Source organism: Miscanthus floridulus, chromosome 2 (assembly GCF_019320115.1).
Source record: "Miscanthus floridulus cultivar M001 chromosome 2, ASM1932011v1, whole genome shotgun sequence".
Classification (NCBI taxonomy): Eukaryota; Viridiplantae; Streptophyta; class Magnoliopsida; order Poales; family Poaceae; genus Miscanthus; species Miscanthus floridulus.
The window spans coordinates 34,722,259-34,794,347 of NC_089581.1; the positions used below are offsets into that span (position 1 = coordinate 34,722,259).

Below are 72,089 nucleotides of genomic sequence, written 5' to 3' on the forward strand. Positions count from 1 at the left end.
TTAGAATCCTAAGTGATACAACGTGACATGAAACATAACATTCGTTTCATGTTTTTGATGAACGTTTCGATCCATAGAAATTGATTTACACTCTATAATTCATACCCTATCATATAAACATGATGCATATGCAATGTTTAAGCAAAAATTGTACAGTGTAACACCGAGGGTGTTACAATCCACAATTAGTCAATACAGTGTCCTATGTTATGCAATCATGGCTGGCCTGCTGGTATCTGAATGGTAACTTCTCTTGTCACCTACTTAACATTGCCCTTGAAAACTCTAAGCATGTCTCACGAGACTTAAGGGTAGATGGACACAATAAACATAGTGAAATAAATAAAATGCACATTCCAACGATCTTATGATGGCACAACATACATGCACTCACTCTCCCATGCTCGACACATCGTTCACCTTTCCTACGATCGGACTACCTCAACAACTACCGATGAAATACAATGACAAGAGTACAATACTGGAGACAGTGATGAAAAGCACTACCAACCACGGTACACCTTCCCAAGGCAACTAATCTACTCTGTCAGGTCACCCATCTTCATTCCTGGGCTCGGCAGATTCTTCTACCATCCTAGCTATGGATCTGCCTCCTCTCTTGGCAATGACTGAGTGAGAGAAATCAAGGGTTCTACTTCTGACACTTTTGAGTGTGGAGGTGCTGGTGGTACTGCAACACCGATTCTCCTTTCTGGCGGATGGACAGGGATTCCCTCCACGATCAAGGGATCCTGCCTTTAAGCAGCCAGCATCCTTCGCTTGGCCCTGGTGACCAGGTAGGCCTCCCCCAACTGATGGGTATGTCGACCTTGCCTCCTTTAGGGCTTTTGACATGGTAGTCTCCTAGCTCTCAGCGGCTATCGCACTAGCATGCACTTTGACAAGCTGCACCTGGAGCATTCTGGAGAAGATCTCAGCTTCCTCAGCTCATCGGAGACACTTCTTTAGCTCTGAGGCTTTTCGGTCATACTGCTCATCTAGAGCAATCAGGTACATGGTCAAGTGCACCATGGTTGGACTGTCTTCTTGCGCATCCCGCCCTTACAAAGCCTCCATGTGAGCCCTCCATGTTCGTCGATTCCTTTCCAAAGGTGGAAAGAACCTCATGGGGGTACGCGCAATGGGCTCTTCACAGATCTGGCAAAGATATCATAAGGCTTTGCGGGCCACAACCTGGTTAGTGTCGACGAAGCGAAACCCAGTTGTGGTCACATTCCAGGCTTTAGTAATGTTGAGGAACTCTTCACTCTTCCCAATGTAGACGGTAACCTCACACCACTCAGTGCCATACTTTTCATACTCACGGCCCTCATACTCAGGACGATCATTGACTCTGAGTTTTTGCAGGGTGGCATGCAGGATTCTAGGAAAACCCTCAACGTTTAGGTAGTAACTACTAACCCAGGCTCCTACCATCCCTGGCGGTGGTTGCAAAGAAGGACTGAGCGAAAAGCTTGCTCAAAAGAAAAGCTAGACGAGCTAAAGTGCGCCAAGTGGTGGTACTAATGGCTAAGCCAGGCCCTGCTTATAATTGCAGAGCGGTCAGTGGTCCTAGCACGGTCCACCAAGGTTCCTGTGCGGGATCACTACGAATGAATCGATCAAATTTTTACACGTTCGAGGCGACAGATGTCCGAGGACATTACTAACTAGTATGACTGCAAATTCCAAGTCATCCAGTCAATAAGACCATTGCAAAGTGCTTTACTCACTCTTACTGGGACTTGTTGAGTGATGTAATACATGCAGAGATAGTCTTGCTCACTAGAAAAGAGGTGTTTTGGGCTATGATGCCAACACCTCATGGTACCTTTACTGTGGGTATAAAAGTGTTTTCGTCCTAGAATGGATTGAGAACAATGTTGTGGTGAGATCAAAGCAAGACTAGTAGCATAAGGGGTTTATGAAAGCCCATGCATTGATTTTCAATGTAAATTATTCTCCATAATAAGTTATAAATTCTTGATACTATCTTTTGATTGGCAGTACAAAAGTATCTATATTTGCAGTTGATAATTGATAGATGTAGTGATCACATATATTTATATGATCACTTGATTTAGTGTATTGGTGAAGCTTCCGGGAAGGAGTTCACATACCCAACACTCATATACAAAATCGCAACATATATTGTGTATAGCTTAAGTCAATATATGGCTTAAATCAGTTAAGTCCAATTTGGTACAATTGACTTTGTGTGTATTCCCTAAACTGAAGGGATACAAGATTGATTACACGTGGTGTTTATTTTGAAGTCCTTTATTGGATTTCATAGTGTTATATGATAGTCAATAATCTTGACATCATTAGTGATGAACACATGTTAATAGCATGTTGTAATTTAAAGACGGAGTTTGAGATGAAAGATACGTACTAAACCAAAACTTCATTTTGTGTTTATGATCCAAGCATCTTCTCTCAGGATTTTGTACAAAAGCTATCTATATCTAGATCATATTAAGTGATTCAATATGAAGGTATCCTGTGGTTGTTCTACCTCATGATAGAGGAAGATTATTTTATGCCAGTGACTAAGATGAGATATTGTGACATGCGGTCCATTATCTCTGTGCTATTTATGCACTAATAAATCTTACAAAAGTTCTCGGCCAAATATTATTTTATAATGATTTGCTATCTAGTAGCAACGCTTCTCCTACCAAATGTTGGTAGATTGAAGTTAAGAAAATCTTTTGATATCTCAAATAGCACATGTGGTCTTGGCGTACCCGATTATGTAGATATAATGATTCTGGTTATCTATAAGATCTCCAAATTTTAGATCATTGAAATAGCCTTTACATGAATATGGAAATACCATTTTGTGATAGTCTTTAAATAGACATTTAATAGTCAATTCCATTAATCATTCTGACATTGTATTGTACAAGGCTTCACATGAATGTGTATAGCTTGATAGAATGATATATCACATATTGAAGTTATGTGGTGTTGATTCTATGAATCAATAGTCATTCTCTATAAAGGTAATACAACTTGTATTGTGTGGATGAAGACAAGTTATACTTAATGCAATATTTTTGCACTGAGATAGTTCAGTTCCATAAGTAATATGGGCTTATGAACATTTGCAAACTAAGTCTTGTGATAATCTCGCAGAGATATTCACAAAGTCTATCGTACTCCACATTTCTTATATGTTGAGTGCATTGATATGAAGTTACTTTGAGATTTGCTAGTATCAGGGGGAGAGTCTCTCTGATTAATAACTTGTTACAAACATCATATTGCACTTTTTCTTTGTATGATTTTTTCCTTTGGGTTTCTCATATAAAGTTTTTAATGAGGCAATATCAACATAAGATTATGTCATATCATCCAGTTTTTCCCATAGGGATTTTTGGTGGATGATATTAGGACAAAAGATGTATTGTACTCTTTTCTTTATGTGAGTTTTCTATTTATGGTTTCTCATATAAAGTTTTTAATGAGGCAATGTTAACACAAAGATATATGCTATATCATCTAGTTTTTTCCACCAGGGTTTTTGGAAGATAATATTTGAAGCATATTGACCCTATGGTCAATGTGTTTTTAGAATAAGACTTTGGGTTTATCTCAAAAGGTCTAATAACATTGGAGATTGTATATCATGGTGTTTCTCCTTATTTTTCTCACTGGGTTTTAAGGAGTTTTGCCTGATATACCGATATTACTTTAGTTTTTCCTACAAAGTTTTCTAAAGATTCATAAAGATGCATAATAGATAAACAATAAAGACTACAAGGAGCTAATTGATCAAGGGGGAGTGTTGAGAATTATTATTTAGTGTTTAATTAGGGATTATTTTAAGAGGTGGCTTTTCACCTCCTCTCTTTCACACTTGTAACCGCCCACATGGACCATGTATATATATATATGTACACACTATTCATTAAAAATAGAATAGAGAATCATTTACATCACTTAATTGTCTCTCATTCTTCTCCTATAACTAAAAAGAACAAAATATGAATATTTTTTTGTGCGACATTCGTCTATCGTCCTGCCTGCCTACCGCCCGTGCGATCTTTCTCCGCGCCCCCTACGCCCGTCTCCTTTAAAAAAAAAAAAAAACTTCGCTCACCGCCGCGCCCCCATCGCGCCCACCCTACGCCCGTGCCCGCCCACAACAGGCTGCCCCGCCGCCACCCGCGCCCATCGCGCTTCACCGTCATCTCGCTGCGTCCTCTCCCTGCCTCCTGCCTCCTATCGCCTCCCCTCCCATCTCCCCATCGCGCCCCCTTGCACCATCCGCATCCCGCCCCCACCGGCCGCCCCCACCTCCATGCGTCGCTGAACCCATGCCTGCCTGTAGCAGGCCGCGCCACCGTCGCCCGCTCCCATCGTGTTTCACCGTTGTCTCGCTCCGTCCTCTCCCTGCCTCCTGCCGCCTCCCCTCCCATCTCCCCGTCGCGCCGGAACGACGTCGGCCTAGGGTTTCGCGTCTCCATCGCCCGGCTGTCCCTGGATCGATCAGGACCCGGTGTGGGTGATGCCGCGCCTGCTGCCCATCCCCCGCTCCCCCGCGTGGCCTCCTGCATGCTGCTCGTGCGGCTCTACTTTGCCTCAATCTGTTCGCTCCCTGGTTTGCTCTCTCTCTCCCTCGTTCCGTGCAGTGGATCTGCAATGTGCAGTGCCATTGCTTTGCGATTTGGAGGCAATCCATCTATTGTTCTCCCACTTTTCCCTTACCAATCTAGATGGTTACTGCCTTACAGCAGATTTTTTTGCATTGCGTATCATGTCACCTGCTCGGTTCGGCTGGATCTTGACAATACTAGGTATTGTGCCATATATTTGACGATATCACCATGCCAATGATATTTGTTCGTGCTCATGATTATGTGCCATATATCTGAGGACATGACCATGATATTTGTTTTGTTTCTTAGTTCACTGCAGTGCTTATGATTTTGTGGCATATATCTAAGGACATCACCATGGCAATCATATTCGTTTCATTTCTTAGTGCACTGCAGTGTCGTGATTTTGGTAATGTCCAATGATGAGTACACTTTTCTCTTGCTGTTAGATTAATTTGAGGGAATGGGTTCGTGCTGTGATAAATACACAATAAATGTTTAATGTTTGATGCAGTGATCATGGGCTATCGTTCCACAATTTATACCTCTTTCTTTTTCTAGATAACTGAGGCAATGCTCATGAGCTATGATGATTCTTCCTTTCATGTCTCTCTACTGTGTTCATAACTGAGGTGGTGATCATGGGCACAGTTGATTTTGTTTTTCCTGTTGCTGCTCAATGATAACTAGAGGCGATGGTCACTTGGTTGGTTCTGCTTTTTCGATGCTTCCTTTTACATCTCCATGCTATGTTGATAGCTGAGACGGTGAACATGACCAACGCTGATTCTATTTTTTTTCACCTCTTTCTGCCTCTTTTATGTGCACTACTAAGGCAATGGTCAGTTGGTTGCTTCGATTTTTTGCGTCTCTTTCTGCCTATTCTATTTTGTGTATTTTGGAGCCTTTCTGCTTCTTCCATGACAGCTGAAGCAGTGGTCAATTGGTTATATTGATGACTGAAGCGGTGATCGTGACCAATGTTGGTTTTATTTTTCCTGTCTCTATGTACCTGCTCAATGATAACTAAGGCGATGGTCAATTATGACCAATAATGCTGATTCTATTTTTTGCACCTCTTTCTGCCTCTTCCATGACCACTGAGGCAATGGTCAGTTGGTAGCTTCAATTTTTTGCGTCTCTTTGTATCTATTCAATTTTGTGTATTTTGGAGCCTTTCTGCTTCTTCCGTGATAGCTGAGGCAGTGGTCAATTGGTTAGTTCGACTTTTTGTCTCCCTTTGCACCTATTCTGATCATTTCGTTTGGTTTTGCGCTTATACTTACTTATGATCATTTCCTGTGATGTCAATACCACATAATTATGCAATCTGAGCTTCTGCTTATTGCCTGTGAAGTGCTAGATATATTCTTCTTCATTCTAGGCTTGTTATCGTTGTGTGTCACCATTGCTTGTGACGTCAGGTTATATACTTTTAGTTCTGAGCACACACCCTATTCCCATAGATAGCATTGTCAGACACTTTGCTTGTCTGTGATGACTTTTGCTTCTCCTATTTCTTTGAGTTCTCATTGCAACTATGTGCAATACTGATATAGGTCCATTTTAACAGAGCCAATCTTTTTCTAATTTTCTGATAGTGTCATTAACTTCCTACTTCTCCCTGGTCTTTTTTGGTTGCCTATATCTAGCTGTAGTTGCCTGCACGCTTCAGTTTTGCACCTAGCTGTAGTTGTCAAATTTATAAGTATAAGAGAATCAACTTCACACCTGGTTTATCTGACCACTTGTCTTTGTGACATATGAACACCTATTCATCTGGCCTTGCTGTTCTCAGATGTTAGTCTGTGTTGTTATGTTACATAATTGCTTGAAGAAGCTTGGAAAAAGGTCCAGCTTGGAAACATAACTGTGGATGTGGTATGATATACTGTTATCAATTGCCTATGGATAGTTCTTTTGCTTTTCTAGAGCATATATTAAAGTGCAATGTGAAATTCCTTAATAATGTTCCTGTAGGTCCTTGGTGGAATGCGAGGGATGATTAGAATGCTTTGGGAAACATCCCTACTTGACCCAGAGGAGGTAATCTTGCATGCATCCTCTTCATGATGCTATGTTAGCATAGTGTACTATTAGCTCGTGCCCATTCTATGTCAGAAATATGTATACAGTTCCAAATTTAATTAAGCATTGCACAAGGTCTATAGAAGATACCTAGAAACTTTTCTAAGAATTTACTATAGCACACTAATTTGCCATAGTTGAATGCTGTAATTGTTTTTAAGGCATTTTCTTTTAGCATGATAGCTGCATTTTTTGTTTCTTTATTGGGATTGATTTTGAGCTTATCAAGCCTGAATATAATTGGCTGGCAGGCAATTCCTCAGTTTCAATTAGAACTTACCTGTCTTTGTGTAATTGTTTCCTTGTCCATATAGTCTATTGAGTGAGGTATAACAACCATTGCGGCTGCTAGCATTGTAAACACTGTTTTATTTATTTCCAACATAATACAAGCCTACACAGATGGATGATTGTCAGACCTAATCCTTAATCCTGTCCTTTTTGGCTTTTCTTCAGTTGGTATGCTATGCAGGCCGGTTACGAAGAGACACCCTAGGGCGATGCTAAGGCCATAAAGGTGCAAAGCAATTACCTATACAAACCACTCGATTTGTTCTGGCTGTCTTTTAGTTGTTTTCAACATCTGAATATTCTGCTTGTACAGGATGAAATTGAAAGAGGCTTGCAGAAATGACATAAAGTCAGTGTTAATATTACAAAATATATAGGATTAAGCGTAAGGACCCTAGATGGTGCGAAAGTGCAAGATCCTATCAATACTAATGGAAACTTGGTAGATGATCATTATACCTGTGAGTACTGTCCATGTAAAATTTTTAGTTGTTTGAATTTTATTTTTTATGTTGCATGAACTTAGAAGATAATCATTATATTATACTGATATAAATTGTATTTCAATTGCTCAAATATGAGATGCATCCATATCCCCTAGGTGTCTTTTGTTTCAATAGATGGGATTCTCTCAACTTAAAAAAAATATGACAATAGTAAATTCAGCGAGAGTTTAGTCCTCAGATTCCCATAGCTTCCGTCCACGTTCCTTCGCACAAAGAATATGAGAGTTTGAATGCTTGATGGATGTGGCAATTAGGTTTTAGTTTAGAGTTACTTGACTTTTTTTGGAACAAAGTTATTCTTGATTTATGGTGATTTGGGTTGGTAGATTGGTAGAACTGCCATTACAAACACTCTGTTTTCTGCATGATTTGAGGTGCAGAAATGTGGGCCACGCCATAGAATGGAAAATACAATATATGTTTGTGCTGAAATGTATAACTCTGTGCAAATATGTTTCTTTGATTTTTTTCCCAATAGATCCATCTGAATATATGTTTGTGCTAAAATGTATAACTCTGTGCAAATATGTTGCTTTGATCTTTTTTCCAAATAGATCCATCTGAAATGTCACTTTGCCAGTCTGCCATATTCTGAAGCTCTCGTAGTATCCAAACTCATTTTGTTATGTTTTTTCTCTGTCTAATTCAAATGTGTTAGCCTATAGGTTGGCCTGAATAAAGGGTCCACACACATTTTTTACTAATGACTCACTATTACTCACATGTGTTGGTTTTTTTGGCATTTAGAATTCTCTTTACTGAAGTTATAGAAGTACGATCAAGGGGGGTGTGCAGTTCGAATGCCTTTGTCAAATGACATCAATTCAGATTGCAGGAAATTTGAGGGATTACACAACATTGGTCAAACTGGTATATATCATTGACATTCTGCATTGTCTCTCTTTTAAGTTTAGCATTAGTTTTGGTTCATATTTGAGGCAGATTATAGTATTAGGAGCTCTGCAATTTTAGTCTTTATATTGCCTCCATTGGTCCATTTCTTACTTATAGCATTTCATAGATGCATACAACATATGTGATATGCTTGAGCAAAAAAAAGGGATATCTGAGGGATGTAGATTTCCAATCAGCTTGATAGTAACATATAAGCTGACATTGGGTTGATTTTTGTTAATTTATTACAGGTTGGATTTAATAAATGTTATAATCATCTTATTGTTTTTTAATTTAAATTTTCTGCAGTGATGTCTAACCAACAAAGATCGGATTGGAGGCCTATGGCAGCAACTCTGTTCGATGTCTGTGGTGCAAGAGCTATGATCAAGCAATTACGGTCTGGCATGGAACAAGGACATATCAAGATCACAAGGCTCTTGCATTTCATGAGCAAAGCTACAAGTGCTATTTATTGGAGTTTTGAGAAGTTGCATATTTCTCATTTAAAAAAAAGCACCAGCCAACGACTATCCAATAACACAGACATGGTGAGCAACCAGTCAAACTAGGTATTCTTCGACGATGTAGCTTTGCTAACATGTATTGGCCAACTGCATTGGAACATATTACGTAAACTTGATGTTAATCTGCATGATACGTTACCTTCAATTTTTTTAGGCATATGATATATATTCATTTATTTGTTGTTCTGCATTATATTATTTTTTGTCCAAATTTTATGAGCCCGTAGCAAAGCATGGGCCAATTTCTACTGTTGCATGTCAGGTTGGATGGCATCAAGAGCTTCATAAGCTAACTCAAAATTCTCATCTACTTTAACAAGGAAGAACATGTTGTCATTTTGTGTTTTTAATTAAATGTCACTTTAACGTCGGTATTTAATTTCACAGTATTATTATCTTACCGTGCGACTCGTTTATTTTTAGCACAAAAATTTAGTTGTCCTGTAACAACGCACGGACATGAACTTAGTTTACTTCTAAGAGAAACCACGTAACAACAATGCAAATTAAAATAGAAACTTCTTCTGCCGTCCAAAAAGAAAAGTATCTTCTGCGACGCAACAAATCGTGGAAAAAAAAGACGTGAAATACGACATAGTACTAGTACAGTACACAGTACATGCGAGAAGAAAATCAAATAGGCAGTCGATTTGCCAGGTGAGCAACCAGAAACGTCCTGCACTAAAATTCAAAGGGCCTGAAAGCAACCTCTGCCGCTGTTGTTGTCTCATCAAGCAGGCGTCACTGTTACGTGACAGCGGCAGAAGAATCTCGTTACTGCACCTTGTATAGGGAGTATTTTCCATACATGTATTTGTCCACCAAACAAGAACTACACCATTTGCCCATTTGGCTTTTTTTTTTGCTCATGTTTCATGCATAAACGGTACTTAAGTGCCTCAAAACCTGAATAATCATTCTAATTGTTTTTGTTTGACTAACTATTTAATTTAGTAACGTAACTCAATTGATAAGCTTGGCTTAAAAAAAGGGAACTCTTTTTTTAATAAAAATAGGGAGGAGCTAATATTTGTTCATTCAACTGTTATTCAAGTTTGTTTTGCCATAAACTTCCAAAACAAGAAATCTTTGACCACTAAACTTTTGACATCCAAAAAATGGCAATTTGGTTTAAAAGGTGGTTTGTATTTTCTGAAATAGTAAAATGGTTTATTTTATAAAAATATAACTAATTAATGCTAAATAAAAAATGAAACTAAAGATTTTCTAAAAATTAATGTATCTATTGGTTCTAGACTTGCAATTATCTGGATCTTATTTGTAATTGTTCCTAGTGTTTTATTGCTCGTATTATGCACGTTATTTAAATCATCATTTTGTGCTATAGTAGATGTAGAGATTGACGATAAGATGCCATACTAGTTAAATTATCAAATATGCTGGTTAAATTAACTAAATTACTTGGAGGATAAGTTATGCCATACTAGTTGCAATGGCTAAGTATGATCTATATGTGGTAGAGCATCGCATTTGTGAGGTTGGTGTCATCTTTCAGTTCTTTTGTTTACCGTAGTCATATTGATTCTCTAGGTCAATATCAGGTATAATGGGCCTGATTGGTTACGATCAAAATTTGCCATGCCAATTTGGCAAGCCAAAGCTAGATAAAAAAATTGTCATGGATTTGGCAAGCCAGATATGAGAGATATGCAAGTTTTGGTAGCCAACCAAATAATAGCCAAAATCATGGTTTGCCAAATCTTTGGTTTGGTAAATTTTGGAAGCCAACCAATCAGGCTTAATATAGTACAAAATGATGATTTAAATAAGTAAACAACACAACTATGAGCAACAAAACATTAGTAATGAGAACAAATAAAACAACAATAACTCCAAGTAGAGCACCAAGAACTGGACTACATTTTAGGAATATTTTTCTTATTTAGCATGAACTAGTTATGATTTTAAAAACAACTAGTTTCTATTATTACCTGATAATACAAACAACTTTTCAAACCAGCTAGTAACCAAATTTGTTTGGTACTCCCTACGCTCTAAACTATAAGTCGCTTTGACTTTTTTGGTATATTTATTTTACTATGCATCTAGATATAACGCTAGATACATAGCAAAATTTATGTACCAAAAAAATTAAAATGACTTATAATTTAGAACGGATGGAGTATTTTATAGTTCATTGGTTAAAGATTTATAGTTTTAGAGTTGCATGTCAAAAAACAAACCCGAACAATACTTGGATATGCAAAAATGGACTTCTCCACAAAAATATTCCTCCTCTCTCTCTTGGAAAATATTCCTTGCTCTCTTTTTTAAATACTCCTTTCTTTGTTTTATGCTCATATGCACATACACACACCCAATTATACATTTATATGCACATACACACACCCACTTATATGCACACATACATTATACATCTATGTATACCTATGAGAGACTAGGCCAGTGATAGGTGTATGCATCTTGAGATTGAAAATTTGACAAAGTCACAATCTATCAGTGAACATATATCTACTAAAGTATTACCTAGACGGGCAAGTTCCACGGTAAAAGAACTTAGATCAACAAAATAGTCACTCTCATAAGCCGCCGTCATGTTATGTGTCCTTCAACAATATTCTTTTTTTCTTTTTTCTTGAAAAATATTCTTTCTGTCCTTTTTCTTGAAAAATATCCCTTCTCTCTTTGTTTTATTTTTTACAAATTACACAACACAACGCAGACACACTCACCCCTATAAACGCACGAACGTAAACCCTACTCCTACAAGAGCATCTTCGAAGACTGGACCAACAAATCATCAAGATTATCAAAGTCACCACATACGTCTCGCTATCGACGGGAGCATCGTCTACCACTGAAAGCATAATGCCATTAAATTCGAAGACTGGGCCAATAAATCATCGAGATTAACGAAGTCAACACATGCATCTCGTAATCGTCTATCACTGAAAGCACAACGCCGTTAAATACTGAAAAATTCGCTCCCACGGAGAGTCGAACCCAGGACCTAAAGTGCTATTGAGACTCTCGTAACCACTAGGCTACATGCCCTTTCGCTTCTCTCTTTGTTTTTAACAAATTCACAATCTGTCGTCATCTACTACTGAAAATACAACCTAGATGAACAAGTTTCACCATAAAAGAACTTATATCAACAAAATATTCATTCTCTTATAAGCCGTCATGTTCTGTGTTCTTCAACAATATATATATTTTCCGATATGGCTACCATAAATTATCTAGAACTTCTTTCTGGAAGTACACTTGCTGACATATGAAATTGGTAATGTTAAAAAAGAAAACAATGTGATCGCTCCTCTTTACTTCTTCTCTGATGATTACAGGGAAGCACAAGCACCGTCCATACTCCATAGTTCACATGACCACAGAAGCAATCTACAGTGCACTACATAAAAAATGGATAAGCACAAAACCTTCACCAGCTGCACACATATTACCAGCGCCGTTTTAACAGTAGTCACTGTCAATCACAGCCCTTTTCTGCCCCTAGTGTCACTTGCAACATATGTCTTGTTCGTTTGGCTGATAAGCCATGACTGAAAATACTGTTAAATGATTTATCGTGAGAGAAAAACATTGTTCGTTGGCTGAAAAAGTACGACTTATAAGCCAAACGAACAGGACGATAGACAGCCCGAAAAGTGCACACACACAAATCAGTGGGGCACATACACGCATGATGATTACAAAACCTCTCTAGCTAATAAGAAAAAGAAGGTTATGAGAGGGAAAGAAACTAAAAGGCAACAAAGAAAAAGATGGGATAAGATATAAAGAAGATAGGCGAGGTGTGGCCTAAGGCAAGAGAAGCCGTTTTAGGTCCACCAACTGGTTGTTGTTATAAGGAGATGGAGACCATCCATCCATCCATCACCTATCGTCTTCGTATCCAGTTCCGTCCATCCGTCCTATCCTAACCATAACGCCCACTCCCAACCTCAACGTGTGCGCCGCAAGCCCCGTGCGTGACTTGGGTTTCAAGAGTTGTTTTCTCTGTCTGCTCCATTAATTGATTTGATTAAACTAAAAATGGTTCGTGATTAGATCATGAGCATTGTCATTATTCTAAAGCGTCAAACTTGTTCATGTTATTGTCAGTTTAATCACCAGACACAGTGGGTGCTCGGGGCTAAACTTTTAATTTTGATGGATGGATTATTAGGATCTTAATTAACCGATTTTTTTTTATAGAAACATAGGGCCAGTTTGGTTCCCTGGCTATCCATTAGCCAGGTTTACCGAAGCCAACTTGAGTCTGTTTAGTTGTCTGAACAAGCCTCCTAGTTAGGCCTCAACAAGCCATGCAGGGGGTCTTAGCCTGGCTCCAGAAAAACGCAGGGAGTCAGGCTCGAGCCAGCCCGCACGAGTTCTCCTCACCGCTCGCCTCTGCTCCCCCGGCACGCCTCACCGCCCCGCCCAACGAGCCTAGCTGCCGGAGGTCTGCTTCTCATCCTCCCCGCCTCACCGCCCCCGCCGAGCAGACCCCGCCCCGACCCTCTTCCTCCCTGCTCGCCATGCTCGCGGGTCCCCTGCTCCTCCTTCCTGCTCGCCATGCTAGCGCCTGTCGTGGGTCCTCCCGGCGGTCCGCTCATTGTAGCACGAGCTTGGGGAGGGGTACGCGACCACGCACCGGGAACCGTGACGCGCTGAAGGCCACGGGTCGCATGGGAGGAGGCGGCCGTCGCGGATCCTGGAGGCCAAGGTCGCTGGGGAGCCTGTGGATGACTATCACTAGGGACCCGTGGTCGTCCCCGTCCACCACGCCGCTCCGCCGTGTGCGCAGACCAGGTGTTCGTTGAAATGCCTGAAAGGTGGTGAAGTTACCAGCACAAAGAAGAGGTGGCCCTATCTAAGCTAAACTGGCCAACAAAACAAACTAGTTGCTTGCCTGGTTTAGATAGTATATGCAACCAAACAAGTTCATCTTGGCTTGCTAGAGGCAGGCTTGGGCTGTCCAGGGTAAGATTCTAGCAAGATTAAAAGTAAACCAGGAGCGAAACACCCCAATATGCTAGCTAGCTAGCTCCCCAGCTTGTTAGTTGTTACTACTGCATCTTCGTCCACAAAGAGTAAACGGGTGATGGTGTGACTTTACTTGAACCTCGATGACTTTACTTCGGACCGTAAAAAGCTAAAGCTGTGGAAATTCTTCTCTGGATATTTTGATGGAAAATAACTTTTTTTTCTAATGTTTGTCAAGGAATCTTATGATATTCCCTGGAGAAAAAACAGGACCAACATTACTTTTTAGGTTGGCGGTTGGACACATGATGTGTCTATTTGCCTCCATAACTCGCAAAAAAGCCATTCAAATTACATAAAGTCAACTTGTCATAATGAACTTATTAATTAAAGTCAATTTAACTTTGTTGAGACCTGTTTATCTACAGCAGTGGTACGCCTCTTCGCTGAAATGTTTAACCGAACATCAGGCAATAAATTCATAAACACAACTAAAAACAAAATTTTGGCTTTGTTGACTTTTTAGGTTTCATTTGGATCCACAGTGCTAGCTAAAGCTCTGTGTTAGTAGAATTCCGTGGTTCGATAGTTGGTTGAGGTGCATATGAACTCTAGCACTCCTCCGCTTGCTAATGAACTAATTATTCATAGCCCTAACTAATATATACTCCCTCCATCCCAAATTGTAAGTCATTCCAAGAATCTTGGAGAGTCAAACTTTTTTAAGTTTGACTAAAATTATAGAGAGAAACACAAAGATTGATGACATCAAATAGGTATAATATGAAAATATAACTAATGAAGAATCTAATGATACTTACTTGGTATGATAAATATTATTATTTTGTTATATAAATTTGGTCAAACTTGAAAAACTTTGACACTCCAAGATTCTTGGAATGACTTACAATTTGGGATGGAGGGAGTAGTTAACAAATCTGTTTGGGTTCTCACTCACTAATTTTAGCTGTTAACTTTTTTTTGAGCGACCATTTTAGCCGTTAACTATTAGCACTAATGGATCCACTTCGTCAATCTCGAGACTTATCGATTTAACATTACAGAGGTACTCACAAGGTAAGGTTTATCTAAAAATGATTACACGTGGTGTGTTTATGGACGCCTGTGTCAATAAAATTTAACTAGAAAAAATACCAAAACAATCCGTGGCCCTAGAGAAATCCATCAACATGGTTTGTGCCTATTGCAACGCCGCTGTTCATCCATCCTTTGTAAGCTGAACACTCACGACCTCCCACCCTACTCTTTCCAGTAGGTGCACAAGGAAGCTTGCTTGTTCGCTGTGGACCCAAGCAATTTGCGCAATACCACAGGCTATGGACCACATAAGACAATCCGAAATTTATTTCTCCATAACTTCTACATGTACTCCCTCACATTAGGATTTTAAGACAGATTTAGAGTGAATAAAAAAAACATACGTACTACAGTATTAGCATCACAACATTTTTTTAATCAATTTAATTCCCACATATATAGATGTTGTCATCTATGTAATTATAAAAGGGAAATTGCTTGATAAATGATAAGCAACAATACAATGCCTACCAAATTTGTGTACCTATTTAATCCAAAATTATTCTTCCACCTCAAAATTCCTTATATTTAGGTATGTTTTTTAAATGTTTCAATATACTACTATACTAGTATATTACAAGGACAGAGGGGTACATCACCATATGAATATTGTGCATATGCATATCCAATAACAAAAGTTCAAAACATCTCACCACTCTAGCGAAAGCATCACTTGATATTCCGATAGGAAGTACGCTTTCCCGAATTGCTTCTAGCGATTTTATTTTTGTGGTCCTTGGTTCTAACCAGATGTTGAGATTTTTTCCTTTACCTTTTCTATTTCGCCAGGACAAGATTTTGAACAACAACTACTCTTTTGTATTCATGCGATACAAAATTATAATCACAAACATGTATTTTTTTTGTACGAACCTCATCAAATTATTTTTTGTCAAAAAAATCATGCAAAAGCAATCATGATAAAAGACTTGCCCTAAAATTAATTTATGTTAAAAAAACATGCGAAAGCAATCATGAAACAAAATAAACCTTGTATATACTCCTAATTCCAAGGAGGGAGAAATATATACAGTAGCTTTACACTTCTTTCTCAAATGTCTTGTGACTTGTGATTGTGAGCGTAGCATTTGCAGAGTTTTTGAGGTCCCCACCACTGCACACTGGAGTGTTTGTCATGGGGGAGTTGGATGCCACATGCGATAAATCCCCTGCCCATGTCTTTGTCCTCGATCGATTCGCCGATCCTGCGTATCTCGGCGCTAGATGTCGCCGAATCGTGGGCGCGGACGCCATTAATTGTTGGGACGAATAAACCGGTGGAAATTTAGCAGGCGCGGCGCGAACCAGCCTTTTTCCACCTACGGCGGCGTTTCTGCCTAATTAAACGATTTTCTTCGTTGCTTCAAAAAAAAAAACGATTTTCTTCGTATGTTGATGCGAGTTGATGTCGTGTTCGGAAAAAAAGATGTCCTTTTAGCGATCACGTGCACAAGCGTTTGAAATTGTGGATGATGTTCTAAAAAGTGCACTTCTCAACTTGCGATCCGGACATGCTATTTAACTCTGATTATTTCCACGAGGAACAAAAACGGACTCTACACTACTACTAATCCATTACCTTTAATTCAAGCTTCTCTAATTGTAACTATTTTTTAAAAAAAAAACACATCAACATCTGAAATATGAAACTAGCTTCATCAAATTCTCCATCGAGAGTGTTTTGCTAATGCATTTATTTGGACACGGAGATGCAAAATTGATTCTCTAAAATCTCGATTAAAATCAGGGAAATGCGATTTGTGATTTATTAAAAAACTATAATTTGAAAAATGGAGGAAGTACGATTTTAGTGCTATGAAAAATAGTAAAATACCACTAGCCTGTCCTAATAAATTTCACGAGTTTATTTTTGAACGGTTATTTCACGAGATTGAGCTACAACAAAACAACAAAAGGCCATTATTCCGTTATATTCTGTATGATATGATGTTTGGATGTTCACGAGAAGCACATTCAGGCAGAGTACAGAAAATCCCAAGCACACCCAGCGGCCCGCGAAATGGTCCGGCTCGACCACATGGCACGACGCCCACGCCCCAACCCGAAACAGAGTCCGAGGCGGCGCGGCGCGGCGACGTGTTTTCGTGTCCTTGATCCCATCTCAGTCACCTTCCCGTCGCGGCCGTCGTGATCCCCTCGCCGGACGCAGGGCCCTCACGTTGTCCGCGTCCCTCCGGACGCCATGCCATGCACAAGCGGCAAGCCGGGGAGCGCAATGCTGGGAGCCGACCAGACCATCGCCATCGCGGCCAAGCGGCTCCCGTCGGTCGACCTGGGCACCTGGCCTGGCCTCTGCTCCGGCGAAGCATCACTGCGGGGACGCGTCACGTGCCCTTGGTCCCTTTTGCGTCCGCGGGTGCCGTTGGAGGTCGGAGGCCCCGAGTGCAGGTAGACAGGAAATTTTGATTGATTGATTCCTAGGAAATCTGCAGCTTGTCAAGCAGTCCCAACAAAATCCGTGACCGTGAGATCTCTGTACTTGTGAACCTGCAGCGTCGGTCGTCGAGCACGCGCAGGAAGACGTTGGCGCGTTTGCATCAACCGTCCGGTCAGGAGCGTAGGGGTCAATTGGGGGAAGAATGAAGAAGATGGCTCCAATTATTCAAGCTGGTCAGGAGTTCCGTGCAGAGGGGGTCAGAAATGTCACGGTTGGATTGGATGCAATTGGCCCACGGCGGCATTCCGGTCACAGGGGGGCGGACTGGATGCGGTTTTGGCGCCGGCGATAAACGAGCGCCATTTTGGCAGAGCACGGAGTATCATTGGATTATTGACGATCCAAGGTATATTATATAAAAACCAGTGTCACATCTGGCTAGCTCCAACTCCAATTTCTCGAATTCACATGCCAATTTTCTCCTTAATTTTTTAGATAATGAATTGTCTCCTTAATAATAATTCAAAAAAGATGGCTACTACTTCGCTAGGTAATCTCTTCTCCTTTCCCCATGCATAGGCCATATTGAGTTACTGTTAAAGTTGCTTGGATAAATTTTGAGCTTTACTATAGATGATATGTACAACATTGAACTTGGATAATTTTGAGCTTTACTAGATGATGATACTTTCTACACAGCATTAAACTAGGACTAGTATAACAGCTGAAGGGTGATGTACCCAAGAGAGGAGAGGAGCTAACAAAAAGGCATTGGTACACCACAAGCTTTAATTTTTCTGCGTACTCACCTATGACCAATAGAATAGCCGCATAATTGGGGTTGCGGCAATGCGTATGGCGAATAAGAACGGCCCATGTCAGTACGCGTTATCGTGAAGAAAGAAGCAACCGGAAGTTGTGGTGGACACAACCTGCCCAAGTTGAGTAGGTTTAAACCCCGCAAACCCCCCAACCCCACCCAATAATCCTCCACGACGATAATCAACCAACACCAGCAGTCCAGCGGCAACAATAATCAAAGCAAAGATGGAGGAGGAGGGGAGAAACAGCTTTTCTCTAGCAGGCCCTCCAATTATTTTTATATTGGGTGCTGTTGTTTGTTGCAGCTAGTGGGTGGTGCTGGAATTTTTTATTCTTGGGACAGGAAGGAGGAGGAAGAAGAAAAAGAAACAGCAGAGACGAGAGAGAGGTCTCTCCTCTTCTTTTACTTTTGGGGGTGTTTAGTTTCTCCAATTCCAGAATTTGGCACTATGCAAAAAGAAGATTATCCGTCACATCAAATTTGCGGTACATGCATGGAGTACTAAATGTTGACGAAATCAAAAACTAATTGCACAGTTTGATTGTACTTTACGAGACGAACGTTTTGAGCCTAATTAGTCAACGATGGGATAATTATTACCAAATAAAAACAAAACGACACTGATTCGGGCGGCGCTGATTCCGCCGAACTAAACGTGGCCTTGGTATTGTTATTATCTTGGGATCTGATTTTGTCCCCATACTGGGAGGGAGGGAGGGGGTTGGGTTTCTTTCTCCTCTCTTCTTCTCCCCTCTCTTCTCTCCTCACAACTCCTCACCGCCCCTCCTCCCAAGTCTGACCGTCGGCTCGGGTCTGGTGACAGCAATCCCTGCCGTCTTGCCATGCTCCCCACGAGGAGCACGCCATCAGGTCTGCCTCCATTTTCCTATTGCTTAATCAATCGCCTTCGCATCATTAGCTCCTCCTGCCTGTTGGTTGCAGCACCAGCAGCAGTGACAGAAATTCTTTTGCCGCATATTCCCTGGTTACATGATTCTGCTTGCTTGCTTGCTCCGGCTCTTGCTCTTCTCTGCTTCTAGAATTGTGGCTCGTCCGATTTCGGTGGGTGCAACCAATCCTTTTGGTTCCCATGGGTGCTGTTATGACCCCAATGATTGGTTGGTCTCCTCTCAATTATATGCTGCTTGTGCTAGAGCACAGGGTTTTCTTGATTCTTGATGAGGGCTGTGGGGGGATACCTGGTCTCTCTGAATTGTGAAGGTCCTTGGTGTCCGCGGGGTTCTTGAGTTGGCTTGGGGATCTGTAGCTTTTAGAGCTTCATCGGGAAATTCCTGTGGCTTGGGGTTCTTGCGGTTGTTTTGAGTTGCCTTTCTTGTGGAAGTGCAGGTATTGAGCTCAGGCTGCTGAATTCATGGTCCTCATTTACCTTCCGACCTCAAAATTCTTGTTTTTTTCTATGTGAGTGCTTGGAAAAATCATCCCCTCGTCTTCACCTGGGCTCAGAATTCTTGCTTAATTTCTTGAATTCTGCATGTCTTGGTGGTGCTTGGTAGCTTGATTATTGCCGTTTGATATTGCACAGTTCTGAGTTTCTAGTTGATTCGTCAGCTACCGGTAGAGGTCTCTTTTTGCGGGTATGATAGAATTGAGCTTGATTGCGGTGGAGCCCTTTTGGATTTGCTGCGGATACTTGAATCTCTTCTTTTTATCTCCTTGGATGCCTTCATGAAAGCCATGCTCTTAAAGCACGGTTCCTTTTCTTTTCTTCCGATCATTCTCCTCATTTCTTTTATGGAGGTGGCTCTTGTGTTGTATTACTCCCTTAATTACTCTCTCTATATACTTTATGTGATGGAATTATTAGCTCCTTTTTTTGTCCGAGCTGAAGCGCTCTCTTATTTTCATTGTCGGTGAAAACAAAGTTTTGCCTAGGACATTTCTCCTGGCTCCACCTCTTTCATATCATTAAAAAAGTGAAAATTACAGCTGCAAACGACCAGTGAAGCATCCCCGTCTCTTCTAGGTAATTTCGAGTTAGAGATCTCATGCTATTTCATCTCTTCTTTCAGAGTGATTCTGCAGAAGGATTCATTCTATTGGCGCGCCGAGCTGGTGAAGGAGCTCTAATAAGCCTAGCACGCACTTCAGTCATAAGCCAAGTGATTGAAAAAGGTATTGATATCTTACAAGCATGTCTTGTTCAGAAAACTTTCCCTCCTCGAAATCAAATTTTGTCAGCAATCTTGCAATTTGCCTATGTGTAATAGAATGGAATTTCTGGTTGGGCGCCTTGAATGGCTGCATTATTTTGGTGAAACAGAAGGAATTCTCAACCACATTCTCATCCTCTTTGTAAGGGAGAACAAAAAGCCAACAACTTAGCAAATGTCATGGATGAAGGACCACCTGTACCACCTATAGGTCCCAAACCAGTGTCTTACCTTGTCAGTTATATTTTTCCATATGATGAACATGGGGTCTGTTTGTTCTCCAGAAATGTTAGAGAAAAGAACAAGAAGTGATAACTACTGCCAAAACTGAGGGTCTAGCCCTGGGTCTCACAGTAGTGACTGGCCTTTGTGTGCAGTCTTTGTCTCTTTGATGATTTTACCTCTGTAAAAGTGGCAGAACCAGTTTATGGTTTAGCTCTTTCACCCTACCTTTTCTTGGAGGCCTTTCCCTATTATTTTACAGCGAATGAAATTTCTGTTTTGTCATCTGCTATATTGCTGTATATTTACAGAATAGTTCTTTAATAATTTAGTGAATTTTGTTCTAACTGTTTCCATTTCCCAAAGTGCAGGCAAGTCAGCAGAAATATTGGTTCCGAGGGCTCTGTAATTGCTTCTCCACACTTGCCTATGCCTTTGCACTAATCTTTACAACTGAGTAGTCAAAGCTGGGATATGGCTACTTATTACTCGAGCCCTGGCAGTGAAAGAGATTCACAAACAATGTACTCAACAGAGTCAGGCAATGCATCATATCCCGTGCCATCAGCCCTTGGGAACTTCCTTTATCCAAACAATGCATCTTCTGGACCTTATACAGAATTTAGTGGAATTGTCCAGCCTCAGCAGAATTTCATGGAACTTACTGGTCATCCTTCAGCAATGTCGCATGATTCATCATCCAATGAAGCTACTAACATGGGCACTTCACTCACAGAGCAGCGCTTTTTTGGTCCTTTGAAAGATATGAGAAATGAGATGTTGATGCATTTGATGGATGGTGCACACAGCAGTGGCAGTGATCTCATCCACAATGATGCCCATAGCACTGCACAGCTCGAGTTTGGCATGTTAAACAACCACAACTCAAGTGTTCCATCAGCACCAGGCCAAGGGCTGTCTCTGAGCCTCAATACGCATATCTTGGCGCCTTCCTATCCATACTGGTCTGCAAAGCAAGATTTACTGACACCAAATTCTTACCAGGGTGATGACAACAGAATGAAGAATGTGCAGTCTGAGGCCTCACAGGCAATCCGGAACTCTAAGTATCTGAAGGCAGCACAGGAGTTGCTTGATGAGATTGTCAGTGTTTGGAGGAGTGTTAAACAGAAAACAGATAAAGGCCCTGCTGAAGCAGGAAAGGCAGATGGAAAAGAGACTGATGGGGGGACTAAAAGTGAGGGAGTATCTTCCGATCCACAAGAGTCTGGTGCCAATGCAGCAGCTGAGCTTTCGACTGCTGAGAAACAAGAGCTCCAGAATAAGATGGCGAAACTTATGGCAATGTTGGACGAGGTGTGTGTTCTATTGCACTTGTACCTTACCATTAAAAACCAAACTTACAGTATTATAACGTTTGCTTTTGCTAGATTTGTCACTGTTGAGTGTAAAGGTAATCCGCGTGAAGATCGATAGACTTGTTTGCAAAGATTAGTTTCACCTATAATCATTTTGATATTCTAATCTGAATTTTGATAAACTAATACTTTATCTAGGGACGACTGCATATTAATTTTTCTCATATGTCAGAAGTCAACTCCATTTTCTGCCTTCTGTTCTTAGAAAAATACTTGAGGAATCCCAACCCCATCGGTTCTGTTTGAGTTGTGGCCTAAATACTGAGTCCAATAGTTGGTTCCTGATCCAAAGGTCATTTACAATGGTTCAGCTCCATGAGCTTCATGAGTTGAGTTCTTGAAAAAGCTGGGAGGACTGGTCAAAAGTTGTTAGTTTAGGTGAGTCTAGCCTTCTTAATAATATGCCTAGGTGCCCACAATCATAGCCATTTAACAAGGCTTGAACCTATAGATAACATGTTTTTTAACTAAAGGTCCTCCAAACAAGCAATGAGCATATTTGGAATAGGAACAGCTGTATCCACAAAACTATTCAGGACAAGATCACCACCAAATGCAGAAAGTCATGTTACCCCCATTAAAATGTCAGATGGGTGCATAAATAAATTTTTTCCTCAGCAAGAAAAAATGGTCTTAACATGGGATCGATCAGATGAATGAGCTAGGTGTGTTTTGATTGTTTCGCTAATGCGGTATCTGGTATGTCTGAATTTTTAAGATCAAATTGAAATTTGCTTTCAGGTGGATCGAAAGTACAAACACTATTATCATCAGATGCAACTTGTAATGTCATCGTTCGATATGGTTGCTGGTTCTGGAGCTGCCAAGCCTTATACTGCAGTTGCTCTCCAGACAATCTCACGGCATTTCCGATGTCTAAAGGATGCTATCAATGATCAAATTAGTGTTATCCGGAAGAAACTTGGGGAGGATGACAATACATCTGGCAAAGAGGGCAAACTAACTCGCCTTCGCTATATCGATCAGCAAATAAGGCAACAGCGAGCTTTCCAACAGTATGGTATGCTACAGCAAAATGCTTGGAGGCCGCAGAGGGGACTACCTGAAAATTCAGTCTCGATTCTCCGGGCTTGGCTTTTTGAACACTTCCTTCACCCGTAAGTTTTTCCGTTTAGCTTAGAGATGTGTTCACTCACCCCTTTTTTCATTTGTTCTCATGACACTCTGACACTCTTAGGTATCCAAAAGATTCCGAAAAGATAATGTTATCGAGACAAACTGGGTTAACAAGAAGTCAGGTATTTTCTATTTGCTTAAGATATGTTTTCTCTTATTAGCTAGTAGGGAGACTAGCTACCGCATCAATATTGCAAATGATTGGCATGCCTTAGTAATATTAAAATCAATGGGTATGTTTTGAAAGAACTAATTTAAGTTGTTTAAAAAGAACTAATTTAGGTTGTTTCAACTGTATATTATTGTGCTGCAAACATATTCTACATGGTGCAGGGCTGTTGCTTATCTGCATGTGTAATATATATACGTACAAATCTCAACTAGTCTTTACATCTTAAATTTTGTTCCATCGACAAAAACTTTAAAATAAACTCTGCAGTTGCTCTTTTCCAGGACAACACACACTAATTCTGTTGGTATTTGATCTGATGGCCTACTGTCCTTTTAGTAGTTTGTATTCTGTATCGAATAATGGAAAAGATATTTACTGAAATTCATATGTGCTGTTCTCTTCTAGATTTCAAATTGGTTCATCAATGCCCGTGTCCGGCTGTGGAAGCCAATGATCGAAGACATGTACAAAGAAGAGATTGGTGAGGCAGAGCTAGACTCCAACTCTTCCTCTGACAATGGGCAGCGAAACAAGGACAAAGCACCGTCTTCGGAAGAAAAGGAGGACCTGAAGACCTCGACAAGCCAGGTTTGCCAAACCAGCCAGCTTGACGAATCCAAAGCCAACGTTGGTGGAATGATGAGCTTTAGTGGAGGGCCAGCCGGCGGCTTCCACAACGAGGCCAACCCCGATGACAGCTTCATGAGCCTGATGCTGAAGGCCCAGAGAGCTGGTGAAACCGATGGCAGCGGCCTCCTCCATGATGCCGTCACTCATCACTCGGATGAGAGCGCGCGGTTCATGGCATACCACCTGGCGGAGTTCGGGAGGTACGGGAACAACAACGTCTCACTGACGCTGGGTTTGCAACACGCCGAGAACAGCCTCTCAGTCCCACCAAACACCCAGCCAGGCTTCCCCAGCGTCAGAGACCAAGACATCTACAACGCCACAGCTCCTCTCAACGTTGCCTCCACGTCTTCCGAGTATGATTCGGCTAGCCAAATAGATCAACAACAACGGCAGCGGTTTGAGCCGTCACCTCTGATGCATGATTTCGTGGCCTGAATTTCAGCTCATCCACTGGAAAACGTGGGGAAGTGATTGTCATTTGTAGTGCCAGGACGAATAACACGCCTGACTGAATTTTCAGGCGTGGGACTGTAGTTGTAGTTGCAATTGGGGTACAGAAGGGGGGAGGTATATTATAGCGTAAATGTTATGTAAATTTAGTGGGGAAGGGGGTGATAGCGGTAAAGAAATCCTGTAAAGATGGAATACATTTATACGTGTAAAATACTAGTATTTAAGGGCCATGCTGTAAAAATAGATTTACCTGTAATAAGCACTTATGATCCAGGTAATATACTGTTCAGGTTGTTGAACAAAAAGGCGGGGGGGGGGGGGGGGGGGGGGGGGGTGTTAAATTGAAACGGATTGCAGGAGAATCTTCAGCCTTCGATTGCAAGTGCACGCTTCAAGCTTATGTCACTGGTGTTGGGACCAGCTGCTGTCTTTTACCTTTAATCTCCGCGATATGAGTTAAAGCACGCTGATCGTTTTGAAACGCGAATTTCTATTTTGATTTATTATGCTGCAAGCTTCTCACCGGAACTTTTGTCTTCAGTTCTCACTGAAACCAATGTGTTCTTATACTAGGCCTTGTTTAGATTACCCCAAAATTCCAAGTTTTTTCACTCTCTCTCCATCACATCAATTTTTAGCCACTTGCATGGAGCATTAAATGTAGGTAAAAAAAAAAACTAATTGCACAGTTTAGTTGGAAATCACGAGATGAATCTTTTGAACTTAGTTGGTCCACGATTGGACAATATTTACCAAATAAGACGAAAGTGCTACTATTCATCGGGTTGAAATTTTTCTCAATCTAAACAAGGCCCTAGTATGTTTTATTGAAACTTTTCTGCATGTCAGCCAAGGTCATTTTCAGCATCAGGCCTGGTCATTTTCATGGACATTTTGGCATGGTGCCCCGTGTCGGTGGAGGATAAGGTACTGATGTTGCCCCAGAGAGTGGCTCGTAGCACTGTAGCAGTTTTGTACTTGTAAATGCGGGCCTGTTGCTGTCAGGTGGGTCCGGAAAAATGATGCTCCCGTAGTCCCGTGGGGTTGGATTGCCACGGAGCTGATTACCGGCGCAAATTGTACTGCTGATCATTGATCAGTCGTCAGGTCTGACATTTTCGGAGTGAAGCTCTCTCTTAAAACTAGGCTTCGTGTTCCTTTTGTTTGCAAGGGAAACTAAACTAAACTCGCATCTAAATTTTGGAGTCAACTAAATTGGCATAGTTTTTAACTGTAAATTTCCTAACCTGCTCATCTTCCGCGTCCAGAGGAAGGATGGAAGAAGTGTTAATGTACTCCAAACCAAATGCATGAGATGCTGCAGTCTGATGCTCCATTACGCCAAGCGGCACCAGCAGATATTCATGCAGGTTTCTTCAAATGGGAAGTGCGCGTCGTGGCGTGGTCAAACGTGGGGCTCAACCGCTCAAATCGAATCGAGCAGGACTGCAGGAGACTGCACTGCAGGGCTGGTTTTGAACGTGACTGTAGAGATGGATGAATCATGCTTGCTATCACCTGAAGCAGCAGAAAGGGTAGCGCACTGCTCCCCAAAAACAAACAGCATCGGTCACTCTCTTCTGTTAGGACCTGTCCAATCAGTATCAGCATTGGCATGGCAGCTCCCGAAACTGTATCCACCTTGACTAGAGTCCTTAACTCCTTTCCACCACTGTTTGCCTCGCTCTCTGCCTAGATCGGTCGATGTCGGTGTGTTCATCCATCCATCACATCCGTAGTATATCGACGACCATCGACTGTGATAGGTGTTGGTTGTTCGTCGTACTCCATCCATGGCCATGCCCAAATGCTTACTACAGGTTACAAAAAACAGTGTCACATAGGATCTTATAATGAGTTTGATTAGGTTTATACAAAATATAAATAACATTTATATCTCTAAACAAATTTATTTTAAATATATATTCAATGTTTACTTAACGATACTTATTATATACCATAAATATTAATATTCTTATTGGGCAGTGAGAACAAAACATTTGATCACTTCTTTTTGTCTACTTTTTATGTGAAGAAGAGAGTATAACTGAACAATAGTGTGTTCAAGCACAACACACCATAACAGGTTTGGGTCAAGTTGAAGAAGCCAAGCCAAGCTATGTTATAACAAGGACAATAATAGTCTTGTAACCAAGAAGCTGTTCGGCTGATGGTTTCTATGGCTGATAAGCCAGCTGATTTTGTTTTGTTGTGAGAGAAAAATATTGTACCATGGCTGATAAGTTCAAGCGAGGGGAAAATTTAGCTCTCATGTAAGCAAATGTTCACAACACAAGTGATAAAAAAGAGAAGGTGAGATATGGATAAAGATAATAATAAAATAAAAATTTTATAGATAAATAAAAGACAATTTAACTTATAGTCAAATGCTTAGTTTTATTATTAGGCTTGCTCTTATAAGAGCATAGTATGCATAGTGGGTAGGCTGCACAGGCCAGCCGAGCTAGAACTTCACTCGAGTGTGCACGGCTGTGTACATGTATGCCGCTGCGAAAGCCCCCTTTTGGCCTTTTGGCCTGCCTTTATTTGTGTCGAATATCTTTGCAACTTTATATATATATATATATATATATATATATATATATATATATATATATATATATATATATATATATATATATATATATATAGAGGTAGGGCTTCTTCTTGTACCTCTAGCCCCCGGGCCCCAGTCCTTTGTTACCGTCCTCCAACCAAGAAAAGGTAATGCTTTAATCATTTTTTCATATCAATATTACTAGTAATTTTAATCACCAACACCGGTACCAATTACAGTCAGAGCACACATTCAATTCTTTTGTTTGCCCTCCTCTCCCTAGACGTGGTTAGGCCTTTTTTAGTTTCTCTTCCTACAGTTTACTCTCTATCCCATCGTATGTTTGACATATATTTAAAGTATTAAATATAAATTAAAAAAATAACTAATTACACAGTTTATGACTAATTTGTGAGATAAATCTTTGAAGCCTAATTAGTCAACGATTTGATAATGTGGTGCTACAGTAACACACGTGCTAACAATGGATTAATTAGGTTTAATAAATTCGTCACATGAATTACTAACGAATTCTGTAATTTATTTTTTATTATTATCCGAACACCTCATACAACACCCCATATGACATCCGACATGACCCTTAAAATTTTAGGTCTTTAATTTAAAAAGCCTTAGTTGCTACTCTGCTACTATTTCTGATAACTTTTTGCCGTTTGGGATGTTGGGAGCCGGTTCGGTTGGTACTAAGGGTTTGTTTGGTTTACCTAGTAGCTATTAAATTTAGTAGCTTTTAGTTACTTTAATAACTTTTCAACCAAACACTATGACTAAAAGCTACTAAAAGAGTTTTAGTCCTCTCTAGTAAGGGGGTGTTTTGTTCGAGCTACTAAACTTTAGTAGCTACTAAACGGTTTAGTCACTTTTAGTAACTCTAGAGTTATCAGAGATGACTAAAGCTCTTTTAGTTATAGTGTTTGGTAAAAAGTTACTAAAGTGACTAAAAGCTACTAAATTTAGTAGCTACTAGACGAACCAAACAGACCTGAACTCTAGAGTTACTAAAAATAACTAAACTGTTTAGTACTCCCTCCATCCCAAATTGTAAGTCATTCTAAGAATCTTGGAGAGTCAAAGTTTTTCAAGTTTGACCAAATTTATATAACAAAATAATAATATTTATCATACCAAGTAAGTATCATTAGATTTTTCATTAGTTATATTTTCATATTATACCTATTTGATGTCATCAATCTTTGTGTTTCTCTCTATAATTTTAGTCAAACTTAAAAAAAAGTTTGACTCTCCAAAATTCTTAGAATGACTTACAATTTGAGATGGAGGGAGTAGCGGCTAAAGTTTTAATAGCTCGAATCAAACACTCCCCTGAAGCTTGCCGATAAATCTACTGAAGTTGTTTTTGCGATAAGCCGGCAAGCGAACAGGGCCTGTTCAGGGTACCAGTTCATAAATAGGCGTCCGTGCCGTGGTGTACTCCTCCCTAGCTACCAATGGTCATGGCGAAGCAGCAGCGGCATGACAAGGGATCACCAAAGCAAGCTCGCAACGAGCCCGCGCCACCCCCACAGCCGGCGCCGTTCCGGTTGGAGCACTGTCGCAACTGCGACGACGCCCACCGTCAGGCCGACGACGGGTCCAACGGTGCTGGGCCTGTTGGCCCGCTGCACCTGACTCTCGGCCCACTCGGCTCGGCCGCCGACCGCCGCCGCTGCTCGTGCGGTGTCGCGCCGGCGCCGGCGGCGCCCGTGACGGTGGCCGTCCTCCGCGGGTCCCGGTACCTGAGGCCGGCGCAGGAGCTGCTGGGCGAGGTCGTGCGCGTGGCCGACCTGGCGGCTGGCGAGGACGGAGACGAGGATCAGGCTACGGAGCGGCTCGAGGGCGGCGGCGGTTCTCACCGGTCGGTGCGTCGGGCGGCCGGGAACGACGGCGACGGCGACGGCGTCCAGGCCACGCTCCTCGGCCTGCTCAGCGAGGTCCGTGCGGTTGTGTTGCCTTGCATCGGATATGTAGCGGCGTCGCGATGTTTGTGTTTGCTGGATGCTGATTGGTTTTGTCGCTTGCGTCGCAGCTGGAGAGCCGGCGGGAGCGCTACATCGGCGAGCTGGGGCGCGTGGTGTCGTCGTTCGAGCCGGCGCTGGGCGACGGCGCGGCGGCGGCGTACACGTCCCTGATGGTGCGGGCCATGGCGCGCCACTTCGGCAACCTGCGCCGCGCCATACTGCGCAGGCTCAGGATCCACGCCGCCGCCGCGGCGAGGAGGTCTCTGCGGCGCGGCATCGAGGAGGACGACGAGGAGGTGACGGAGGAGCTGGTGGAGAGGGTGGCCCGGCGGACGAAGCTGGCCGCGGCGGCGCGGGCGGAGCAGGCGTCGTGGCGGCCGCTCCGTGGCCTGCCGGATGGCTCCGTGGCCGTGCTCCGGGCGTGGCTCTTCGACCATTTCCTCCACCCGTAAGTGCACGAAACGAAACCCCGTCATGATACGACACACCACCACCTGTGCTTGCATCGCATCGCAGCATAATAATCCAATCCATGGCGCATCGTCCTGCGACGCAATAGGTACCCCGACGACGGCGAGAAGCTGAGGCTGGCGGTGACCACCGGCTTAAGCAGGCGCCAGGTCCGTAGTCCCGCACGACAACACTTCACAGATGAGTTGATCTGCATTTGGCATCGGATTAACTGCGCAGGGTAACTAACCGGCTGCACACTTGGTGGTGATGATTGATGAGCAGATATCCAACTGGTTCATCAACGCGCGCGTGCGGCTGTGGAAGCCCATGATCGAGGAGATGTACCAGGACGAGTTCTCCGAGGGTTCCGCCGTCTCCAGGGACGACGACGCCAGCGCCTCCTCGTCTTCATGATCACCTCACCATCGAGAGGAGAGCGGCGTTTATCTAGCTAGTTCGTCACTTGTTCCTTTTTTTGAAAATTGGTTGCATTCCATTAAAAGATGTCAAATTCAGCGATGTACCATTAAAGGATCACTTCTTTGCTTGATGGCACCTGATTGCTTGATAGTTTCTATGGCTTATAAGCTGTCTGATGTTATTTTGTTGTGAGAGAAAAATACTATATCATGGCTGATAAGCATGGCCGATACGATCAAGCGAACAAGGTGATTGGTTTTTACTATGTCCGTCAACTTATGCGACGTTCCGCCGTTGTATCTCCGTTCTCCAGTCATCTTCTTCCGAGCCTTTTCCTTTGGAAATTGCTGCCGCTGGATGTCTGATGGGACAGTATTCCATCGGACGGTACCAAACGGCGAGCGCGCCGTACTCCTATCGTATCGTTGTAGTCCTTCCCCACCTGTCTTCTGCCATGCGTACCCCGCCTCGCGCCCGCTGCTCCTTCCCCTTACCCCCTCCTCTCTCTGCGTGGGTGGGATCCGGAAGCTAAGACGAGGACAAGCATGCCTCGTCCGTAGGACCCCAGGCGCGTTGCACGCCCTATTCGCTGGCCCTTGCTCACCACGCCCCTTCCCCCGGCGCCCGGGCCATGCCCCCGTGACTCCAAACATACATCTAAAACACGAAATACTTGCAACATAAAACACTTGAATGAAACATACGTCTAAAGTAGATGAAACATCTAGAACATACACTTGCAACATATGTGTGAAAGATATGTAACATCCATATAAAACACTTGTAACTTGCAATATGAAAACACTTATTGTAACATAAGACTCAAACAGTTGAAACATTTCAAACATGCTCTTGCAACATATGTGTGAAACATATATATCCAAATAAGCATAGTTGCAACATACGTCTGAAAAATCAGATAAAATATTTAGAACGAACGCTTGCAAAATACGTGCACAACCATTGCAACAAATGTAACATCACAGTCTATTTTTGCAACATCCATACTGTCGGCGCAAAAACGTGTCAATGCGCCGGGCACACAACAAGCCGAAAGGATCTGCTTAGGATGAGCCCGGAGATCCGCTTGGCTTCAACGTAGGGTTAACCGATCCTGTAAATTCCTCCCGAAGCGTGCCAGTCAATTTGACCTGCAATTGACAAGGAGAGAAAGTTTATCAGTAATTTAAGGTGAAACATGCCGGTCTTGCCTAGACAGTTCCAAGTGTGCCGCTTCGGTAGCAGCCAGACGGGATAATCGACTAAATAGCCGATACGCGAAGAAATCGGCTATTACGGACAATAAAACTTATGGATCACGATTGATTTTATGTTGACAAGTGCAATATCCGTAGATGTAAGTGAAATCATCAGCTAGGTGGATATTACCAGTGTGAATCATTAAGCCAATGAATCTAACGAGAAATGATATAACATGCGAATAAATCGACTGTCTAGTACGAATGGATCTACAAACGCTCTGAATCTAATCTGTTACCATCAACAGTGAGGTTCAATCGGATCAATGGCAGCTATGATAATAACAAACTAAAACCTTAGAATCCGTAAAACTATCTATACATCGACAGGCTTTCCGAAAGACACGCTATATGTGTGAAAGCTCGAGCGAATCGGCTGAAATAGCCGATTCGGGAGAAAAGGGACTACAGCATGTGAACAATCGACTATTTAACACGAACAAACCTATGAACTCATCAGACTTAACCTGCTATCTCTAACAGTGGGGTTCGACCGGATCGATGCAGCCGTGATAAAGACAACAAATCAAACCTTTAAAGTAAACGGATCTATTGACGTTTAATAGAATTATAGAGACACACTGTAGGCGTTAGAGCATAGACGATCGGCTATCTAGCCGATGTAGGCATAGCAAACGGTTGAGGTCATACCTAATCAAGAACAAATCTACTAACTAGCATCCTCCAATCTACAGGGCCATCAGTGGGGATCGGCCGAATCGTTACAGCCATAATAGCGAACCATAGACCAGATTTAACTAGCCAGCAAACCTCTTCAAGACCATACGTGCCTTAACCGCATGCTACGCGCGATCAAGATCGAGGTAGAATGGCTGATGAAACATAACCCGTCGCTCAAAATAAGAAACATCGTATTGTAACAAAGCAAACGATGGACTAAAAGGATATGAGGCCAATCTAGATCGGTCTCGATCGGGCAGATTGATGTTGCTGCAAACTAATAGCAATAAGAACATCAGCAAGATCGGTAACTTAATGAATCTACCCGAAGGACGCCACCCTTAGGTAGAGCTAATAACTTGACCTTAATCTAATTCGAGCAGTGGAGGTCGAACTTAACCGATGCAGCCGTACTTGAACTAGATAAGAGTCGATAACTAGCTTATACTAGAGTTCGTAGTGGAGGTCAAACTTAACTGATGCAGCCATACAAACAGAAGTATAAGCCATGACGGTACTTATAGACAAGCCGAAGGTCGGCCGAACCGATGCAGCCCTGCTTGTTGAAGAACTCGCCGAGATCTACTCTACTCCTACTCCTAAGGGTTGGCACGGAGCCAAAAAAGTAACTTGTATTGATTGATTGGATTCCTTTCTACAATAGCTGGGGTCCAATATTTATACCCAAAATCTAAGCATGAATCCTACTTAAGTATGACTCATTACAATCTCTGGCTTAAGATAAAACATTCCTAATTTAAGATAACTTGGACCCTAATCTTTCCCTTTTGTAGAGTCTGACATGTTTTTCCTAGTGCCAACCGTAGCTTTTTGTCGTTATCTGCTGGTGTCATCTGAAGAGAGCTGATTCTAGTGCTGCATTTGAATCAGCTGATATCGACCCTTATGCAATCAATTCCTTGATGACACGATCTTGGAAGCTTCGAGTTCCTACATTTTTCTTCCCAAATTTTAGTGTAAACACATATAAAACACTTGTAACATACCTCTGAAACATCTGAAAGAGTGGAAGCATACTCTTGCAACATGTGCTTTCACCATAGCTTCTCCTTGCTTCTCAGCAGAATGGAGTCTCGTCGTGTGTGGTGTTCACCGAAGGCAGCGGCCTAGCGACGCTTGTAAGTGGTGGGCCGATGATAGTGGTTGCACGTCGTGGAAGGCAGGCATCAGCCGCACGAGTGGCCTTCGCGGCTGCGTGACTTGGAGAGGGCAGCAGCGCACCGTGCCTAGCAGGGTTGGCAGCCGAGCGTCATGACTCAAAGGCGACTGCGTGACGTGCCGGTAAGGCTAGCGGCTGAGCGGTGCGCCTCGGAGGAAGCCATGCGCTCGGAGGTCGTAGGCGAGTGGATAAGAGCAATAGGATGAGGAACGGGTGGATAGGAATAAGTGAATGAGCAATTTTTTTTGAGAAACAAAGGAGTGTGGGTTGTTGCGCTGGCATCATGACCCAGCAACAGAGCGTCCAGACAGACAGACGCTCGGTTTAGAGCATTACTGTTTTCCTTCTCCAAGTCATCTATCTCTGTTAGATCCTATGGCTGCCTCACCGATGCCATGTTCCTACCCTACTAAGTGGCTCTCGACGCATTGCCCTACTGTAGGGTCGAGATGACAGACTAGAGGGGGGTGAATAGTCCTTTCTAAAAATTAATCGCAACGGCTAACGGAAACAAATGCAGAATTAAAACTATCGGTCTAGCCAAGACTATATCCCTCTATCTAAGTTCATAAGCACCTTATAAAGATCCTAATTAGGCAACAAAGGTGCTAGGCTAGCTAGAACTCACCTAACCAATCTAGCTTATAAGGTCACACAAACCTACAACTAGTACTTCACACAACCGAGGGAGCTCCTACACAATCTAGTAAGCAATGTGACTAACAAGTTACTCAAACCAAATTAGTCACGTAAGGGGGCTACTTCTATGCTACATAAACAAGAAGGTAACTAGCCAACTACACAAGTCAACTAATTACTAGAGCAACTACACAAGCACAAGTATATGAAAGTAAATACAAGCTTATGTAACGAGGATGCAAACCAATGGGAAGACAAGAATGACATGATGATTTTATCCCGAGGTTCACGTGCTTGCCAACACGCTAGTCCCCATTGTGTTGACCACTCACTTGGTGGTTCAGTGGCTAATTGGCATCGCCTGCTAAGCCCACATGTCGGGCATCGCAAGAACCTACCCCAAAAGTTAGGGTAGCTCATTGACACGCTCTACTAGAGTTGCTCTTCGTAATCCCCATAGGGTGAGCACAATCCCCCTCATAAATCCTCCTCCGGAGCACCGCACAATCTTCTTGCTAGAGCTAGATCACCTCATCAGTCGTGAGGCACCGTAGAGCATCATCCTCTCCGACGCAGCAGGGACTGACATCCCCTTGCTTCACGCCTTCCTTGAGGTCCTCTCGAGGAATGGACCAGAGTACGACTTCGACGACATCGACTATGATGCCCCGCCATGCATGTGCTACCACGTTGGCAATGATGATCTTGTTGAGGAGGTGCTTGGGCTCACGCCGCTGGACCAGAGTCCCCGTGGCCACATGGCCTACCTTTAGGAGAAGGCAGACCGCTTGCACGCTCGGCAGGTGAACCTAGAAGCCACCAAGGCAGAGCTTGAGCGCCAAAGGCAGGACTTTGTGCGGCAATAAGCGCCGCACCCTCTCGACAACAATGATGCCCTTACGGGGGGGCCCAGCGGCCTCTGCTTCCCCCACACGGCTTACAACATGGCGTCCGCCGCTTGCCGCCTAGAAGACATCTCTGAGACACCAGACCCAAAGACCAACGAGTGGCTAAATAAGGTGAAGTAGCTCCTCTGCATCGCCCTTGAGCAGCAGGCTGATAGTTCAGCCTCTCGGTGTTGCGCTGCGCTCTCCTGGCCATCCTAGACGACGACCGCCACCAACAGGGGGCGCTCCGATGCTCATACCCTGTAGGCGGCGAGGAGCAGTGGTGACACCTTTAGCAACAGCTCTGACCGGCCATGGACCCAGGGCTCCTGCGATAGAACCACCTAATTTATATAAGATCAAGTACGGTTGTCCTCGTTTAACACGTTGACGCGCACATACTTTCACTTATATAAACCCGGTAGTCCACCGAGTGTCATGAAGGACCTTGATAAATCCACATCACAACCAAGATTGCCATAGATTAAGCAAATACACATCACATACATGGAGTTGCAGCGAAAATAATGTTTACAATTGAGTTCACAAATAATAATATGTTACCAAGTTTACAAATATGATAGTTAAAACAACATAGCTTTAAAATGGTTACAATAACATAAGTTTTAAATACACTGCTAGCATAAGTAACATCCTCCAACAATAGCATATAGACAAGAAATAAATATAGAGTCACCGAGTCCACCAACGGTTAGCCACCATCTTCAGCAGGACGAGAACTTCACCTGCAACATGGTGGGATAAACCCTGAGTACTCGAATGTACTCAACTAGACTTACCTGATAGGAGAGAAATAAAAAGACTCTCAAGGATATGCAAGGCTTATTTGGTGGAGCTGGTTGGATAGCGTAACTTTGCAAAAAGAGCATTACTACCATAAGTCCTTACTTTCATTGTTTTAGTCAATGTCTTAGCATCAAGTTTAGTGAAGCTTATAATGGCTAACTTTGCACCTATTCTAGAGCACTCACTTGATTAATAAGCATCACTATAGTAACCATATCTGGTTTATAATATAATTATCATAACCATCATGTTCCATCTAGTGTTACTACGATGCGGGTTCGATCAGCGCTGCACCCTCAGGGACTGACCAGCTGCCAGAATGCTCAGGCCTAGCCTGCCCTTGGGCTCACATCTGGCTCCCCACACATCCTTACTACCTCTAGTGTGCGCACTTAGACAGAACTACTTCTAGCCTGAGTTGTGCTACTCGGCTTCATGGTCGAAACGATGCGGTCCTTAACCGACACAGATGGGATAAAACATGCACCCAAGACCTCCATGTTTTGCTGCCTCTCAATTACTAGATCCCATCCGGTCTCCATTTATTCATCACCACATGGTTATTTTCCATGATAGCAAATATAGCCAATCGTGACCAGGTATCCACCTATGTTGTAGGTGACAGGAAATCACCCACTTCTACCGGTCTAAGCATGGCTAAGCATAGAACTTCCTACTCATACTAGTAAGGGTTTAGGTATTTATATATAGTGGACAAGGTAGGAATTATGCACCAACGGTTTCATTTGTAACAAGAGAGGGTGGGAGACTTAGAATGCTCCAAGACTTGCCTGGGATCTAATACTAGGTCAGTACTTGTTAGATGACACTCGCTTGGCGAGTATCTCCTATTCAGGCATGTACTCTCATGGTCTTTTCATCTTCTAGATCTATCCACCAACACACCATCTTCGGGACTTATCCACCAACACCATCTTCTGGTTTGACTCCAACATCATGTCCTTCCACCCTTCATATGGTTCATTTAGCATACCTAAATGAGATGCACAATGCAGAGATACGAATGCAAAGAATGGCCACAAGGGATGCATCACATAAAAGCATTCAAAATAAGCTCAAGGTTACACAAGAAGGCATAGTACCTAGAGTTGTTTAACTAAACATCACACAATCTATTATAGAAAGATAGCAAGCACATCAAGCATGGCACATAAGTTAACTTAAGTTTAGCTATTACAAGCATTCATTAATCAAGAATTAACTTAACATGTTTATCCAATTAAGAGTAAGCTAAAGCAATTGACTTAGCACATGCCCAAAACCTAGACAGCAACACATAACTCACTTGTTTCAACCATAACTGGGGTTATAAGCGTCTAAAGGAGGTGATCAGTCTTTCTGAAAAGCTTAGAAAGTTGTCTACAACTTTGTTAATTACACCTAGGGCTGATTCAAAGGTTAACAAATGTGAAAAACACTAACAAGCATATCTGTATAAACTAGGATAGAAAACAGACATGAACTTCAGAAATGTATATATGAAGTTCTAGACATTCAGCAAACATGATTCTTAACTTTCTAGAAATATTATTAAGTTATCTATAACTTTATTATTATCATCTTAAGATTATTCTATAGCTAACATGGTTAAACAACCTAATGAAGACATCTCTGACCCGATTTGGACAAAACCTGCCATTTCACTTTGAACAGCTATAACCGGAGTTCTAGGCCAACAAAAGTGGTGCTATTAGATATTTTGGAAATCTTAACAAAATCACTACAACTCTTCTATCATCACCAATACATGATTCCATGTTTAAATATGCTAAACAATATAATCATTCAGATCTATTCAGAGCACATGCAAAAGCTGATAGTAAACTTGTAAAATATATAACTCCTAAACCATCAGACCTAAAATCATGAAATTTGAGGACAAGAAATATAAGGAAATTATCTACAACTTTGGTATTCAACATACCTACATAAAACATCATTTAGGCCATGAAATCATCACCATACTGCTAACTGCTCTAGTAGCCACAACAACAGAGATACAACTATATGCATTTAACATTTATGTTGTTAACAACTAACATTTTGTTGCTATATATGTAGCTCCTAATCATAACCAAGCAATCACATTACTTAGCACTAATTATTAAAAGTATTACATGGCATAACACATGCATTTATTAACAAACTTTTATCCTCTACTTATATAATGCAACATATATATTATTTTTAGTGCTATATAAGAACAACTAGTTTGGGGCTGAGACTTTTATGAGTTGCAGATGTTATCCAAACATGGCTACTGCACAGATTTCACATGCTTAGGTTTTATAATTTAATTACTATGAAAAAGACAAATCTTAATTATCAATAAACATGTAAGAACAAGATAAATATGAAATTCAATATTTTATACAAACACATGGCCATATTTTATGTTATTATGGTAGCACAACATCATACAAAGGTAGAGGAACAATATTTTCCATTTTTACACCTTCATAAAAATTATAACTTATTTAAAACCATTTATCAAATATTAAGCAAGCTAAATCCATAACTCAACCATACTACATCCAATGAACATGAAATTTTTATCACAATACACATATGACATCAGTAGCCTACCATAAAAATTTCACAGCAATTGGATCACTACAACTCTAGATATGAATTTATTCCTAGAAAACCCTAATTTACATAAATAAATAAAAACAACAGAAACTTTCTACTAACACATATCGTATTATGATTCTACTACGTAGATCTACTCAGAAAGATTCCAAAACGTCTTCATTTACTATTTTATATTTTTCTACTATTTACTATGATTTTCCAAAGTTTTAGCCGATTAAATGCAATAAAGGAAAAGAAAAAAGAAAAACACATTTGCATCAGGAACCCTACAGATCTGACAAATCATCTAATCCCACAAATGTAAATCCTCTGTCTCAAGGCATTTTGCATAAGGACCCTGTTTACACCAGAATTTGGAAGAAAAGTTACAGGGGTTCGGAAGCTCCTGAAAATCATGTCATCATCAAGGAATTAGCGGCGTGGAGATCAGAACTAGTTGATTCGGATGCACTAGAGTCGGCTTTCTTCAGATAGCGCCAGCAGATGATGACAGAGGGTACGATCGGTGCTGGGACGAGACATACTAGACTCTACAAAAAGGGAAAGATTAGAGTCTAAGTTATCTTAAATTAGGAATATTTTCATTATATCAAAGATTGTATTGAGTCATACTCGAGTAAGGTTCATGTTTAGACTCCAGGTATAAATACCAAACCCCGGCTATTGTAAAAATAACAATCAATCAAATACAAAGTCAATTACTTTTTTTGGCTCTGGCCACCCCTTAGGAGTAGGAGTAGAGTAGATCTCAGTGAGTTCTTCAGCGAGTACGGCTGTATCGATCCGGTCGACCTCCACTGCTTGTCTATAAGTACCGTCATGGTTTATACCTCTGTTCGTATGTTTGCATCGATCTGGTCGACCCCCACTACGACTCTGGTATAGGCTAGTTATCGATTCTTGTCTAATTCAAGTATGGCTTGTGTGATTCTACCTCACACCCCACTACTTGAATTAGATCAAGGTCAAGTTATCGGCTCTACCTTAGTATGATAGTCTTTGGTAGATTTATTAAGTTACCGATATTGCTTATTGCTTTCATTGTTTATCTAATTACAGCAATATCACTCTGCCCGATTGAGATTGATATGGATCGGCCTTATATCTTGTTTAACTCATCGTTTGCTAATCTAAAACTGATCTAATCTACATCTTAAGCGATGAGTTTTGTTTTTTATCGGCTGTTTTCCATCAATCTTAATCGTGCATAGCGTGCGGGTAAGGCATGTCCGATCTTGAGTAGATCTATTAGTTAATGAAAACCGTTCCATGGTCCATCATCACGGCCTGTGGGATTCTACCTCTCACCCCACTATTGGTATCGTGGAGTGGGGATCGTTAGTTAGTAGATCTATTCCTAAGAAGGCATGACCTTAACCGTGCGCTATGCCTGAATCGACTGTTTAGCCGATATCGAATGCTTTCACGAACAGTTCATATTACGAGATCATTGAAGTAGAGATAAGTTGAAAGATGCGTTAGCCCCATGATCTTGTTATGGTATTACGGCTTGCATGATTCTGCCTCATGCCCCACTGATACTAGTAATAAGTTAGGGTCATCGAGTCTATTATTGTTTCTACGGCCTGCATGATTCTGCCTCATGCCCCACTGGTCATGGCGATAGATGAGATCTAACATGTTCATTAGATTTACCTTTATTAAATGGTTAAGAGGTGTTGAGTTGTTTCTTTAAATAAAAGGAGTTCGGTTACTTGTAATCATTGGCTCAGTATAAACCCATCATCATTGATATCTTATTGCCATTAATTAATATTTGCTTAAATAACATTTATCCTGAATGATAACCGATCCTTCTTATACAACCCCATGAGCTTTAATCGATTCATTCTTGTGAACATGCAGGGATCGGCTATTTAGTCGATTTCCTCTCATATCGGCTCTCAGAGCCGCACATTCAGAACTGTTTAGCAACACCAGCATGTTCCGCCCATAATTACTGATATGCTTTCTTTCCTTGTCAATTGCAGAGTCAAATTGACTAGCATGTCTCAGGAGGATTGCGTAAGATCGACCACCCTTGCACTGAAGCTAGGTAGATCTGCTCCATCGAGCGGACCCTTCTGGCTTGCTGCGTATGTCCTCGGCACAGAGGCGAAAATTCTGTGTCGACACATGTTTCTGGCACGCCCGGTAGGACACCACAATCGTCATGGCAGCTCACAACAATGACAACATCCTTATGGTACACTATGAAGACCTACTTGATGAGGATAAGGATACCATTGGCAAGGCTACATAAGAATTTAGAAGAAGTGTTTGTTGTCCTACACCAAAACACATGATAGCACAATTATTCAGAAATTTCTGCTACCAAGGGTTCTACTACATGGGCAGACAGATGCAGTTGAAGCTAAAGACATGCGTTTCTTTACAGAAGCCATAGACAAATCTGTTCGTGATGCCATATCAAGCCGCAATGAAGCTTTCGTTGACGCATTTCACAATGCCATGAAAGAAGCGATTCATGGGATTCCAGTTGGTCAGGTTGGATTGACTTGTTACAACATTCTAGATCTGTCGACTCAAGGGACTAATCAAGTCAGTACCAGCCATCAAGAAGCAGTACCAGCTGGTAATGGTGATGTCCAAACACTTCAAGGTTCATCTGAACAAACTCCAGGTACTGTTATGAATCAGGTACAGTACAATCCTGGACCGTCAATACAACATGTACAACAACAGACGGGGCAAAGTCAGAACCAGATGATCAATTTTGGCATATCAGGCCATATACCATCATTGGCTCAAAAAATAGCACCATTAATTCAAAAGATCCATAGAGATATAGATCCTTATGTCTAAAATCAGAGACTTCAAGCAGCAAGCCAGCAAAGGGCCCAATAGATTGAGATTCCACAAGGCTATCCCTATGGCACGGATTATAACACCATCCACATGATGCCAAATTCAAGATATCAAGGCACGTGAGATTTCAATCTATAGATGGGTCAGCAAGTACCGAGAAATCCAAATCCACAAGCTAATGAGTTGCTGCTAAAGGTGACCGAGATGATGAAGAATCAGTTCAGTCTGAAGCCAAAAGGGCTGATCTTTTCATACAAATGTTCATATCTAGAATGGTATGATTTGGTCGCTCTTCCTATAAATTACAGTCCCCCAGAGTTCGCCAAGTTCACTGGTTAAGACAGTACAAGCACAATAGAATATGTCAGTCGGTATCTTACACAATTGGGTGAAGCATCGGTTGAGGATGCCCATCGGGTTCGTTTCTTCTCCTTATCCCTGTCAGGGCTAGCCTTCACTTGGTTCTCATTACTATCAGTCAACTCCATTGCCAATTGGGCTGACCTGGAGAAGAAGTTTTATACATATTTTTACACTGGGAATGGAGAAAAGAAGATCACCGATCTGACGACCATGAGACAGAAGACTAATGAATTAGGCGCTGAGTTTCTTCAGAGATTCCGAGAGACTAGGAATTTGTGCTTCTCATTAAGTTTGGCCGATGATCAGCTAGCTGCTTTAGCGGTCCAAGGAATGCTACCAATATGGAGGGAAAAGCTGCTGGGACAAGAATTTGATAACTTGGATCGATTGGCTCAACGAGTAGCAGCGCTCAACAGCCAATTCCAGAGTATACGTAGAGACACTCGATTCCAGAAGAATACCACCATAGCCGAAGCTTATGATCCATACTCAGCAGATGACAGCTATGAAGATGAAGAAGAGGAGGTTGCTACAGCTGAATGGAATTAGAGCAAGAAGACAGTAATGGTGCCAAATCCTTGGGGAAGAAGAGTCGAGGAGAGCTATGACTTTGATGTCACGAAATCGGACAAGCTCTTTGACTTTTTACTTGAGAAGGGCCAGATCAAATTGCTGGACAATCATGTTATGTTGCCCCCTGAACAGTTGAAGAATAAGAAGTTCTGCAAGTTCCATAATGCTACTTCCCATTCCACTAATGAGTGTAGAATTTTCCAGCAGCATATACAGAGGGCTATTCAGCAAGGGAGGCTCAAGTTCGATACGCCTCGGAAGATGAAAGTTGATGATAATCCTTTCCTAGGAGATCAAAATATGGTTGATGTTGGGATATTCAAAGGAAAAACTAAGGTCCTAACATCGGCCAAATCAAGAAAAGATGGAACAGTCGATCCCAAGATGCAAATATCGACTGATGAATACAGAGAGGTTAAAAATGTCATGATCAGCAGAAGAGCCGATACGAGCAGGGGGAACGTCAAAGGATGGAGCGACGAGGCCGCGAGTCACATCTTAGATCCTGTTGAATAAGTGGCGGCGGCAGAAGAAAAAAGATTATCAGCAATGGTTAGAGGATCAAGAATACCAACGTCAACTGGAAGAAGAGAGGTATGAAAGGAAGCAAGCCGAATCGCACTAGAATTGTCTTTTCTTCAGATACTGCTGGAACGAAGGTTTGAAATGCCTACTAGACATGAATGTCCGGAATGCAGTAATCAATATTTGGAGTTTAGGCAATCTCAAATCAACCGCCGGTCTATCCATGCCCAGAATGCGTATCATCATAATAACATGGATCGGCGCTTAAAAAATAAAAGTATTCATGATCTATTGGGAAAGAGAGTTGTTGACCAAGACTAGGCTAATCATAAAGAAGGAAACAACCAGAGGAAACATGTTTGGCAGGAAGGCCAATGGTGCCTCAGAGGTTTAACAAGAAGCCAGAAGAGAAGAGTGCAATGCCTAAGGAATAAGGAGATGGAACAGGCTCATGCATCCAGTAAAAATCAAGTATGGCATGCCAAGCAAATAGCCGATAGAAAGCAACCATCGGCTAATATTTGAATGGTTTTTCTGTTGCCGTCAGAATTCAGAGTCAATGGTGAAAGCCCATAGCCGATCTAAGTAGTCGGCTTTGAAAGTTTGTTTTAATGGATAATCTAATAGATGGTACAGATGGTAAACTAGGACACGGCTTCACGTTGGCTTATGAATTGGAAGAAGTGGATATTGGCTCTGGAGACAGACCTAGGCCGACGTATGTAAGTGCTAAATTGGATCCGGAGTATAAGCAGGAATTAATTAATTTATTGAAAGAGTTTAAAGAATGCTTTGCTTGGGAATACTACGAAATGCCTGGTTTAGACCGGTCAATTGTTGAGCATCGGTTGCCAATCAAACTTGGATATCGGCCATTCAAGCAAGCTCCAAGGAGATTCAATCTGAACGTGCTTAATGATACTAAAAAAGAGACTGAAAGGCTACTAGAGGCGAAGTTCATCTGACCATGCCAATATGTAGAGTGGATATCAAATGTTGTCCCTGTATACAAGAAGAATGGAAAATTAAGAGTTTGCATTGATTTTAGGGATCTGAACAAAGCCACACCCATAGATGGTTATCCAATGCCGATAGCCGATATGTTAGTAGATGCAGCAACCGGGCACAAGGTTATTAGCTTCATGGACGACAATGCGGGGTACAACCAAATTTTCATGGCTGAAGAGGACATAGTGAAGACAGCTTTTAGGTGCCCCGACGCAATCGGCTTGTTCGAATGGGTTGTGATGACCTTTGGTCTAAAGAATGCTGGTGCCACTTATCAAAGGGCAATGAATTATATTTTTCATAAGTTGATCGATAGGATTATTGAAATCTACATTGATGATGTGATGATAAAATCAAAAGGATACAAAGAGCATCTAGCTGATTTGCAGGAGACTCTAGAATGCACGAGAACACATGGTCTGAAGATGAATCCTAATAAGTGTGCCTTTGGGGTATCAGCTGGGCAATTCTTGGGTTTTATGGTCCATGAGAGAAGGATTGAGGTCGGTCAGAAGAGCATGAAGGCAATTGACGATGCGGTGCCCCTGACTACTAAGACAGAGTTGCAATCTTTGCTTGGCAAGATTAATTTCATCAGAAGGTTTATTTCAAATTTGTCGGAAAGGGTTCTTCCGTTTTCTCCCTTGTTGAAATTAAAGAACGATCAAGAATTCAGATGGGGTGACATACAACAAAAGACGTTTGAAGAGATAAAAGAGTATATGAAGCATCCACCCATGCTAGTTCCTCCACAGCAGGGTCAGCCTTACAAGTTGTACATATCGGCCGATGACAAAACAATTGGATCGGCCCTGATGCAAGAGTTTGAAGGAAAGGAGCGAGTGGTTTTCTATCTAAGCAGGAAACTTCTAGATCTAGAAATAAGATATTCTCCCACCGAAAAGTTATGCTTGTGCTTATATTTCTCTTGCACCAAGTTGAGGCATTACTTATTATCGGTTGAATGTATGGTTGTTTCCAAGGCTGACGTAATTAAGCACATGTTATTACTATCAATACTAAATGGGAGAGTGGGAAAATGGATTCTCGCGTTATCAGAGTTTGATTTGAGGTACGAATCGGCTAAAGTAGTCAAAGGGCAGGTAATAGCCAATTTTGTCACCCAGCATCGTAAACCAAGCATGAATTATGTAGAGCCGGTACCTTGGACGTTATTCTTCGATGGATCATCTTGCAAGCAAGGTGGTGGCATTGGTATTGTTATTATTTCGCCTTGGGGGCCAAATTTTGAGTTTGCCTTTCCAACCGAGCCAATGGTTACCAACAATCAGGTAGAATATGAGGCTGTTCTAAGAGGGATTCAACTTCTTCATGAGGTAAAGGCCAAAGCAATTGAAATATTTAGAGACTCGCTATTAATTATTAATTAGTTGATCAGCCTATATGAGTGCAAGGAAGACACTTTGAGGAGATATTATAACAAGTGTCAGAGGTTGCTTAAAGAGTTTCCTCATGTCTCATTTCAGCACATTCCGAGGGCATAAAATCAAGAAGCTAATCGTTTGGCTCAAAGTGCATCAGGTTATCGAGTAATTCAAGAAATCTTGAGCAATGAAACCTTGGATAATGACTGGAGAGTTGAGATAGTAGACTACCTTAGAGATCCGTTATGAAAAGTTACCAGAAAGCTAAGGTATAAATCGACTAAATACGTTTTGCTGGATGATCAGCTGTATTACAAAATGATCGATGGAGCCTTACTCAAATGCCTGAATCAAGAAGAGGCTAAGGTGTTGATGGGCGAAATGCATGAAGGGACATGTGGAGCTCATCAATCGGCTTATAAGATGAAATGGATTATCTGCAAAATTGGATATTTCTGGCCAACAATATTAAAAGATTGTTTTGAATATTACAAGGGATGTCAAGACTGTCAACGTTTTGGTAATATCCAGAAGTCGCCTGCATCGGCCATGAACCCAATAATCAAGCCGTGGCCGTTTTGGGGCTGGGGAATTGATTTAATTGGCCAGATCTTTCCACCCTCGAGCAAGGGACATCAGTTCATATTGGTAGCAATAGATTACTTCATCAAGCGGGTTGAAGCCATCCCTTTGAAAGCAGTAACTTCAAAAAAACATGGTTGATTTTGTCAAGGAGCATATTGTGTATTGTTTTGGGATTTCTCAAACCATCACTACCGATCAAGGGACCATGTTCACATCAGAAGAATTCGGAGATTTTGCTGCCAGTATGGGGATCAAGCTGCTAAATTCGTCTCCTTACTATGCTCAGGCTAATGGTTAGACAGAGGCGTCCAATCAGATTATGATTAAGCTGATAAAAAAAAATTGAGGAACAGCCTAGGAAGTGGCATTCAACGCTTAATGAGGCACTATGGGCATACAGGATGGCCTATCATGGATCAATTAAAACATCACCTTATGAGCTTGTGTATGGCCATAACGCAGTCCTTCCTTAGGAAATGCAGACCGGATTGAGGCGTGTTATATTACAAAATGATTTGACAGCCAAAGTCTACAAAGATCTTATGATGGACAACTTAGAAGACTTAAGTTGCCTTCGGCTGCATGCTCTTAAAAATATTGAAGCTAATAAATTGAGGGTCAGAAAATATTACAATAAAAGGGTCAAGAATAAGCAATTTTTTGAAGGAGATTTGGTGTGGAAAGTGAAACTACCGATTGGGTCAAAAGACAGTAAGTTCGGCAAATGGTCACCCAATTGGGAAGGGCCTTATCGGATCAAACGTTGTGTGCCCGATAATGCTTATATTTTGGAGACACTAGGAGGAGGAGAAGAGTTCGGTCGAGCAATCAATGGGAAATATCTGAAGAAATATTATCCTAGTGTTTGGATTAACACTTAAGTAGCTGATTTGTTCAGTCAACAACTCTAATAGCCGATATCAGAAAGGTATCGCCTCTAGTATAAAAAATGAACCCAAAGGAAAAGAAGCTGGTACGATGCGTATCGCCTATAGGGGGAAAACAAACATGGATGAAGTGACACGTATAATATGAAATAAGAGACGAAGGAATTGTTTACTAAAAATCACCTATTGCAAGCTATGGGCCGGAAAACAATTTGCTCACTACATCATCCGCTAAAGTATTGAAAGCTACAGAGTTGGCGGCACTAAAGAATTCCTCAATCAAATGCTCATGATCCTCGAGAGGCACTGCATCTAGAAAACCATGAGGAAGGAGCCAAAGATTGTGACCTGAGCGGACTTGTGCAGTAGCCAACGCTGTGGCAGCACCATGATGAACGCCATGGAGAGCAACCTCCCTGACGTGGTTTGGGATGTCATGCAAGCGGATTACCGGAACGGCGCCCTTGACATTGACAAATCCTGCCGCCTGGTCTGCGGCTGATCGAAGGCTTTCCAACTGGGCAGTTAGATCTGAAAAATTTCAAAGGAAGGATTGATCAGAAGGTCTTGGAGGCAAAGTTAAGGAAAAATGAAAGAAATTACGGTAGCCATCTTACCTGTGATTCTAACTTCAGCCCTAGCCAACTGTTCCCTCAGATCAGCCTCGGAGGACGATCGGATTTGAATCATGGCCAGAGCCGACTCCACGAGGGAAAGACAGTTGGTTAAACTTTGATCAGTCCAATCAATGGAAGTGATTATATCATCATTATCAATCTGCCTCCTCGGACAATTGGGAAGCTGGCGACGAGTCAGTATTGAAGATGATATTGAGGGTTGAACCAAGTCGACCCTGTGCTCTGGGGCGGTGGAGACATCCCAAGTAGTGCCTTCTCGGTGATGAAGACGCTGGCGCGATGATGCGGACCAGTTAAGAACTTCATCAGCAAGCCTCTTGCTATTCTCCATGATCTCAAACCTATAGAAAAGTAGGGACTATGCTAAAGACGCAGGAGGTTTGAGATGAGACGGGTAGTTTTCTGAGCCCCAGCCATGGCCCGCATATATAGCCCGAGGAGGCAAGGAGGTAGATTTCGCCGAAGATATGAAAACTAAAAATAGATACGGAAACGGATCGGCACTTCGGAATTTCAGGGGAGAGATAACGAAGAGATAATAGATTCAGACTTATTGCTTCCCTAGATTATGAAATGTCGTGGGATGGATGTGAAGAATTTACATTTAATCAGAAATCAACCCACCAAGACTTCTTTGGATTGAAGGGAGTTCGGACCCCCACAAGGCTGAAGGTCATCATGAACCAGGCTACATCGATTGGATAATAGAATTCTACCAAACAAGGGGAAAGTGTTCACACATTTTAGCCCTTGCAAACACTAGAACAGCTCTGCGAGCATGGAGAGAAGACTCAGGTGGTATCATAAGACTTCTTCTAGCCGCAATAGCTGATCCTCTTGCTTGACAAGGTGCTAGAATGAGCGACACAATCGCCCTATACATAAGAATTCTTCTAGCCACTTAAAACCTTCATAGCAAAAGATGGACCATGGAGGGTCCTACAAAGTTAGAGCTTGAGAGGGCAGGTAGAAGAGGAACATAGATGAATCGTTAAGCTACTCTCACTAGGGGCGGATAGGCATTTTATAGCCGGCCTAGGAGGATGAATCCAAGTGCCCGTGAAGCGATGATACTCTCATAAAAGTTGTGAAGCATGGGCTTATGAGCTGACATAGGCAGCGACAAATAGTAGACCCCAGATCAAGATTCTCTACCCGTGACTGTAGACCCATCGAAGATGAAGACGTGATAATTTTAGAATAAAATTACTTTTATTACAAAATTGGGGGGCATGTGTTTACACTAGAATTTGGAAGAAGACTTATAGGGGTTCGGAAGCTCCCGAAAATCATGTCATCATCAAGGAATCAACTGCGTGGAGATCAGAACTAGTTGATTCGGATATACTAGAGTCGGCTTTCTTCAGATAGCGCCAACAGATGACGACAGAGGCTACGATCGGCGCTAGGACGAGATATACTGGACTCTACAAAAAGGGAAAGATTAGAGTCCAAGTTATCTTAAATTAGGAATATTTTTATTATACCAAAGATTGTATTGAGTCATACTCGAGTAAGGTTCATGTTTAGACTCCAGGTATAAATACCAAACCCTGGCTATTGTAAAAACAACAATCAATCAAATACAAAGTCAATTATTTTTTTGGCTCCGGCCACCCCTTAGGAGTAGGAGTAGAGTAGATCTCGGTGAGTTCTTCAGTGAGTACGGCTGCGTCGATCCGGTCGACCTCCACTGCTTGTCTGTAAGTACCATCATAGTTTATACCTCTGTTCGTATGGCTATATCGATCCGGTCGACCCCCACTGCGACTCTGGTATAGGCTAGTTATCGATTCTTGTCTAATTCAAGTATAGCCTGTGTGATTCTGCCTCACACCCCACTGCTTGAATTAGATCAAGGTCAAGTTATCAGCTCTACCTTAGTATGACAGTCTTTGGTAGATTCATTAAGTTATCGATATTGCTTATTGCTTTCATTGTTTATCTAATTACAGCAATATCACTCTGCCCGATTGAGATTGATATGGATCGGCCTTATATCTTGTTTAACTCATCGTTTGCTCATCTAAAATTGATCTAATCTATATCTTAAGCGATGAGTTATGTTTTTATTGGCTGTTTTGCATCAATCTTAATTGTGCATAGCATGCAGGTAAGGCATGTCCGATCTTGAGTAGATCTATTAGTTAATGAAAACCGTTCCGTGGTCCGTCATCACGGCCTGTGGGATTCTGCCTCTCACCCCACTGTTGGCACCGTGGAGTGGGGATCATTAGTTAGTATACCTATTCCTAAGAAGGCATGACCTTAACTGTGCGCTATGCCTGAATCGACTGTTTAGCCGATATCGAATGCTTTCACGAACAATTCACATTACGAGATTATTGAAGTAGAGATAAGTTGAAAGATGCGTTAGACCCATGATCTTGTTATGGTATTACAGCCTGCATGATTCTGCCTCATGCCCCACTAATATTAGTAATAAGTTAGGATCATCGAGTCTATTGTTGTTTCTACGGCCTGCATGATTCTGCCTCATGCCCCACTGGTCATGGCGATAGATGAGATCTAACATGTTCATTAGATTTACCTTTATTAAATGGTTAAGAGGTGTTGAGTTGTTTCTTTAAATAAAAGGTGTTCGGTTACTTGTAATCATTGGCTCAGTATAAACCCATCATCATTGATATCTTATTGCCATTGATTAATATTTGCTTAAATAACATTTATCCTGAATGATAACCGATCCTTCTTATACAACCCCATGAGCTTTAATCGATTCATTCTTGTGAACATGCAGGGATCGACTATTTAGTCGATTTCCTCTCATATCAGCTCTCAGAGCCGCACATTTGGGACTGTCTAGCAACACTGGCATGTTCATCCCTTAATTACTGATAAGCTTTCTCTCCTTGTCAATTGCAGGGTCAAATTGACTGGCACGTCTCGGGAGGATTACGCTGGATCGACCACCCTTGCGCTGAAGCTAGGCAGATCTGCTCCATCGAGCAGACCCTTTCGACTTGCTACGTGTGTCCTCGGCATGGAGGCAAAAATTCTGTGTTGACAGACCCAGAGAAGAATTTATATTTCCATTTTACACCCTTCTCTTCTTCTTCCATGAAGTAGAGGACGATGGGTGGAGCCGATTTCGGCCGGCATAGGCTCTTGTTGATGGTAGGAGGTGGTGCTAGGACAAGCTTAGGCCTATGAACACCCATGGAGGGGCATAGCTTGGACGGAGGCGGCCTGACGAGGCCAGGCCATGAGCAGTTGTGGCTCCTTATCGCGAGGTCCAGCAACGGTGGGTGAAAACAGCGGCGGCGACAGCTAGGGACTACAAGCAGCGCCTGCTATGGAGGAGATCGAGGCAGATGCGATGGTGGCGCTTGGCTTGGGGCTCACAGTGGCACTATGGCAAGAGCAGGTTGTAGGAGTGAGCTCTGCGACCATCCATGGCGAGCGCTTGAGACAACGAGATAGAGAGCGAGATGGAGAGCGAGTGAGCGAGAGAGGCCGAGGGTGAGCGCTCAGGCCTCTGGCTTCTCAAACACCGATGCGAGGTGGCGAGCAGTGGGCGCACCAGAGGGCCACGTGGCGCATGACACCTGAGACCGGTCGGCCATGACTTGCTCCTAAAGGTGTTCAAATTGGTAGGAAAATGACTAAAGCCGCCTACTTCTTCCATTTTATCCTAAACCAAACAGCGAAAGATCAAACCAACAAGACAAGGATGTAGAGCTACATGAGGTTAACAACTTTGCTTAAAAGATCTTGGGCTGGTTTAGCCTATTTTGCAAGATGTGAGGCTCCAAAGTGGGGTACCCGAAACTAAAACAGTAATTCAGTTAACTCCTAGGAACAGTTAGCCATTGCTATTTTTGAAATTATTTTTGGAGGTCCAAACGTACTCCAAAAGTGATGAAACTTATTTTTGTTGTTTCCTTCACCAAGGTTACTACAACTCATATTAAGGAATTAAATTAAGTTACCATACAATTTTGCAAGAGAAAATATCGCAAACATGTCAACTTACTGCTGCTGATCGGGGACTTAAAATTATTTAAGAAAGGACAAAACAACAATAGATTCAAACTTTGAGCCTCTGTTTGACCTGATTCTAGGTTGATTTAGGGCTAGGTCCAAAAACAAAGTTTGCTACGCATAACTTAAACTTAAAATTCTATTTAAGGTCAAACTTCATATCTGATCCTAAAATTATAGTTTCATCTTGGTCAAAGCAGCATCACGATAAACCATAAATTAGAGTTTTAGACCGATTGAGGCATTTTCTTGGCACTTGATCAATATGAACCCTTCATGATTTTTATTGTACAATCAATTTGGAGTTGTTTGAGCAAGGTTGTGAGGTTTGGTTGACATCACATGCTATCATTCACTTAATAAAGCGATTCGAGCAAGGATATAATTCATCATTCCATGTTACTTATTGATTCCAAACTTCATGAAACTTTTCCAATTATCAAGATGGCTTTATGCTAAGGTGATGCTCATGAAAGAGGCACATTGAACACTACTCAAATCTACATTTGAAAAGGGTCAATATGTCAGCAATGGTGTGTTGTCCCTGTTAAGTTGGGACTCAATTTCATAGATTTGACCTCAACACTTCCATCACCACTTCAAAAATTTTAGACTAGAGCTCTCAATCATCACTTGACATAACTTATTAGAGTCCAAACTCGCTGCTTAACTCATGACTAACACCTAGGGTGTTACAGCGCCAAGCCCCGGCAGGAGCAAAGGCACGACCTTTCTCCTCGGCACCCCCCCCCGTGCAGCACCGGGTCGGCAATGACCGTGATGTCCACAACGCCATCGAGGCCAGGCGCCATGCTCAAGCGTAGTCCCGTACACCTGAGCGACGGGTTGGGGGCCCATCCTAGATCACTTCGCCTCGCTAGCATTCAGGGCAGTGATCCGGGCAACCCTCTACCCTAGGTGTTTTCGGCCACCGACGCACATCTCTAGGTACGACGGCGAGACCAACCCAGACCATTGGCTGAAGGACTATCGCCTTGTGAAAGCTCTAGTTTGATTTTGGTGAATTGATGAAACCCTAAGTGCTAACCTAGTTTATCAAAGTGATCATGAGATAGATAGCACTATTACAAGTGGTGGAGCAATGATGAAGATCATGATGATGGTGTGACCATGGTGATGATCAAGTGCTTGGACTTAGAAAAGAAGAAAGAGAAAAACAAAAACTCAAGGCAAATATGAAATTTGATAGGAGCTTTTTGGCTTGGTGATCCAGACACTTAGTGAGTGTGATCATATTTAGGATCAATAACCATACTATTAAGAGGGGTGAAACTCATATCGAAATGCGGTTATCAAAGTGCCACTAGATGTTCTAACTCATTACATATGCATTTAGATCTAGTGGAGTGCTAACACCCTTGAAAATGTTTGTGAAAATATGCTAACACGCGTGTACAAGGTGATAAACTTGGTGGTTGGCACATTTGAGTAATGGTGGAGAAATTAGTGAAGTAAAGGAGGTGATTGTCACTAATTTATAGTGATCGGACACTGCTCTCGTAGTGACCGGACGCAAGCTTGTGAGTCCGGTTAGTAGAGGCCGAGGCAGTGTAACCTAGGGTATTGCACCGGATGTTGTGAAGGGTCCGGTCAGGATGCACTTGATGCGTCTGGTCACGATTTGGCCGCGCTAGAACCTATCTGGAAGTGACCAAACTCTAGGCATAGATGTGGCTGGTCATCTCAACAGAGCATTCGGTCATGGCGTAGCAGTGGCATGCGCGCATGGCTGACTTGGCACCGACGCATTCGGTCTGCGCGACGGCGCATCTGGTCGTGACTTAAAGCGCGTGAGAACATCTACTAGCCATTGGCATCGCATGGCTGGCATTTGAAATGGGTGTGACACATGGATGACATCAGATGACCAGACGCTGAGGCATGCGTCCGATCACATCTGATAGGTGCGTCTGGTCACCCCAAGTTGGGCTGCAGTGAGAGCCCAACGACTCTATTTTATAGGGGCTTCTATTTAAGCCCCATGGCCAGCTCAAGCTCACCCTCTTGGCCATTTGCATTGACATAGCAACCTTGTGAGCTTAGCCAAAGCCTTCTTACTTATCTCTATCATAGATTGATCATCTTTGTGAGATTGGGAGTGAATCCAAGTGCATTGCTTGAGTGATTGCATCTAGAGGCACTTGGTATTTGTGTTTCACTGCAGATTTTGCTTGTTAATTTTGGTGGTTGCCGCCACCTAGATGGCTTGATGCAGCGAGGATCATCGAGCAGAGGAAGGTGCTTGTCTTCGGCTCCGATCGTGGTGATTGTGAGGGGTTCTTAACCTTTCTCTGGTGGAGAGCCAAAATGTACTCTAGTTGATTGCTCATGGCTTATGTGATCCTCATCTTGTGTTGATTGTGTGGCACCCTATTGAGGCTTTGGCATGTAATGCCAAGTAGCGCGTGAACCTCCAAGTGAGTGTATCACCACAATTGGGAGTAGCTTGCCGGCAAGCAAGTGAACCTCGGTGAAAAATCATTATGTCACCTCTTGTCACCGGGACACTATTGTAATTGATTAGCTTCATCTTGTGATTGGCACACCTCTCTACACGGTGGTATAAACATCTCAACCACTTGTGTATTTACATTCATAGTGTAGCTAAGCTCTTTAGTGTAATTAGTTTTGAGAGCTAGCTTGTGTCGTATCTAGTGGTTAATGAGTCTCTTTAGTTAGTCAATGAGAGCTCACTAACTTAGTGTAGTGACATAGCCTTTATGTGCCTAGAGATCATAGAGACTATAATTGTGGTAGGTGGCTTGCATTTTAGTAGGCTAGCGCAATATTTGCTTCGCCTCATAATTGTCTAACCATTTTGTTTAGTGTTGTTGTATAAGTTTTTATATGCTATTCACCCCCCTCTAGCCATTAGGACCTTTCACCTTGCCATGAAGGCCGGGGGTCAGACGATGACTTCGTCATCTTGTACCTTACTCTACTAATGTCAAGCTCAACCAGAGCTTGGCTCGAGTAGCTCGAGCCCAACAGCATCCGCTGTAGGGATGATCTTCGTGCGGTCTTCATCGGCCACTTCCAGGGTACCTACACCCACCGAGGAACTTCTAGGATCTCCACAACTGCAAGCAGAGGGCTGACGAGACCCTCTGAGAGTACATTCAGCACTTCTCCAAGAAGCACAATGAGCTCCCAAACATCACCGATGCCAACGTGATCAATGCCCTCATCAGCAACATGACCTACGAGATGCTTGTCCATACGCTTAGCTACGAGACCCCACGCACGACACGAGAGCTCTTGGACATCACCACCTAGTATGCCACCTGTGAGGAGGCCATCTAGGTCAAGGCCAATAGGTCAAGGCCCAGAAGCCTGCCTAGAAGGCCGCCGATCGGTGGATGGTGCCTAGGAGGAAGACAACGAGTACCCCAAGGCCGAGCGCTGCCTCATGGTCTTTGGGGGATCCTAGGCATATGAATCCCGCTGGTAGCACCATATCACTGAGCAGGAGGTGAACGCCATCCACACCCTCGTTGCCTCGATGTAGCTCTAGTGGTCCTAGACGGCCATCACCTTCGACCAACAAAATCATCCCGATCGTGTCCCTCATCCAAGGCGCTACCTGCTCATGGTTAGCCCGATCGTGGGCACCACACGCCTCACCAGGGTGCTGATGTATGGGGGTAGTGGCCTCAACATACTCTATGCTAGCACTGTTGATAAAGATGGGCATCCCTTGGAGTAGCCTACGCCCCAGCAAGGCATCATTCTATGGGATTGTGCTGGGGAAGGAAGCTATGCCCCTCGGGCGCATCTGGCTCAATGTCACCTTTAGCCTACCAGACAACTTCCATAAGGAGCCACTCACCTTCAAGGTCATTGACTTCCCCAGTGTCTACCACGCCCTCCTCGGTCGACCATGCTTCGCCAGGTTCATGGCCATCCCCAATTACACCTACCTCAAGCTCAAGATGCCCGGCCCGAAGGGGGTCATCACCGTCGAGGGTAGCTTTGAGGAAGCCTACTACTATGAGCAGGACTGCATTGCCCAAGCGGTCATGCTCATAGCCCCTGTGCTCTCGATAGCCCTAGCCATAATGCAGGAAGGGCACCAATAGAGGAAGTGACCAAGACGGCGGTGGTGCTTGACCTACCGAGCACCAGCAAGGTGGTCAAGACTCTGGCTGCAGTGGTGGCTCAGTTGGCCCCTCCATCTAGGCTTCCTAGAAGGGGCTGACCCAATCAAGGTGAGTTTTGACCTTTCCCCATGAGGGAAGGCCATCGCCGAGCCATTCGCCCAAAAGTTATGCCTCCTGAGCCAAGGCCCACCTGTTGACCTCCCTCGTCGGCCTACCTCTCCAACAACAAAAACCAAGATAAGTCCTAACCCCCCGACCCTCTTGCTTTGCTTACTTCTATCTACTCTATTCGTTGTCTTCCTTGACTCGAGCCATCCCCACAATGGCTCGGCTACACTAGAGGGTAGACTGAGCTAACCACTTACTAACCTTTTCTAAAGGAGGACCACTACAGAAGGCCCCCGAGCAAGGCAAGGATGGGTGGACAGAGCAGGCGAAAGATCAGCCAGGCGCTAATGGAGCGGCCCCGACCATCGCGTTGCCAGCTATGTCCTCTTTCCCCTCTCTTGTGTCTATTCTATTTTCTTTATAGATATTTGCCTATCTCCTGATCCTTCATCAGATCATTCCACCCCACCGCATGCCAGTCTAGGGCCCCCCTAGAAGGGGTATCATCGAGGGTTCAAGGCCTTCCCACTAGGCTTCAAGGTCACCCAAAGCAACTCAATGTTCGAGGGACATTCGGGAGGTGAGCCCACGCGGTTGTAGCCGAGGCGCCTAAGAGCGCCCCGATCGATTTGATGAATGATGTCCGAGTACTGATTTGAGCCTCTTGTGGTGACCCAACGAGGGAGGCAACGAACCCCCGAGTACCAACAGACGGGCTCAGGAACTATATGAGTGGCTCGATCGGGAAGCCGAGGATCTCCCCTCTAGGGGGACATGACCGGGGCATAGAACGACCGTAAACCCGAGGTCCTCACGGACTTACCCACTAGCAGCATGGGCGCAGTGATCTTAGACAATGAGGCCATCATTATAACAGCCTAGCCCAATGAGGGATCAACTCTCTGAGCATGACTCAAAAGCAAAATGAGATTACACATGGAAGTATTTTTATTTCATTTATTGGGAGTGACCTGATTACAATATACGGTAGCAAAAACCGCTACAGGATGTAGAGTACTAGTGCCATAGCAGGGCACCAGGGAAAGCGCACTGGCGACCAGACATGCAAGCAGCCCTACCTCCCCTGAAGGTCAGTCTTCATTGAGACTGAAGGGAAAGGTCGAGGCCCTGAGCCTAGAAGCTCAGCAGGCTGCTCGCTGAAGGGGCCGAGCACACTGAGAAGAGGCAGAGATCTCCAAGCCACTGCTTGGAGATTGGCGCCATCCACAGCAGCCTGAGCCTTCTAGAGAGCACCATGCTTGGCCTAACCATAGGACTAGAATGCCATAGCAAGAAGCCCATACATTACTGAGCCTAGTAGATGGCCAGGGACCTGTGGGTGTTCGCGCGATGCCACCTCACCTTCGATGACATCGTCTCCGATGATGAAGCTATGGAGGTGAGGCAGGACCGTGGGCCTAGCAACCCGCAACCCCATACCGATGCAGGTACAAGCCTCACCAATAGTGAGCCACCGAATCACAGGCCTGACCACCTTGGCCTGTGCCCCATGGTTCGCTAGAGTCCTTCCTCCCTTGAAGAAGCAATCGCTTGGTGGACAACACCAAGCTCACTCGGAGGGAAGTGTCACACTTCATCGCCACCGAAGAAGATGGATCTGAGAAGAAGAAGAGAGGGGGCCAGAGGAAGGGATTGAAGACATCATGTCCCCTCGGGCCAGAGGAAGGGATTAAAGATGTCGCGTCCCCTGGCGGTGTGCTATGAGCGGCTCTAGGCCCTCCGATCAGCCATCAGTGGCTATAAAGGACCTTAGGGAACTGGCTAGGAATCCCTTCAATCCTAGCAGCATGCCTTCGGGCAGTTGTGTAAGGATAGCCACATAGTAAAGGCAGAGTCAAGGAACCGCTGGCAACAAGTTAAGTCCCCGCTCCACTTTCTCCTGCACGTGCCGCCCACTTCGCGCATGCCTCCTCATGGGACTTGGGGGATCCACCTCCCCCTAGGCCCACCGGCCATCATCAATGCCTCGAATCCATGTGCACCAAGTGCCATGGCTCCTCCTCCACCAGATCTGCTCCATGTGGCCCTAGTGTCCCATCTCCTAGACAAGACAGGACGGCATGGGGGCACACACGTGTCATAACTCCTCCACCAGGCATGATGGCCTAGACGCCATCAACCTCCTACACAAGGCATTAGCGGGCGGGACGCACCTAGAAGCCACCACCTTCATTGGCAAGGAGGCGCCACCATGGCCTTAAGGGCTGCACCAGCTCCCTAGATAGAGGAACCCAACCCCCTGATCAACATGCGCTCGGGTGGCGCATCCCCCAAAAACCAACCAACTCCCTAAAGTTGGGTCGGGAGCCGCTGAGTAGTGGGGCCAACAAGGGCCTCCATCCGAGCATCGGCATGCTCCCACTTCCCTAATCTATGGCTTGAGAGGATCGTGACTTGTTATTGTAGCCCTCAGAAGGGCGTAGAGCTCTGGATGATCAGATGGCCTCAATCCAGAGCCCAGCGCTCATGATCACCTAACCCATGATAGGCTCCGATCAGAAAGGAGGGTGTCCCAAGGCCTATAGTCGGTGACCTAGATGAGTCCGCTGAGCTCTCGCTCAAGTCAAAGACCCATGCGGTATGGACTCATGAAGGGATCAGCTTCATCTTCGCTCAGCCTCGATAGCCAAGCACCTTCCATCACACTAGAGAAGAAGGCCCCAAGCAGGGCACGACACTCTTGCCAGTGGAAGCCATCCCTACCAAGGAGGGTTCGGTCACCAAAAGATCAAATTCAGCCCTTCATCTCAATCACACCAGGTGAGGCCATGAAGGGTTCGGGGGCTCCTGATGAGATTCTAACATATAGATATATTAAGCCTCAGGTCTAATGGTTCTTGAACGAAGAAGAGCCCCTGACCGACCCCTTTAGGATCGCCTGAGGGCTCGAGGGCTATGCCCATTGGGCACACTCACGTGCACCCTCTGGCAAAGAGACACGGTCGAGCCTGACTCGACCGTAGCTTCTGCCTAGGGCTTAGGGGCTTCATCGAGCCTTTGGCTCTAGATCTACGGCAGGATCAAGCTTGGTCCTTGGCTCTTGCCTGGCTAATGATGCCAGCCAAGGCTCAGGAACAAGAAGACAAGCCCAAGGCTACTAATGCCCAAGGGCTCCCTGGCATCGCTCCCTAGGCATGCCCCCACCAACTGCTCCTCTAATAGGGTCATGCCTTGGGCGTGACACAAGAAGACAAAGCTTCCCGCGGCCTTCGGGGGCTCAGGGGCTTTCGAGCCTACATGTTAGCCCCTGGAGCCGACCTCCTTCACCACCAAGAAGACTCTAGAAGGTGTCATTCAGGGAAGGCCAGTCTAAGCTGACACCCTCTGACACATAGAGTGTTAGAACAGAGTAGCCGGACGACGCCCAAGCTTCCTCGGCTCCAAAACACCTCGACGGTCCACGGTGCACCGCTGCAAGCCCCTCTTGGACTCTAGCACACATAGACCATAGACTAAAACCCCCAATCCACCTTGTACCTGACCTATCTCGTTATATAAGGGATAAGGTCAGACCTAGAGGGGATGGATCTCAATTCGATCACCAGACACTTCATTTGATAACATCTGCCTTTGCTCTACTCCGAGGGCAAGGCAACCCGGAGAGAGGCACCGAGAGCCCCTCCTCCACCGCATCCAGTCATTTCCTTCCTCTCCGATGAGGGGGAGACTCCATCGGCGATGAGGTAACCTTAGGATTAGCACCGAGCTAACCCCCTATCAATTCTTCTTCCTTTACACTTTGTTGTAACCCCTAGATTTTGGGTGCTCTTGAGTATAAGGATCATTAGCTGCTGGATGCAGGGGCCGAATTGGCCTAAACCACGATAAACCGTTGCATCTTCTCTATATGATTCTTGTGTTCCTAAGTTCACTCAAGCCACCGGAGACCCCGTACTCTGAAACTGACTCGAACAACATGCTTGCCGCGGTTTTGACCCCACGACACAAACATCATAGATAGAGTCCATTCTTTACCCATATGATTTAAGAATAACTAATGATCAAGTGCACTATCTTGAGTTGTGGTTGGCTTGCTTCTTATTTTGATCAATGCTTACGCAAGCGAACGCTAGACCAGTTGGTCTAGCTATGCGCTTTGCACTCTACCGGCCAGAGTTCAAACCCCCAGGGGGGCGGATTTGTTGGCCGGAGGAGGCGTGGTTTATTTGCATGTTGAAAAAATCCCCTCGTCTGCCCCACACGAAAGCACAGGTCTGAGGCCAGCCCAGTCTCACGAGAGCTGCGGTGCCGCTGTGTATGGGTGGGGCAGAGGTTCAGGGGTTTTCTTAACCTACGTGAGAAGGTCTTCTTCTTAAGCACAATGCCTGAGGGCTATCTTACCCCCCGCAGGTCAAGTTTTTTTATCAATGCTTGCATGAGAATACCACTTGAATATTCATGAATTGCTCTCTTTTGGGTGTTGCTTGCTTTTCTTGATCAATCTTTTTGATTTGCTACAACTAAGCATCTCAAATCTCCTTTAGATTATCACTTCCATGTTAGCCTTCCAAGTTCCACACTTGGTTTACCTACACATAGGCGGCAAGCCCCTACACTAGGGAGAAGTGACCTCTCTCCAAAGAACCATTCTTGATACTCACTTGACACAACTTGCTTGATTGATCCAAGTGATGAACTTAATTTGATGAGGAACCTTGAATCCTTCTTTAAGTCCTTTTCTTTCTACTTGTTTAAGTTCTTTTCTTTCTACCAAATGATCTTCAATTATCACTAGAACTTAAACTTCATCTTCATCTTGAGTTTGATCTTGATCTCCAATTTGAGTACCAAATGAGTGCCAAGTACACTCCACAATCAAATGGTCTTATACTCTTTGCTTGTAATGCTTCTAGCTCATCTCAAAACCAAACTTAGGTACCTTAATCACCTATAATCATGGTTTCAACCTGAGAACCTTTCAACTAAAGTGACTTCAAATCAATCCAATAAATGTTACTTTTCTAGCAGATTCTGTACCCTTTAATGAAAAATCCATATCTCCCAATGTACAGATCTAATTACAACGAAATTTAGTGGAGCTGTGCTTTACTGAGTTATCTAGCAGCTATAAAAATTTGGGCTTTATTCTACTTATAGATTTCTACCAAATTTCAATTCTTCCACCATTGCTATATGCTGAAAACTGCTGCACTATAGCTGACAAGACCCACTTCAAAACCGAAGCATTTCTTATCCAATTCTCATGAAATTTGCACATAAACTTATACTGTAAGTCTAGATCATGCATACTAAATTTTAAGCCAATCCAAATAGATTTGATCACTCAAACATGGTTAAAATCACAGCTTACTCAGATTTTGCAATATAGGACAGATTTCAATACTTGAGCTATTCTTCATCAAATGTGAATCAAACTTGAAACTAACTATTTGAATACTTTCACAAGATATATATCCATTCAATCATCTCATAGCAAGTAACATTGCATATTTATCCAATTTAATCAACTCATATGCACCCAAATGAATTTATCAACAAGAAATATACCTTGGTTAGCCCATGATCATCCATAGCAAGCTTCAACTCACATGTTTGCAAGCCATCAAATAATCCAATAAATCATCCACAACTTGAACATGACACTTGTATGTGGTAGCACATTTGGACTTCACTAATTCTTGGTTGGCATTGGGATAGAATTGCATTAAGCTTCAATACTTGACTCAACATATGATGATCAATGTGAAATCAATTGAGTTAAGCCTTTAATGCCATGGTACCTACAAATAATCATCCATGTTTTAATGGTACCCAAACTTGTTTGGTTCCTCTCAAGTTAGGTGCAACATACTTAGGTGTAGCCTTAGTATGAATAGCGGAATGTTTTACAATTGCAACCAAAAAGGTACCATTGCCATCCTTCCTGAGCATAGAATCACCATCAATTGAAATGAGCTTAGGAGTGTTACCTAGGGGACATGAATGAGCCATGTGTCCCCTTTCCTAGCATGAGTAGCACTTCCTTTTTGATTGAGCCTTCTGTTTTTTGCTCATGTGGTGCTTCTCCTTGTCTTGCCTCTTATGAGTTGCTTGAGCTTTCTTCTCAAGCTTGGTAGGACACCTCGAGGCAAAGTGTCACATATCTTCACACTTGAAGCACTTGATGTGAGCCAAATCTCTCTTCTCATCTTGATTCTTGCTCATCATCTTGGCATCTTGATCAAGCATTGGATGCCTTGCTCTTCCACCCCTTCTTGTTTTCTTCTTCTTCATCATCAAGTCACTACCATCTTCATGGTTGATCTTGATTTGCTCTTGGGGTATCTTTTCTTGCTCAACTTGTGGCTTTGGTTGAGGCTCTTCTTGTTGCTTCACCACGTGCTTGGTTAGGCACATAGATGTAAGATGACCCCATGTGCGGCACTTGAAGCACTTGACATGCTTGAGCCTCTCTTCTTCTTTCTTTAACTTGAGCTTCTCAAGGTTGGGGCATGTGGCAGAACCATCCAATTTAACCTAATCCCAAGTGTACTTGTCAGCCATTTGACACTAAGTACGTAAGAGATCAAGTGAAGCCCGGTAGTCTGTCGAGTACACCCAATGGGAGAACTTGAAAATCCACGTTTTCATCAGGATCATAAACAAGTGAATAAAGCTTACAACATTCTTAACCATTTCATACATCACAAGCTTACAAAAAATCAAAGTTTGACAGAACAATTTCATAAAAGTAGCAGAAGAAAGATCTTTTTACAAAAGCAACGGAAGTTAACAATTTTGAACGTTGAGACAGAGGTAGAGATGTAAGAGTAAAACTACTATGATTGTAGTAGAAGGATTTCCTTGCTGATCCCACCAGGAGGTATCCACACACAACAGTCAGCTCCAGCATCCAACTGCTACCTACAACAAGGGGGATAAAACCCTGAGTACACAATGTACTCCGCAAAGACTTACCCGACTAGGTGAGAGTAGTCTCCTGAGCCTCAAGGATATGCAGGGGCTATTTGGCTAGCTATTTCATTGTTTCTGCATAGAAGCATTACTAATAGTGCACCCTTATATTCAAAGTTTTAGCAGTCAGATCAAGTTCATTACTTAACCATTCTAAGTAAGCACCTGATCTACTTTCAAGCATATGGTAAGCAATCAGGATATATTTCGTAATTCGGCAGTAGCCTCATCATCATCTCCATATTCCAGTTGCATTAATTATGATAGCAGTGGCGCAACAAGTGATATCCATATCCGAGGAGGGCGGCGATTGCAATCGATGTACATCCAGCTAGGCAATCCTAAACAAACGCCCATACTTCTTGAAGGAGCAAGTATAAGGCTACCTTTCCTCTAGTACGACCTAGGTCTGAAAGCGACCCGACCATCCCGGGGAACCCACCCTATGAGGCCCGTCCTGTGAAACGACGATGGGTTTCCCCCTCATAAGTTTTACCAAGGACATTTCCCGCCTCCTAACAACTCCTCGAATGGTCAGTGTAACACTCTAATAAACTTTTTAGGGACCCTGAGCCATAGGGAAGTACTTAGCTTCACGGTCAACTATAACTTAGGCCCCTGTTATGTGTTCGGTACCTTCAAACTTGCCACATCGCTACTAACGATACAATCCTTAACCGACATAGGTGGGAAACGTGCATCCAGGGTCGTGCCCTATTACACCCACCAATTCCCCAACAAAAATCTATTTTTCAACTTCCCACCCGGTCTCCAATTATTATCCATCTCTGAATCCATGTGATAGTAGTAATATTATAACCATCACCTATTTCTCGCGAGTGACCGTCCATCACTCAACTTCTACCATAGCCTTATAGCATGGCATACTACATGATTCCTGTCATACTAGTAGGACTCATAGGATAGAATATTTATGCAGGTGGGTTTCAAGCAACTCCTGAAACTTAATAATGCACAAGCAACATAATAATAAGTGCTTTAAAAATAGGGGTTATGCATCGGGGCTTGCCTGGGTAAACTTGTATCATACAAAGTTAGTATTCCTCCATCATTGGGACATGATCCACCATCATCTGCAGGACTGGTCACCACTACTCCATCTCTCCGCTTGACGCCAACATTATCCATCAGTTGATCCATCGATTCATCATCGTTCCTAAATGATATGCATAAATGCAATGAATTCTTAAGTCAAACAAGCATACACACATGCATTACAAACTTAAAAGACAAGCAACACGTCGAAGGGTGACTAGGGTAACTAAATGTTGGAGGTTGAACTCTCATCCTGTCCTAGCGACTTACTTGCGAGTTACAACTATCACACAAGCGAGTAAAACAACCATTTGCATTTTAAACATACAAGTGAAAGCTTATCATAACATACCAAGCACACTTCTACTTAATAAACACACTTTTCCTAGTCATCATGTAAAACAAGCAGTATAGACAAACATATATTAACCCTAATCTAAACACCTAATATATATAAAAAGCTTAAATAATTATAACAAAGGAATAAAAAGGTGGCGCACCAAACATCTATTTTGGAGGTGAAAATTTTATGGGGGCATATATTAACTAAACAAAGCTACTGTATGAATTTCATAATTTCTGGATAAGCAGATTATTTACTAGCAGTTAATTAAGATTTAATGGCAATAAAAGCATGTGACACATGATAATTCAATAACTCAGTAAGTAAACATCCATTGGACATGAATTTTTTATAGGAGCACACACACACGTCCATAGTAGTTTACCATAAAAATTTCACTGCATTTGCACTACCCAAACATCCTCTATTAATTTACCAAGGAAAAACATAGATCTAAAAATACAGCAATAATTTTATACTAAAACATGCGATATTATATATCTAATGCATAGACCTAGTCATGTGGACTGTAACAAAACTAGTTTAGCATTTTTAGTATTTTTCTACAATTTACTATGAATTTTCAAAATTTAGCCAAATAAAACTATCGGTGTTTCGAATAAGCACCGGCGAGTAAATTTATAGTTATGCGCGTTAGGCCCAGATGGTGCGCTAATGGACACAAGATTTATACTGGTTCGGGCTGAATGTCCATACGTCCAGTCTGTTGCTGCTCGTGTTATTAGCACCGAAAATGGTTCGTAGTAGGGGGTACAAACGGTCGAGAGAGGGACTGGTCCCAAGTCTCTGATGGAAGGGTCGAAAGGATGCCAAGAGCTTGGTAGCAGCTTGACTGTGTGTGTTGTGTGTTCAAGAGTCGGTCGGCTCCGACCGGAAGCGTCGCGGTCGAAACTTGGCGGTCCTGTGGTTGAGAGCGTTGATGTCGATCTAGTGAGTCTGGGCTTGAAGAAAATCGATCCCCTTCGGGGGAGGGAGCACATCCCCTTTTATAGATGAAGAGGATGGCTTTATAGGTGAGAGGGGGAGAGTACAGATATTTCTAAGTCTTGCTGCCTACGGTGATGAAAACTGGATAATGGTTGAAGCCCCCCAATACTGTCGATGTCGCTGTAGGATGTCGGATGTGCACGGGAGGTCGAGCTATCTTCTTCTAGAAGGATGACACCGGTACCTACAAGATACTTCTTGATGCCTAGTGGCATGTGAGGAGCCATGCTACGTTCACCTGGTATGGCAAATCTTGGAGCCCATACCGCAATCGATGTCCAGAGACACATGGGGGGCTTACCATATGGGAGTTTCTAGCGGCCCCTACAATACTTTGTGTTAGGGTGGCTGCAGAGCACTGCTTCGTGTAGGGTATAATCCTTGGTACAGTGGTGTTGACTTGTGAGCCATGCCTTGCCTTTCTCCGCACGCCTTCTGGTTCTTTCTGAGCGGGTGTCCCCGGTCGGATGGCTCCAGTCGGCCCTCAGTGCGCCGGTCGGAGAAGAGCGGTGAGCAGGCTTTCCACGAGCCCTGGTCGCGGGGTCGGAGTCGTGGGGTCAGAGCAGGAAGCAGTGCTATGGGCAAAGCCTTTTGATCGGAGGGGGCGTCCGGAGGCTGAAGTGAATACTCCGATCTGGTGGACCCGAGGGGCCATGAAGCGGGTGCCGCTCCCTTGGGATCATATCGTGGTGATAGCATATCCATCATTTGTGGTGGACGTGAGTCTTTTTCTGGACCGTAGTGGTTGTCCTATGTCTATGTCAGGTTCCATGCCCGAGGGCTGAAGGCGACGCCCACAACTCTGTAGGGCAAAGAGCACGCGCCCACAACACTATTCAGGCTCTGCTACGCCTGGAAGGGTCTAAAGCATCCATCCCGTCGTTCCCTGGTAGTACTTTTCCTATCGGGGTGCAGGGTATGGACTTTGGTATAGTGGTTTTGACTTATGAGCCATGTCTTGCCTTTCTCCGCATGTCTTCTGGTTCCCTCCGAATGGGGAGCCCCCGGTCGGATGGCTCAAGTCGGCCCTCAGTGCGCCAGTCAAAGAAGAGCGGTGAGCAGGCTTCCCGCGAGCCCCGGTCATGGGGTTGGAGTCACAGGGTCGGAGCAAGAAGCAGTGCTGTGGGTGTCCCTCGGGTGAGACTGAGCTCGTCCCTCGGGGGTTGGGCGAGGCGGAGTCAATCCCTAAGCTCTCGGGCGAGGCGGAGACTAACCCTTAGCCCTCGGGCGAGGTGGAGCTAGCCCAAAGGCATCGGGTGAGGCGGAACCAAACTCCCGTCATTCGGGCAAGGAATGTAGCTGCGCCCTTGTCCGTCCAGAAGTTTTTAACGTTCGATGGTTATTAGTTCTACCTCCTTGGGTACCCCGGTATTAGGTCCCCGACAATAGCCCCTGAGCCCCCGGGTGATTCGGGTAGAGTCGCCCGGGGGGTGTATTTGATTTCATCGAAGTCAATTCACCAGAGGGTGCGCGCGAGCGCACCCGATGGGTGTAGCCCCCGAGCCCCCGGGTGATTCGAGTAGAGTCGCTCAGGGGATAGTATCGGACCCTCCGCGGGTAAGGCCATCAAACTTGGTTTTTTGTCAACTGGATATTTTTAAGGGAAACGTGGTATTCTGTTCGCGGGAATTTTATTTAGGGCCGACGAGCTCCTAGCGGAGCTGCAGACGGAGCGGGACCTCAAGCTAAAGGCTGAGGAGAGGTCTGTGACGTTGTAGGAGAAGGCGAACCAGGATGCTATGGTGGTCGATCAGGCCATCCAAGAGCGCGACGAAGCGCGTCGGGAGGCCGAGGCACGCCAGGTGGATCTTGGAGTCGAGGTGGCCCGACGGCTGGATGCCGAGGAAGTTTCTGCTGGTCTACACGCCGATCTCGCCGAGGCACGGGGGCTTCTTCAAGTCAAAGGTGATGAGTATGATCACCTGTCTTCCACTGTCCTAGCGGTCTGTGACGACCTACGGGTGACGCAAGAGGAGGGGGCTAGTTCCCTCATGGTCCGTGCTGCTGGTATCACGGCGCACGTGGGCTAGCTTGAGGAGAGCGCCTTTTGCCTCAGGATCACCTAGGCCTTCACTTTCGCCCATTCCCATTATGCTCAAGAGATCAACCTAGGGGTGATGAGCCAAGGCTTCACGCCTGTCAATGAAGACGCTAAGCTAGATGAGATGGAGAAGGCGGTGGCTCCCCTTGCGCAGAACCTGACGGACAAGCTGAAAGAAGAGGTTCTCCCTTCGCAGAAGTAGTTAGTGGAATTGGTTTGATAAACACTTATTTATAACATGTGAACAAGTGTCGGTGCTTTTGTGTCCTGGAAATGGTTGCGTAAGTCTCATTTCGTTTGTTTTGATCTTACCTTCTCTTTTTACGATGAAAAAGATTTAAACAATCGACCCTTCCGTTTGTTAAGACCATAGGGCCTGAGGTTTTTTTAGGGGAAACTTGATTGTGCTGGTGAGCAAAATTACCGTAGCTATCTGGGCGTGGGCCTTTTGCAGTCTTACCAGTCTGTTCCACCGAACCTTGCCCCTGGTCTTGTGCGAAGAGGAGGTCAAATGTAATATTTTCTCGAAAAGAAAAGAAAGGAGGTTCCCATACCTTTATCAGCCCCCGAGTGAGATCTGACCCCTTGCGGTTGCTGGGGTCGGATGTTACTAGAGACCGGAGCGAGGGAGGCGAACTTACATTTGTATTTACTCGTACCCCTTACCTTAGGACTTTGATGATTGCTGCGTGACCGTGTGTTATGAGCTTGCTAATGGGGATGTTCGGACATAACACGCACTACCCCGTCCTTGGTTTCCATGGCCGGAGGGGCTGAATTGATGACACTTGCCTCAATGGCTCGAGTGTCGCGCTCAATGAGCTCGCTAACGGGTATGTTCGTGTGGAATCCGGATCCATCATTTGCTGACGGGGTCGGTAGAGCCCTCATGTGGCATTCCACTACTTCTGAACCCACCTCTCGGCAGATGCCTGAGCCGTTTGTTGGGCTCAGGCGGCCCGTTGGCCTCTCCTCAACGGAGATTCTGTGGGTATGGCTCAAGGTTAGAATCAAACAAGAAAGGTCGAGATGTCCCTACCCGCTTCTGAACAGGATCGGGCAAGGCCGCTGGGGCTCATTTTGGTTTTTCTCCCCTGGCTCTGTTTGACACGAGGTGGCCTCAAGCCCTTCGCGGGCCGGCCTTCGAACCCTGGTCAGGTGTCGCTCATATTAAATGAGGCGGCTACCGCTTCGTGACGTGACATGAAGCGTTGAGATGCAAGGGTTTGCATATGCAATGTTTGAATGCATGAATTTAACATATAGTTTAATCGAGACAAAAGCGGGGGTCGGTAATGTTACATTGGTGGTATGAGCCATGGGAAGCTCCTACCAGACATGTTCGTGCTAGGTTCGGGTCCAATGTTTGCGACGAGGCTAGCATAACCTGCATAAGTATCATGATTTTTTGTTTCTGTCTCTCGGTGGCAATCCGAGCCGTACGATTGACTTTTAAACGATCTGTCAGCTTCCCCCCGAAGGGGGCTCTATAGGCGGACCCCTCCAAACTCCTTTCGGGAAGGCAGGAGCTAAGGCTAGGGTCTGGGGGTTCGTCTAGTTGTACTCATCGTTGTATTCCCACACATTGTGCTTTTGGTTTCCCAAACGTAAGGAGGGGTTAGGCTAAGAGGGTGTTTAAACAAACATGCGCCCTCGGTAGCCCCCGAGCGATGTCCGTGCCCCTACCGTTGCTGGGGTCAGAGGCCCAGTAAAGAATTTAATACTCAAAGTAAGTAAACAGGGGTACTTATCTTTCAATTGGTCATTCGTTCGTTGTTTTTCCTGGGCCGCCCGATCGACCCAGGAGGGCCATTGGACTCCCCCTAGAGGGAGGTTCCATCGTTGGGTTGTTCCATGGGCCTTTCGTCTTTCCTTCGCTATCGTGCCCCTTCTTTAAATAGGGAGGGGGAGAGGAGTTCTCGCCCCATTCCTAGCCAGCCTCTGAGCCGCCACCACTTCTCCTTCCTTTCCACCAAATGCGGTGGTTCCTAAGTAAGAGAGGGTGATGCGAGGGAGAGAACAACTCATAGGTCTGCTTGTGAATCCGGAGCGCGATGTCGAGCTAGAGGTCATCCCACGTAGATGAGACGATGCGAGCCACCCTTGCTGTGGGCGCACCACCGCCACCAATGGAGGTGGGGCACTGGAGGGCGCCGAGCATCATTGACCTTGCCGTCGTTCATTGCAGCCTTCCTTCGACGGGAAGCGCCTCCTGTTCCAACCTCGGCGTGCCAACTATCGTTGTTTCGAATAAGCACCGGCGAGTAAATTTATAGTTATGCGCGTTAGGCTCGGATGGTGCGCTAATGGACACAAGATTTATACTAGTTTGGGCTGAATGTTCCTACGTCTAGTCTGTTGCTGCTCGTGTTATTAGCACCGAAAATGGTTCGTAGTAGGGGGTACAAACGGTCAAGAGAGGGACTGGTCCCAAGTCTCTGATGGAAGGGTCAAAAGGATGCCAAGAGCTTGGTAGCAGCTTGACTGTGTGTGTTGTGTGTTCAAGAGTCGGTCGGCTCCAACCGGAAGGGTCGCGGTTAGAACTTGGCGGTCCTATGGTTGGGAGCATTGATGTCGATCTAGTGAGTCTAGGCTTGAAGAAAATCGATCCCCTTCGGGGGAGGGAGCGCATCCCCTTTATAGATGAAGGGAATGGCTTTATAGGTGAGAGGGGGAGAGTACAGATATTTCTAAGTCTTGCTGCCTATGGTGATGAAAACTGGATAATGGTTGAAGCCCCCCCAATACTGTCGATGTCGCTGTAGGATGTCGGATGTGCACAGGAGGTCGAGCTATCTTCTTCAGGAAGGATGACACCGGTACTTGCAAGATACTTCTTGATGCCTAGTGGCATGTGAGGAGCCGTGCTATGTTCACCCGGTATGGCAAATCCTGGAGCCCATACCGCGATTGATGTCCAGAGACACGCGGGGGGCTTACCATATGGGAGTTTCTAGCGGCCCCTACAATACTTTATGTCAGGGTGGCTGTAGAGCACTGCTTCATGCAGAGTATGGTCCCTGGTACAGTGGTGTTGACTTGTGAGCCATGCCTTGCCTTTCTTCACATGCCTTCTGGTTCTTTCCGAGCAGGCGTCCCCAGTCAGATGGCTCCAGTCGGCCCTCAGTGCGCCGGTCGGAGAAGAGCGGTGAGCAGGCTTCCCACGAGCCCCGGTCGTGGGATCGGAGTCGCAGGGTCGGAGGAGGAAGCGGTGCTGTGGGCAAAGCCTTTTGATCAGAGGGGGCGTTCGGAGGCTGAAGCGAATACTCTGATCTGGTGGACCCGAGGGGCCATGAAGCGGGTGCCGCTCCCTTGAGATCATATCGTGGTGATAGCATATCCGTCATTTGTAGAGGACGCGAGTCTTTTTCTAGATCGTAGTGGTTGTCATATGTCTACGTCGGGTTTCATGCCCGAGAGTTGAAGGCGGCGCCCACAACTCTATAGGGCGAAAAGCACGTGCCCACAATACTATTTAGGCTCTGCTACACCTGGAAGGGTCTAAAGCATCCATCTCGTCGTTCTCTGGTAGTACTTTTCCTGTCGGGGCATAGGGTATGGACTCTGGTATAGTGGTTTTGACTTATGAGCCATGCCTTGCCTTTCTCCGCACGTCTTCTGGTTCCCTCCGAACGGGGAGCCCCCGGTCGGATGGCTCCAATCGGCCCTCAGTGCACCGGTCGGAGAAGAGCGATGAGCAGGCTTCCCACGAGCCCCGGTCGTGGGGTCGGAGTCGCAGGGTCGGAGCAGGAAGCAGTGATGTAGGCATCCCTCGGACGAGACCGAGCCCATCCCTCGGGGGTCGGGCGAGGCGAAGTCAATCCCTAAGCTCTCAGGCGAGGCAAAGACTAGCCCTTAGCCCTCGGGCGAGGTGGAGCTGGCCCAAAGGCGTCGAGCGAGGTGGAACCAAACTCCTATCATTCGGGCAAGGAACATAGCGATGCCCTTGTTCGTCCAGAAGTTTTTAACATTCGATGGTTATTAGTTCCACCTCCTTGGGTACCCCGGTATTAGGTCCCCGACAAAAACATAAAAGAAAAGGAAAAACCATAAAAGACAAACACTTTGCACCGAGGTCCATGATCTTTTCCTAAATCAATCCGCAGTCTAGTAATACTATTCATGGGAGTCATGAGATCTACATTAGGAACCCTAGAAAAGCTCCTATTTATGCGTGAGGTCCTTCTCTTCTTCCTCGTCTTCATCGAGCAGAGGAGGGTCACGGCAGGGCTGATTTCCGGCCATAGAGGGCTCGACGGCGGCGATGGACCGAGCGGAGGGGTGCACGGGCCCCATGGATACCTAGGGCTATTCATGGCCTCACTAGAGGTGGGCCAAGGCGGTCTAGCCGTGGACGCCAGCGGCCAGCGGCTATGGCGGCAGGTGGCAGCGACGCTACGGGGCATGGTAGCCAAAGAGGACCTAGGGAAGGAACGTGGGAGGGGCAGTGCGGGTAGGGGAAGGCAGTAGCGGTGGTGGCTCAAGTGAGCACAGCCGGTGGTTGCTAGGCCTTGCATGTGGTGGTTGCGGTGGGCGACTACACAGCGGCAGCAGCGCTACAACGCCTATGGCAAGGCGGCTCTGGCCTTGGCGGGCTCAGCGAGCGTGTGTTAGGTAGATTGGTGTCGGAGGCTAAGTTGGTGATGGGGAATGTGGTGCAGCACCGAGCAGGAGCTCTCGACCGGCCATGGCGACATCGCACCTAGACACCGAGCAAGCGAGAAGGAGAGAAGAGCGAGCGAGAGGCAAAGGGAAAGTGAGGCGCGCGAGGGGGCTTGGCCTCCACTTGAAAGCACGAGGGTGGGTAGGCGGGCATGGGCAAGCGGGTGAGCAGGGCATGGGTGGCCATGGTGCCCCTGTGCACGACGTGGGCGGCCAGGGCACGGGTGAGGTCAGAGCAGGGCGTGGGCACGGCAGTGGCCATGTGCCCCACTTTGACGTTCGGTGTAGCGAGTTTGGTCAAGAACTAGGTCCCACGTCCTATACAAAAGATCTTCACCTCACGCTAAGCTTCCACTCTTATTAAGGGACCAAGGTCACTAGAGCAGCAGATTAACGGGTAATTAGGGCCAAAGTTAGCAGTGCCAGAGAAAACACTAAGCACTTAGTTTCTCAGTCTCCTAGAAAACAATACTTTATCCAAACTTTGAAGCACTAATTAACCTATCAAATAATTAAACTAGGCATGAACAAGCACTCTACCACAAAGGACAAAACTTTATCTAAGTTTTCCACACCAACATATTTTATAATTTCTATATAAAATAATTATTTATTTATCCTCCAAAAAGCTATTGAGCAATTAAAACAAGATAAGGCTTTTGGCATTTTTAATCATTTTCTCCACATTTTTCCAACATGAACCCTAAGTAACTTTTGTTTGCAAACTCATTTAGAGATGTTTAGGCACAAAAATAAAGTTGGTTGACATCACACATGTTGACTATATTCACAAAGGTGATTTAAACAAACATGTATCGTATCATTTCATGCAAGAATTTATCACCAAGCATAGAGAACTTATTTATTAGATTTTATTAAGCCTTAAACTATGTTGAACAGGTACGTAACATCGGGGATGTTATAGGGCAACCCTTCTCAAGATGTCAAATTTCATGGCATTTGTAGCACATGGAATGAGAGAGCTTCTTTTGTAGTAACTTCTTCATCCTTCTTTCTCTTTTTTTCTCCCCCTTGGTCATGCTCTTGTTGAATCCAATGCCACTCATATCACCATAGCCTCTTTTGTTGTTCAACATGTGCTCTAAGGTGATTTTGGTGTTGTAGCACCTCTCTAACTTGTTGCTCAATTTCTTTACTTTATTCTTGAGCT

General features: G+C 44.1%; 3 protein-coding genes and 1 long non-coding RNA gene across 10 annotated transcripts; all 4 read left to right on the plus strand.

Moving 5' to 3' along the window:
* Positions 1-4,128: 4,128 nt before the first annotated feature.
* On the plus strand, positions 4,129-9,098 carry LOC136521734 (uncharacterized). 6 transcript variants are annotated; one of them, XR_010775655.1, is made up of 7 exons: positions 4,129-4,805; positions 6,406-6,488; positions 6,588-6,653; positions 7,152-7,212; positions 7,300-7,447; positions 8,240-8,362; positions 8,696-9,098. It is a non-coding gene; the product is annotated as an uncharacterized lncRNA (long non-coding RNA). The 6 variants fall into 6 exon arrangements; XR_010775651.1 differs by having other exon boundaries at positions 4,917-6,653; XR_010775652.1 differs by having other exon boundaries at positions 5,169-6,653.
* Positions 9,099-18,243: 9,145 nt separating this feature from the next.
* On the plus strand, positions 18,244-24,672 carry LOC136521751 (BEL1-like homeodomain protein 7). 2 transcript variants are annotated; one of them, XM_066515531.1, is made up of 6 exons: positions 18,244-18,587; positions 20,231-20,333; positions 20,965-21,910; positions 22,714-23,090; positions 23,171-23,231; positions 23,687-24,672. In XM_066515531.1, the coding sequence occupies exons 3-6, from the start codon at positions 21,068-21,070 to the stop codon at positions 24,347-24,349; spliced, it is 1,944 nt and encodes a 647-aa protein (XP_066371628.1). In that variant the 5' UTR covers positions 18,244-18,587; positions 20,231-20,333; positions 20,965-21,067; the 3' UTR covers positions 24,350-24,672. The 2 variants fall into 2 exon arrangements, with proteins under 2 accessions (XP_066371628.1, XP_066371623.1); XM_066515526.1 differs by lacking the exon at positions 18,244-18,587 and adding an exon at positions 18,893-19,070.
* A 3,721-nt stretch (positions 24,673-28,393) lies between these two features.
* LOC136538423 (BEL1-like homeodomain protein 11) lies at positions 28,394-29,888 on the plus strand. Its single transcript, XM_066530395.1, has 4 exons — positions 28,394-28,876; positions 28,972-29,351; positions 29,463-29,523; positions 29,639-29,888. The coding sequence occupies exons 1-4, from the start codon at positions 28,394-28,396 to the stop codon at positions 29,768-29,770; spliced, it is 1,056 nt and encodes a 351-aa protein (XP_066386492.1). The 3' UTR covers positions 29,771-29,888.
* Positions 29,889-54,350: 24,462 nt separating this feature from the next.
* On the plus strand, positions 54,351-54,743 carry LOC136536318 (uncharacterized). Its single transcript, XM_066528654.1, has one exon. The coding sequence runs from the start codon at positions 54,351-54,353 to the stop codon at positions 54,741-54,743; it is 393 nt and encodes a 130-aa protein (XP_066384751.1).
* The last annotated feature ends 17,346 nt before the right edge of the window (positions 54,744-72,089 follow it).

Coding starts and splice junctions, on each gene's coding strand:
- LOC136521751 (XM_066515531.1), top strand. CDS start 21,068: ATGGCTACTTATTACTCGAGCCCTGGCAGTGAAAGAGATTCACAAACA. Junction 21,911..22,713: donor TTATGGCAATGTTGGACGAG/GTGTGTGTTCTA, acceptor ATTTGCTTTCAG/GTGGATCGAAAGTACAAACA. Junction 23,232..23,686: donor CTGGGTTAACAAGAAGTCAG/GTATTTTCTATT, acceptor GTTCTCTTCTAG/ATTTCAAATTGGTTCATCAA.
- LOC136536318 (XM_066528654.1), top strand. CDS start 54,351: ATGGGCATCCCTTGGAGTAGCCTACGCCCCAGCAAGGCATCATTCTAT.
- LOC136538423 (XM_066530395.1), top strand. CDS start 28,394: ATGGTCATGGCGAAGCAGCAGCGGCATGACAAGGGATCACCAAAGCAA. Junction 28,877..28,971: donor TCCTCGGCCTGCTCAGCGAG/GTCCGTGCGGTT, acceptor CTTGCGTCGCAG/CTGGAGAGCCGGCGGGAGCG. Junction 29,524..29,638: donor CCGGCTTAAGCAGGCGCCAG/GTCCGTAGTCCC, acceptor ATTGATGAGCAG/ATATCCAACTGGTTCATCAA.